The sequence below is a fragment of the Physella acuta genome, unplaced genomic scaffold (assembly GCF_028476545.2).
Source record: "Physella acuta isolate Inbredline_101_S28 unplaced genomic scaffold, ASM2847654v3 ptg000007l, whole genome shotgun sequence".
Classification (NCBI taxonomy): Eukaryota; Metazoa; Mollusca; class Gastropoda; family Physidae; genus Physella; species Physella acuta.
In genome coordinates this window covers 1,596,208-1,668,296 of record NW_026731527.1, presented here as the reverse complement: position 1 = coordinate 1,668,296, position 72,089 = coordinate 1,596,208, and the positions used below count along the sequence as shown (strand labels likewise).

General features: G+C 33.8%; 4 protein-coding genes and 1 long non-coding RNA gene across 5 annotated transcripts in view; all 5 read left to right on the top strand.

The window, feature by feature from the left end:
• Positions 1-13,059, top strand: part of LOC131943379 (fibulin-1-like) — a 15,212-nt gene extending 2,153 nt beyond the window's left edge. The window contains exons 2-10 of the mRNA XM_059303509.1: positions 1,602-1,697; positions 4,587-4,691; positions 5,311-5,436; positions 5,551-5,676; positions 6,201-6,259; positions 7,459-7,606; positions 11,748-11,806; positions 12,576-12,726; positions 12,932-13,059. Coding sequence (XP_059159492.1) covers positions 1,631-1,697; positions 4,587-4,691; positions 5,311-5,436; positions 5,551-5,676; positions 6,201-6,259; positions 7,459-7,606; positions 11,748-11,806; positions 12,576-12,726; positions 12,932-12,933 — 843 coding nt within the window. The 5' untranslated portion in view covers positions 1,602-1,630 and the 3' untranslated portion in view covers positions 12,934-13,059. The remainder of the gene's footprint in view (positions 1-1,601; positions 1,698-4,586; positions 4,692-5,310; positions 5,437-5,550; positions 5,677-6,200; positions 6,260-7,458; positions 7,607-11,747; positions 11,807-12,575; positions 12,727-12,931) is intronic.
• LOC131943452 (large ribosomal subunit protein uL24-like) lies at positions 2,789-3,279 on the top strand. The gene has a single exon (XM_059303635.1). It carries the CDS (start codon positions 2,801-2,803, stop codon positions 3,230-3,232), a length of 432 nt encoding a protein of 143 aa, XP_059159618.1. The 5' UTR covers positions 2,789-2,800; the 3' UTR covers positions 3,233-3,279.
• A 7,513-nt stretch (positions 13,060-20,572) lies between the features above and the next one.
• On the top strand, positions 20,573-25,906 carry LOC131946233 (fibulin-5-like). Its single transcript, XM_059306955.1, has 5 exons — positions 20,573-20,608; positions 22,500-22,595; positions 24,754-24,858; positions 25,700-25,825; positions 25,902-25,906. The coding sequence occupies exons 2-5, from the start codon at positions 22,535-22,537 to the stop codon at positions 25,904-25,906; spliced, it is 297 nt and encodes a 98-aa protein (XP_059162938.1). The 5' UTR covers positions 20,573-20,608; positions 22,500-22,534.
• A 5,562-nt stretch (positions 25,907-31,468) lies between these two features.
• LOC131943965 (uncharacterized) lies at positions 31,469-36,219 on the top strand. The gene is made up of 4 exons (XR_009386984.1): positions 31,469-31,609; positions 33,765-33,823; positions 35,811-35,958; positions 36,162-36,219. It is a non-coding gene; the product is annotated as an uncharacterized LOC131943965 (long non-coding RNA).
• A 33,116-nt stretch (positions 36,220-69,335) lies between these two features.
• Positions 69,336-72,089, top strand: part of LOC131946143 (neurogenic locus notch homolog protein 2-like) — a 5,145-nt gene continuing 2,391 nt past the window's right edge. Inside the window, exons 1-4 of the mRNA XM_059306830.1 lie at positions 69,336-69,411; positions 70,318-70,443; positions 71,025-71,083; positions 72,056-72,089. The exon at positions 72,056-72,089 is cut by the window's right edge and continues 114 nt beyond it. Coding sequence (XP_059162813.1) covers positions 69,336-69,411; positions 70,318-70,443; positions 71,025-71,083; positions 72,056-72,089 — 295 coding nt within the window. The remainder of the gene's footprint in view (positions 69,412-70,317; positions 70,444-71,024; positions 71,084-72,055) is intronic.

Below are 72,089 nucleotides of genomic sequence, written 5' to 3'. Positions count from 1 at the left end.
CTGCCCGAGGGTTCGAACTCTAGACTTTCGGTTTAGCAACCATAATTAAAGCGATAATTTAATTTTGCACGGGCAGTTCCCGGCAAGGTGCTATTTGGCGCCATGGTCTTTCACTTTAGCGATATAGCACCTACGTTCGTTTAAAACAGTTAGATAGACTATGGATAACATGGGGCGTTATAGTCATTCACTAAGTTGATTTAGGTGCTTTCGCCGCCTCCCAAGCAGGTAGCGACTTGGCACCCCGGGATATCCTTTACGCGATATGTCCGTTTTAAACATTGCAAAAGACTATGCATAAGATTGTGTTTTAGAGTCGTTCACTAAACATAATCAGGCGAGTCCACCATGGCTCCAGAAGGGTGCGATTTGGCGCCCCGGGCTCTTTTTTTGGGCTTTTTTGGGCGGTAGTGTAGGAACCCTGTGCCCCGATAAATATGATTCAAGCACAGGCATTGTTTAAATTTAAATAACTCAGTTTTAGAAAACAAGATCACCCGTCTAAAAATATAGGATTGGTAAAGAGATAATGAAACCCTCCCAATATAATTCATCAGATTTTATTTTTATCTTTTATGCATTGGTACACCTTTCCTCTTATCGCGATGAAACTTTGGAAAGTTATTGATTATACTCCCTTGGAAGTTTCTGCGAAAAAAATTCAATGACGCAAGATCGACGCCACGGCAGGGTGTGATTTGGCACCCCGGGATATCCGGTGAGGTCTACGGAACATACGTTTATTTTGAGACTATGAATAAGATGGAGCGTTTAGTCATTCACTAAATTTAATCAGGCGAGTTCGCCGGCGCCCGACAAGTTGCAATTTGGCGCCCAGGGCTATTCCGGTAGCGCTATGACGCATACGTTTGTTTTAAAGATTGTGCTATAATATGGATAAGAAGTAGGATCATAGTCGTTCACTGAACTGAATCAGGCGCGTCCGACCACGCCGCGGCTATCATGTGAATTTTTTTTAAACCAATCGGCAACTAGAGAGGACAGGCTCGTTAGTATGTACTAATAATGAAGTTTAAGGAAAAACCGTAAAGACAGCAGTTCTCGTTAAAACACTTATATGCTATCATATTGTTGGAATATCGATAAATGATCTAGAAAATACGAAACATTGACAGCTTTCGTCCTCCTCGGTTTTTTTTCTCATTATTAATAGTCGAAAACAATTAGTTAACAGTTATTTAAGCAATATAAACTGCAGAAAAGAAATTATATTAAAATATTAGTTTAACTACAGACTATTTTTCAAATTATCACGGATTCTACTTTGCCAAATAAAAAAAAAGAAAAAAGAAAACTAATCATATCAGAAACATTGTGTTAATTTTTGTTTACGCTCTTGAGCCTCTTTTGAATACTACTTTTTGAAAATACTTATCGAACTATGTGTCTAATAATTAAGTTTGATATAAGACTACGTTTTCTTGGTGTGCAACTAAGTACAGGGGATGGAAGAAGGCGTGCAACCAAAATCATTCAATAAGAGATTAGATTAGTTTTATTTTTTCTGCAAAATGTTTATTTAAAAAAAATAATATATTAATTAAATTTCGTTATTATTACTAATTTTGTTTCAATCACAGGTATATTTCTATATCACCTTATAAGTTGTATGAAGATGAAGTTTGCAAAAGTAAACATCGCAGCCATACTGCTCATCTGCATATCATACGCACAGGGTGAGTCTAGTAGGATAACACACGGTCGGAAAAAAATTGTTGAAATATAAAATTAAACTGAAACAAGCGTTATCTATTCAACGTTGTAACCTAGCGGTATTAACTTCTTCTCTGTATTGATTAAAAATCATCAAGAAAATCAATTCGATTGTGTCGTTGTATATGTATTTCTATGCTCGGTGATATTCAAACTTACTACCCGACTGTGATGTTAAGCTGTTGGACATTTGTAGTAGTTTCGATTTAGCTTTTCAATTATTGTTTTTTTTTTGTTGTTTTTTTTGTTAATCGATTAGTGGCGAAAATTATATTGAGGCAGATTTAGCTATGTTTCATCTCGCCGGTAGGCCTATATTCGTATTGCTATACCAACTTACAGTTCTAGATTGAGATTTTAGGCCTGTTTTTAAAGGTTTATAATACTTTGACTAAGAATCTGTCGCTCCACATATCTTGCAAATGTTAATTTAACGTTCTTCTCATTTTGAAATTGAAGTGAAATTTGGCGCAGTTGTAGAATTTGGATTACAATGCAAGAGCTTTTTATTTGAAATCTATTTAGATATCCCCTTAGTCTTAAAGTTTAATTTAAAACATTAGTAATGAAAGATGATAAAATAAAATAATAAAATAGAATTCTAGTGATCGCTTAATCAATGCGAAGTCTAGGGTAAACTGGTATCACGGCTGGCATATTTGGTGTCCTATCGTCGGCCACAAACTAAATAAGGGCCGATAACTCACGTTTAGAGATCCCAAGCTAACGGATAGTTTGTAACGCACATATATTTGTTCGTAGTTTACGTTGTGTCAACTTCATTTTCAAAAAAAAAAAACTAACACGCGGAAAATATTTCCCGCATATATTGTTTATTTTAAGGAATCATATTATTTTTAAATTACATTCACAAATCACAAAAAATAAATAAAGCGGGAGTGATCTCCCTTAAACTTTCTCGAATATTCTCATATAACACTACGGGGATGGCAACTCGGGATTTATATAATGATTTTTAATCAGTTTTTACAGACTTCGACTTTAAAGAGAAAATAGAATCTCGTAGAAGTAAAAAAAAAAGTAGAAGTCAAAATAAGGTCTGAGAATGAAGTTCAACAAAGCTGTGTCCGGTTCCAGAAGAAAAAACAGGGCTTGCCACTTCAATGCTCCTTCCCACATTAGAAGGAAAATCATGAGTGCCCCACTCTCTAAAGAGCTGCGTACTAAATATAATGTCAGAAGCATGCCAATTAGAAAAGGTGATGAAGTTCAGGTTGTACGTGGCCATTACATAGGGCAACAGTTGGGAAAAGTTGTTCAAGATTATAGAAAGAAGTTTGTTGTGTACATTGAGCGTTTTCAGATAGAAAAGGCTAATGGAGCCACTGTTCATGTTGGCATTCATCCATCCAAGACTGTTATTGTTAAGTTGAAGCTTGACAAAAACAGAAAGAAGATACTGGAAAGGAAAGCAATGAACAGAGCTAAGGCAATGGCAGAAAAGGGGAAATATACTGAAGAGACCATGGAGAGTTAGTTTAAGATAATAGATTCATTTCAAAACTTCTGTAAAAAAAAATAGAAGTCCTATGTCCTCGATGCTGCTTGCGCGGTTTCACCGCCTGGCAGGACTCGACTAAAAGTGGAAAAAAAATATCTCAACAAGTTAACGTCAAGCAATGTGTGTATAATAGCGCGGAAAACTAGTATTTTATAAATTCACGAGCCGACCCGCGCCGTATCATACGCCGCTATTTAGTTGTTTTATTTTCTACTTTTCAGTAATTCATAATTTGTGAATTCGACAGTACCAATGCTGCCACTGAAAATATTTGCTTTAAAACACTAACCCCCCACCCCCTTTCCCCTAACCCCGACCCTACACCCCCCCCCCCCCCGTGAAAGCAGCCTCCTCTTAGTTACCTCCTGTAAGTTTAACATCGTTTCAAACTAAATTATCTGCCCCTAATAGCCGTCACTAAACCCGCCTCTACGATTTGTAAACATTTAGCGTGACCACAACTCACCAGACCATGTGGGGGTGGGGTGGGGGTGGTAGTGATAGTGATAGAGAGGAAGAGATGGGACTGTTAGGAGGCGCTTGCAGCTTGTTTTCTAACGTCTCCCAGAAGAGAATTATATATATAGATGAGTTATTTTTTTGAGAAATCGGAAATAGCGTAAAGTACTACTTACGGTCAACGGAAATTAATCACATTTCGACAGAAGGCTGATAATTAAATATTTTACTTATGTGTGAAATTTCGATTATCTATGTGAATCAGTATTCAAGTTATAGTCTTTCGTTGCCGAAAATCGCTGAAAACTTAAAACAGAACTATAACTTTGATATAATAATTATATTTGAAATGTCATTAACCTAGCTGTAACGTTACTCAAGTTATCCTGTTCACAGATATCACACAAACACGCATACACACATACAAACACACACAGAAACACGGACGAAATTGCAAAACTATGTTTTCAAATCTTTCTGTATACTACTTATACGAGAAAGTATTTTTTTTAAATGCATAAAAAAGGGGAAAAAATTTAGCTCTTGTAATCTTGATAAAGCTATATGCTGGTACCATTAAACATCAATAGATTAGGACCTCACTTATGGATATATATTCCCTTTCTTGGGGAGTTAATGATAAGTTCAAGTTCCATTGCTTAATATAAAACCTGTGTTGTATTTGTTTTCCTTAACGGGATGCATTCGGAAAAAGAGGGGTGTTTTTAAAACAATTTAAATCAATTTTCCAAAAGTATCCACATTTTTATAAAAAAAATAATTTTAATCTAGGTTATTTAATTAGTAGTATAAACCCATTGTATCGAGACATATTATACAGACACTAACAACGAATGCTACTTTGTTTTAGCCAAGTGTCGCTGCCAGCAAATTACCACGGTGGTCAATGGACAAAATGTGTGTTCCTGCAACCCAGGCTATATCGTCAACCCAGCTAATCCTGCTAAATGTCTAGGTAAGAATGTCGATATTGTAAAATCGATAAATGAATCAATATGTTTAAAAAAATTAATAAATCCTATTTATGAACATCGTTATTTAAAAAAACAACTTTAAATTGAGCTATATAATAATCCTCAATAAAGCAATCAAACACTGCAATAAACGCTTAAAAATTATTTTCGTAATTTATAGTGGTTACAAAAACACACTACTAAATAAGTAATTAGATCAACCAATTGTAAATATCAGAATGAAAATAAGTATTAAAATTAAACATAATTCTTTATTGGATTGACAAAAAAAAACCGATCTCTTTAATGAATCTATGTCTCAAAAAGCTTTATATCAATCAGAATATGTCTAACAACTTTCTTCGATTTTACATACATACTTAAAATTTTAAAATGAAATATTTTTTATACGTATTTCGATGTTGTATGTAACTGAATAATCGCGATAGTTCTTGTGTAGCCTTACTAAAACTCAATATTTTATATGTTAAAAGCGTCTACTAGGTATACTATTCGAAAATTGTGATTGACCGGCTGATAGAATCAGGTACAGCATACATAAGTTTATAGCATTTACTATTTGATGTCTATTCTTGCTTTCTATTGTTCAAACTATTTCAGACATCGATGAATGCAATTCTCAGTCAAGTCCATGTGAACAAGTCTGTACCAACACCATTGGAAGCTACACCTGCTCATGTAATGCAGGATATGTCATAAGTAGCACAGACCACACACAGTGTGATGGTAAGTCTCAAAATTTAACACATTAATATTTCTTCATTAGAAAAAAAAAATCTTTTTGAAATGCGTAGTTAACTCAGCTCATTGATACATTTTGCTTGCAAACAAAACTTCTAGACATCGACGAATGCAGTGCTCAGCCAAGCCCATGTCAACAGAATTGCACCAACACAGACGGAAGCTTTACCTGTTCATGTAGACCTGGATTTGCCGTAAACAGCACGGACCCAACAAAGTGTTATTGTAGGTCATTAATAGAATGCTACACAACATTGCTTACTTTTAAATCTGGACAAAATGATAACATATATCGATCTCGGGTAAAGATGTAATAATTATAAAGTAAACAAAAACATTACTGCATTTGACGTAAGATTAGTATTTATCAGAGTTTTGAATTTCCTGATATCGTATAAATCGCTTCTAAGAGAAAATTATATTTTAATAGCAAATTGTACAGGCACCAAAATAAAGAATGCGGTATAAAAATCACATTTTAAAAATCAGCTCTAATTTCCACACCATCTGAATATGTATACACACACACAGCTACACATACACACACAAACACACACATACACACACATATATATTTATATATATATATATATATATATATATATATATATATATATATATATATATATATATATATATATATATACAGTTACATTAAATAAAACAAAATTTCGTATAAAAATAATATTTTCTATTAATACACGTCTTTAATAATTTGATAACACATTATCTTGTCAATTTTTTCAAAGCACTCTGTATTCCGTTATCAACTCCATTAACAGAAACCCGAAACGCTTCATCGCCCTTGGTAAATATATCTAAAACCTCATACATATATTTATACTACCGCACTTACTAACATCATAATTTTATTCATGAAACATATCCATTGGTATCTGAATTATTCCTGTAAATTATGCTAAACGATCTGGTTGTCCGTTCGGATATGGTCTGCCGACAGCACTGCACAACACAAACCAATATCCCATATTTCCGCCTAAGGATTTTTATTTTTCAACCCAAATTACATCTACATCTACATCTACATCTACATCTACATCTACATCTACATCTACATCTACATCTACATCTACATCTACATCTACATCTACATCTACATCTACATCTACATCTACATCTACATCTACATCTACATCTACATCTACATCTACATCTACATCTACATCTACATCTACATCTACATCTACATCTACATCTACATCTACATCTACATCTACATCTACATCTACATCTACATCTACATCTACATCTACATCTACATCTACATCTACATCTACATCTACATCTACATCTACATCTACATCTACATCTACATCTACATCTACATCTACATCTACATCTACATCTACATCTACATCTACATCTACATCTACATCTACATCTACATCTACATCTACATCTACATCTACATCTACATCTACATCTACATCTACATCTACATCTACATCTACATCTACATCTACATCTACATCTACATCTACATCTACATCTACATCTACATCTACATCTACATCTACATCTACATCTACATCTACATCTACATCTACATCTACATCTACATCTACATCTACATCTACATCTACATCTACATCTACATCTACATCTACATCTACATCTACATCTACATCTACATCTACATCTACATCTACATCTACATCTACATCTACATCTACATCTACATCTACATCTACATCTACATCTACATCTACATCTACATCTACATCTACATCTACATCTACATCTACATCTACATCTACATCTACATCTACATCTACATCTACATCTACATCTACATCTACATCTACATCTACATCTACATCTACATCTACATCTACATCTACATCTACATTTACATCTACATCTACATACTTAGCTGTAGCTGTAGCTGTAGCTGTAGCTGCGTCTTCGTCTGAGTCTTTGTATGATTGTGTCTATGTCTTTGTCCAAATAGAACATTTAATTCGAGTACAACGTTTTTTGCCACAGGAATGCTACTCAGCTTGTAGGGCAGAAATTTGCTACGGTTTCAAGTTTGCCGATGGCGTGTGTACCATCAAGCTCTTTGTTGGCGATGTTATAAATGTTACTCAAAATGTTATTGCAGGATCAGTTATCCTATGCTACAATGACAGCAGTAAGTGTTTCCTTGAGTAAATTGGTTTCGTTAAACGTAATGTTAAAACTTAAACTGGCCTGACCTAATCATACCCGACACGACACGACCTCACCTGATTCGGCTTGACCTGACCTGCCTGACTTTAGCGAACCTTACCTAGCATAATCGTACCCGTAACCACAACCTCTATGGGTCTACATTGTGAATATTTGAGGACAACATCGCAATGAACCTCACGGAGTCTTAGACTACACGAGCGAAATATTATCCCACCTACTCAACTGTTTATAATCAATGGGATTATTTCTGATCACTTTTTACTTTCTCGTATATACGAAGTATAGAGAAAGTATTGTAATCGTGCACAAAACTAACATGAAATTTTGACAGTTTTCACCGTTTTACTCCTCAGTCCTTCATCATATCCGGAGTATAGAGGACTTATATAAACATTTTTGCCACTTAAGCGTTATCGAGTCGTAAAAACTGGACTTTGCAATTCGGTCTGTTGTTTGTGTATGTGTGTGTGTCTGTGTGTAAACACCATAACTTAAGATCCGTTACAGCTAGATTGATGAAATTTCATATATACGTATTTTATCAAAATCGTAGATCCTGATCAACTTTTGATCGATTTACGTTAACCGGAAGTGGTACTTTTTCTACTTTGAATTTTTTAAAAGCCTATAACTTGAGCAGTAGCGTACGCAGGGGGGGAGCAGGGGGAGCGGCCGCTCCCCCTATGGCCATTTTCAGCAAAGTGGCGCCTTTTTGGAAACTTTTTAAACTCAAAGTTTTAAACAATGATATTTGTTAAAAACATATTTTTGGTCGGCACATCTATGTAAATCACAAGATTTCTTTTCATGCAGCAACTAAGCATTATTGCACTAGTCTAGTAGTGTCTACGTTTACAACACGTATTAACAGCTGCATCAGTTTGCCATTCTAAAAATAACCATTACGATGCATTGCAATGTTTAAAAAACCTCTACGGGTAGTACCACTTGGCAAGAGAGGTGTTAAGTTTAAGGCAACTGTATAATGTATTTGCTTACGAATAATTGAATTAGAAAATATGATACATAAAACTTCACACATAATTACTTTATATATACAGTTTGAATCGTGTGATTAATTTTAAAAAATTACCATACAGAAACAAATACAACAGATGTGGCACCTCTATTTAAATTTACTGATGAGCAAACTGCGTAGTGGTGGGAAAATTTTGACAAGGTCAACAACGTCATCATGATGAAGTAGTAGTATTCTTACAGTTTGGGCGATAGTGATTACGATTACAAATTATATGAAACAGTTACAACCCCCCTCCCCCATGGACCCCTCTGTAAAAAAATATTGTCATAATACCACTGCTACGTATTTAAATCTATTTCTGTAATATAAATTTGTGTAATATATATTTGTGTAATATATATGTATGTTTAGAACAGTCATCTAAAAACTGACTCTATGTTCACTCTCAGTTGGTTATTCTCCCCCCCCCCCCCACACACACACCTCACCACCACAATTGTGTAGAACGACATTAATGTCACACCTAGGTATACACTGGGTTGGATAATTGACCTAAAGTGACCGGAGAGCGGTGAATGAAGTTGAACCCCATCCCCCCCCCCCCAACCTACCCCGAACTGATCTGTTAAGTACATGTTGAAAAACGCGTAATGATGTACCAAAGTACCATGCCACCAAAAAAATTAGCTTTTTACACGTAAAACTCTGTGAATATTGTTTTTGCAATTACCAGTAAAAAGGTGTGTGATCAATACAGTGATCTAACCCATAGCTATCACTATGTTAAAAAATGATCTTTAAAGAACACAAAGAAGCAGTAGTTATTTAAAAATGTATGATCTGAACTAAAAAGACGGATATTTAGTTAAATGTAGGCTTTTATTCCGAATGTATTTTATTATATTAAAAAGCGTGGTTTTATACCAACTCTGATTTTAAAAACTTTCATTATGCTGTAATACTTTAGCATTCATGATGACGATATATTATATTCTGATTATAGACAAAAACATTTTGTAAACACAAATAGTGTTAAACAATTTGATTATATTCTAAAGTAATTATTTATTTGTTTTGACATTTATAATTAATTGTGTAGATAAATACATATTAATATTAAGAGCGTGATTATTTCCCCTATTTCACTTGTCTTAAAAAATTTCCCAGGAATTATTATGTAAGAAATTTGTTTACAAGAATTACAAAACAGATTGTGTTACGTTCATTGTTTTGGTTGTAGCGTGTGTAGATTTTTTTTGTTTAGATTGATACATTGTGTGTTTTTTCTTATTTCTTCAGTTTCTTCAGAGTGCTATTTTCAATTTATTTTACAACATAGCGAAGTAATGATATACAGCTAGTAATTATATATTATATATATATAGGCCTATATATATATATATATATATATATATATATATATATATATATATATATATATATATATATATATATATGTATATATATATATATACATATATATATATATACATATATATATATACACATATATATAAACATATATATATACATATATATATATATACATACATACATATATATATATATATATATATATATATATATATATATATATATATATATATATATATATATATATATATATATATATATATATATATATATATATATATATATATATATATATATATATATATATATATATATATATATATATATATATATATATATATATATATATATATATATATAATACACATATAATACACGTATATAGAACGCGTTAAATTTCGGCGCCTTTTTTTGCTCTTTTCGCTCCCCCTACAACGAAAACCTGGATACGCCTCTGAACTTGAGTACTATTTCAGGTAGATAAATGAAATTTTACAGGTAAGTAAAAGATCTAACTCTCTACCTTCTGTCCAATTTTGAAAAATTTCCGTTGATTAAATGTACTAATTTTCGCTATTTCCGATTTCTCAAAAACGAATATAAATTTATAAAGTACTAATAATAATCCGCACCATTATGCACGTTTTATTTGGCGTTTACATGTGTGCAATTATTTTTCTACGAGATTTTATTCTATTTTAAAAAGTTTAAGTATTTAAAACGGATTAAAATTCATGTCTATATCCCTAGTTCCCATCCGCTGGGTGTGTGTGTGTGTGTGTGCGTGCGTGTGTGCTTGTGTGCGTGTGTGCTTATGTGTGTGTGTGTATGTGCATGTGTGTGTGTGTGTGTGTGAACACGATAACTTGAGTACCGTTATAGCTAGGTTGCTGAAATTTCATATAATAAGCATTATTTTTTTGTTTCAACTTTTCAACGATTTCCGACAAACGAAAGTGGAACTCATTTTAGTTTTTAAAAGACTATAACCTGAGTACTGTTTCAGACAGAAAAATGGAATTACCCTTCTTTCAATTATTGAGTAATTTCCGTTGACCAGAAGTAGTAATTTTCGCTATTTCCGATTTCTCAAAAAAAAAAGGTTATGAATTTATAAAGTATTAATAATATTCCCCACTATTATACACATATTGTTTGCCGTTCACTTGGTGCGCAGTTCTTTTTTTCTACAAGATTTTATTCTATTTTAAAAAGATTAAGTAATTAAAAATGGATTAAAAATTATGTCTATTTCACGATTTGGCATCCTCCGTCGTGTTATATAAGAATATTCGAGAAAGTTTACGGGAAGATCTTTACCTGAATATTTTCTAAAGATTGTACATTTTTAAAACGTCTTGAATTTGTAAAAATCATCTTTATAACCATAAAATATTTGTATTTTAATGCGATTGGTACAATCATTTTTCTCCAAGATGATTGGATCAAATTTAAAATCAAGCTTAGTTTTAATAGCCCTGTATGTTCTTATTTTAGTATGCTTTCTCATATGCGTCAGAATTTGATCAAAAGTGGTTAAAAACAAAGTGCAAATAAGAGTACTCTGGCTGAATCGATTTTATTTAAAAACAATCTGAGGTTTTGTTTTTATGCATAGTAAATATTTAAAGAGATTATTGCATAAACTGCTATTTCATGTATCTGCTCTTTATCTTTTTGGTAATGTATCAAACTAAATTATTTTTGTATGCTTTTACAATAGTAAGTTTTTTTTTCTATGTAGCACAATGCACTTTAAGAAGCGGAGGAAATGACGTGCCAGTTACTTTAACGAATCACGAGGTAAACGTCATGTCTTTAGGACAGAAAGTTATTTAATTAAATGAATTAGAACAGAATACTGTATGTTGCATGAAACAACATAACCTAATCATTCATTTTTTTTAATTTTTAAATATTGGCACATGAGGTATATATATATATATATATATATATATATTTATATAGATATATATATATATATATATATATATATATATATATATATATATATATATATATTTATATAGATATATATGTACACCTACACCTACACCTACACCTACACCTACACCTACACCTACACCTACACCTACACCTACACCTACACCTACACCTACACCTACACCTACACCTACACATACACATACACCTACACCTACACCTACACCTACACCTACACCTACACCTACACCTACACCTACACCTACACCTACACCTACACCTACACCTACACCTACACCTACACCTACACCTACACCTACACCTACACCTACACCTACACCTACACCTACACCTACACCTACACCTACACCTACACCTACACCTACACCTACACCTACACCTACACCTACACCTACACCTACACCTACACCTACACCTACACCTACACCTACACCTAATATTGATACATGAAGTATATATATATATATATATATATATATATATATATATATATATATATATATATATATATATATATATATATATATATAGTTGGGAATGATAATCTTACATTTACGTTTGATTTAACCCTTCACCTGTTGATGATATTTTTTCTTTTCATTTACAGACTTGCTATACTAATTGCCGTGACGATCCCGAGTGTGTCGGTTATACTTATGTCCCCGGCTTAGTTTGTTTGCTATCTTATCCGTCTGGATCCATTGTTGACATAAACAATTTTCCGGTGGATTCATTTGTCTATCTTGATTGTGATAAATGTGAGTGTTATTGGCTCAAAAAGTATCAATCGAAATATTAGCTCACATTGCTTTTCATTTTTAAAAATGAACGCTTTTCCAACACTTTTGATTAAATGAAAATTATTATTTTAAATGAAACCCCTTTTAAAATTTTAAGTCTATGTTGTACAAGTTTCGAGAAATATGTACTATCTTAATATCTGAAAAATGTGTTTTACCGCAGAAAAAGACAAACAATGTGGGAAACAAGTCTACATTGAAGGCAACGAAGTACTGCGGACTGTCGAAATGTGTCAAACTAACTTCTCAGAAGACTTGTCTTCCTATGTAAAACAATTGAATAAATCCTAGCACCTTGAACGTAGTGTCATCTTTAATTTTTTGCTGGTTTTTAAGAAGTTTGGGAATATTTAGGCGTGTGTTCTTATAGATTAATGTTCAATGTTGAATGAAAAAAATTACATATAACAATATGTATATGTGTAGGTAGAATTATAGGCGTTAATTGTGGGTATATAACTGTTTGGGTACGTGTACTTTTGCATGTAAATTTTGGTCTACTCGTAAGGTGTAGGGGTAGTGGTTGGGGTAAGTGTAGGGGTTGGGGTAGGGGTAGGTATAAGCGTAGTTATGTAAAGGGGTAGATGCTTCCTTTCCACAATAATGAGTAGAGAAAATAACATGGATTCAATGCTATTAATTGACGTGTTTGTTTGCTGGGAAGTAAGCAGATTGCAGTAACGTGACTTGGGTACAAACCACACTCTGATGCTGATGTTTGTCGACACGACACGACACAGATGGTTTTTCTTCTTCTTCTCCGTTCTGAATTTAAAATATTGGAAGGGATTCATTACAAAGCGATTAAGTATTACTTGTTATGCACCAGAGAGGCGTAGCTAGAGGAGGGTGCATGGGGCGGCCGCTTCGGGTGCTTACCCTGAAATTAGGAGTGGTTGCCAAAGGAGGTAAAAAATAAAGAAAATTCTGAGCTAAAATAACTGTAATATACTCAGTCGAAGAAATTGGCTTTATGAGATTGAGATTATTTAACTGTTATCTTAGTTTAGTTTGACCCTATAATGGCTGGAAATAAATTGATCTAAGCGTTTTCAACACCTTCATAATAAACGGAAAGTTTTAAAATTATATGATATCGCGATATGATTAAATAATTCGAAATTACAAAAGCCAATGCCTCAGAGGTCTACGTGTAATACAATAGTTTTATTTGTTTTCCATTTTTACTTATCCCTTTATGAATCAGCATAGCGCAGACAAACCAACCGTTCAATCTATATATATATATATATATATATATATATATATATATATATATATATATATATATGTATATATATATATATATATATATATATATATATATATATATATATATATATATATATATATATATATATATATATATATATATATATATATAATTCTCGTCATGGAGACCATAGAAAACACCACGCAGCTTAGCTACCACCCTCATCCCTTTCTGTCAGGTGAGCTGTTGTTCACCCCGAATGTTTAATCGTAGAGCCGGGTTAGAGACGGCTATTAGGGGCAGAAAATTTAGTATTAAACGATTTTAAACGAAGGAGAGGTTACAATTTCTGATTGATCTTTTCTTCGTCTGTAAACGGCTTCTTTCACTGGGCGAGTGTTGAATTCACAAATTATGAATAGCTGATAAGCAGAAAATAAAACAACTAGATGGCGGCGTATACTAATACGTCGAAGGTCAGCTCGTACACATTAAAACGGCCATACAAACTAACGATTAGGATGTACAATCACGTAGGCTGAGCTTGAAGACGAAATCACACATATAAATATTGGTATACAATAAGGAGAGAGGTGGTGACCTGGGGTAAGTGTTCAACATTGACCCGGTCAAGGCTAAAACTAAAACACGACATACTATTTAAGTGTTGATGGTATCAATATTAAAGGGACGTAACCGAAAGAAAATCTATGATTGGTGATCAGGCTGGGTTACGGTCCCTAAGACCGTAATTAATATCTGAATATTTTTGAATATTTTTTTTTTATACGACAGGTTTTGTGTAAACAAGAACTAATTCAGGGTACCAGGATTGATGAGCAATGAAAACCACGCGGGTATTCAGTCAGCGAATAACATTTGGATTTTGGCGAGCAACATCCAGTAGGCCTATACCCTTATGAACTGTGTTTTTCTTCCACACTTTTTTCTCCGGGGGAAGAGGGACTTGATATTTTCGACATTTACCGGCAGGGGGTGGGGGTGGCGGCCAACATTTTCATGGGGGGGGGGGGGCGGGGTGGACTTTGATAAAAGTACATGTTATTTTATATACGGTAGACTTTCTTCGGAGATGCATGGAAGAAAGTCTGCTTATGAAAGATCATCCACTATGCACACTAAACCTCAGTGGGTAACAATTACCAGAATCTCCACTAATGAAGTATTACAAAAATACTACTTTACTACCTATTTAACAATATTATTTGAATAATATCGTTAAATTGTATTAAGAGATGTTAGATGCACATTGTAAATGCAGTGGTACCTCGACATACGAGTGCTCAGTCGACTGAGCTAAAATTTCCTTTGACGTACGAGCGAAATTTGATATAAGAGAGGCTGGATTAGCAGGTTTCAAGGAGAAAAAACATGGATAATTAAGATCATATCTAGAGAAACGGCTGCATTATACATATATTATCAATTCATTAAATTAATAGATGCTAGATGCTCGTTGTAAATACTTGAAACGCCTTCAAGCATAGTTTATTATTTCAAAACATGATAATCATTTCCAGTTAGTGCTCAAGGTAAATCGGTGTCAACGGGAAACTGTACCTGTGGCTTAAGGACTTCCTGGTCGAGAGAGAGATAAGGACCAGAGTCGGCGAGGACCGCTCTGGTGGTGCCAAGCTGCTCAGAGGTTTGCCGCATGGGTCAGCCCTGAGTTGTACACTCATCCTGGTCTTTATTAACGACCTTTCGACCTGGGTGCACTGCACCCGGACCGCCGCCCAGCAGAGAGCTAGTCTCCAGGGCAACCTGGATCGTATTGCAAGCTTCTGCGAGTGGAACTTGGAAAACAACACGGAGATGACAGTATATTCCCTTTTTACTACTGGTCGTGAAATCCTGAAGGAAGTAGGCTAAAATGGGACAAGAAACCAGTATACCTAGGCAAACAACTGGACCAGAAGTTGACCCTGACATTAAGAATCTATGTAATAAAAGATCCAGGAGGTTAAATATCTTAAAGAAATTGACCCAGACCAGCTGGGGGCAGATACGAGGCTCTTGAGACTAGCGCTCTACCGCTAGGCCACGCCGTGGTGTAACATTTTGTGGGTAGGCTACAAACATACTAGAATATATTAGCCCTCTCACATTTTTCTTCTTCGTTCTGTATTGTAATATTGTATGGTATTTCATCCAATCCAACACATTTAAGTATTAAGTGTCAACATGTCATGCGTCGTATGACCTGTTGACTCCATAGCCGTTTTCTACGCAAGAATAATTTACAAGAGCGCTGTTGTTGGATTTCTGCCCCGGTATCCGAACTCGGGACTTAAGATAGCTACCACTAGCTCTGACATCCGACCAGTCTGTCTCTACTGCTCGTTTAAAAGTACAGATGTTTTCAGCAAACCACATGACAAGTCGATAAATACACCTAAGTTATGACACAAATTCTCATTGATTTTGCTCGGTAAACCTTACAACTCAGACACAGCGGTTACACAGCTATGAGTGTTTGTAAGCGTGTTACGAAATAGAAAGGGAGTTGAGAAAAATGAGAATAAATGAATGCTGTCCCAACGCAGTTGGGTGATTGCAAGTAGCTCGAAGGGTTATTATCCACAGTTAGCTGTATAAAGGTTTCTGTTCCCAGCTAGTTTTGCTGTATTGCTTCTACATACCCATTATAAATTTTGAGTTCCTTGCTAGTTTGGCTGTCGTCCCCAGCTAGCTTATTGCTTCTACCTACCCATAATAAATGTTTAAGTTTCAAGCTAGTGTGGCTGTCGTCTCCAGCTAGCTGTATTGCTTCACCCTCCTACTCATTAAAGCTTTCAGTTCTCAACTAGTTCAGCTGTTGTCAGTAGCTAGTTGGATTTCTATACCTGTGAAAATGTAAATTCGTTTTTGTGGCATTCGGCGAAACGTCCATACATGCACAACCGCATTCCGGCAAATGTTCATCCGCGAATAGGCTCCCGATCAAATTTTATTTAGGGAACTATATTTCATTCAAAAGTCAGGCATTCCCTTAAGGAAAGCCTTATGTCTAGTTGCGGAGTAAATGGCGTAACAGTAAAAGTGCTAGTAAACAAGAATATAGGAACCGTAAATTTTTAACTTAATAACGATAATATGTGTAAAAGTCAGTAGAACAAATACTGCTTTTTGGGGAACGTCAATTAATGTTGTCACACAATCATTAAGACTGGATCCAGTACCATTGAAAAATTTCTCAGCTGGAGTCTCTAGTAACGACTGAAGGAAGCAGAACAACAAGAAATTCTAATTTTAAAAATATATCAAAGGCGGTCACAGCTGTTGTTTTTATTTGTTTACACAAGTTTCTGACGGTAATCAACGGATCTACTGCCTGTAAGTATGGCTCAATTCTTTGATCCTGTTTCCGTCAGGTTGTATTTTAAGCATTATTTGAGCCATTTCGCCTGTAAAAGATAGAGAGACGTGTATTATTATTACATAGTTGTTTTTTAGAATGTATATACACATACAACTAAAATGTATATTATCACTTTCGTGTATTTTAAAACGCAAGGGTACCTGTATATTATACAGGAACCTTCGAGTTTCTCAAGTATCCCGCACGTGTTCTGTGACCCACGCTATCGCCCACACGTCCTCAACATACACAACAACAACATCGTCTTTGACTTCTTTGACATCAATGGGATTATACGTTACGGTGTTTGACTTACAAATTTATTGCTACAACATTTTATTATTAAAATGCTGCTTACAAAGAGATTTTTATCGTCTAGTTAGCAATATAAAAGTTATTAAATTAAGATTATTGTTCAACATACGCCTACAGACTTCTGTTTTATCAAACGTAAATCATAGGATTCGATTTGTGTTCACGCTATCTTTGGGAAATCCTACACATGGATACAAATCGTAGGAGAGGGACAGTGGCGTTGCCACTAATTTCATCTCTTAATGTACGCTTCAAGTTTTGTATAGGTGTGTCAATCATACATTTAAGAAGCAAGAATAATTAGCAAAAATATATATGCTAACTAGGTAGGAGATTTGTCAAATTTGATCACAAACAAACTATCTCATCTCTATCAGAGATTAATATTTTTTATTCTTGCACGTTTCAAATTTAACAAACGGTGAAATAAAGAAACTTTACTCTGATAGATATAATCGTACATACATATATATATATGTGTATATATATATATATATATATATATATATATATATATATATATATATATATATATATGCGATATTTCGGGTGGGGGGCTGGGGCGGACAACACTTTCCTTTCCAGGGGGGTGGCAGACACAGGTATAAATATATGGTTTCTATATAAATTCAATTTAGTTCGTTGTGCCCCCCCCCCCCCCCGAAGAGATACATAGAAGAAACTCTGATTTGAACTTTATAAATTATCTAGCCGTTCCGGCCAGGCCCTGCACTTGCCTCTATGCAACCTATCTGAAAAGGACCATTACTTGGTGTATAGTAATTGCATATACCTGGCATTGCCCGGGCTAGGAGATATATATTTTTTCGAATTAACCCTAACCACAACCAACCAAAACGAAAACAAAGAAAATAATAAGGGAAGTAATTAGTGCTAATGGATTAAATGAAAATAATTTTCAGACAAAATTAGAATTTTTGTGATACATTTTCTTTAATTTTATTTAATGTACATGCCGTCAATTAACACTATAAGTTTTGAAAATACAATTTGTTTTTAAACACCTTCAATATTAGATTTTTAAATCGTTAATTTAAATAAAGAGCACTTTATATACATATATAAATAAATAAATAAATAAATAAATAAATAAATAAATAAATAAATAAATAAATAAATAAATATATATATATATATATATATATATATATATATATATATATATATATATATATATATATATATATATATATATATACATATATGCGGGTGTGTGTGGGCAGAAGTGTGAAACTCTTCATGGTGACGCCAATGTTCAATGTGTAGCTATTGAAAGAACATTAGCACTTTCAGTCTAGATGTGTAGACATGATTGAACCGGTCAATATCGACGTTTGATGACAAAAGTCACGCTAGAATAAGTAGAGTAAAGGGAGTGGCTTGCACTTGTTGTGTGCTGAATCTTTACTTTCTCACATGGGCGTGTATATTTTAACACATGATGGGATTCACGTAATTTATTCACTCTTGCATATTTATTTTTTATAACTATAAGCTTTTTACAAGCTTTTACTTCACAACGTCTGTTGCTTCTTGGGTTTGTGGCTAATCTTGTAACTTTATTTTGCAGCGATCTATTTCAAATTTTTCAGATACGTTCGCCCTTAAAGAAACACACAAAAAACATTTTCGTTATCTAATTGGACATCAGAATATTCATATAAAAATTAATATATTCAATAATAAAAGGGGAGATAACTAGTTTGACGCGAACGCCCTGTCAGTCGGCTGAGCTGTGGTTCACGTTGGTTGCCTGAGCGTCGTCCACTAACTAAGGGCAGCTGTCTTTTATAGCTATTGTTCGGGTTTTAGTTTTAACGCAAGAATTTTATAAGTAGCCTTTGACGAATAAAACAAATATTTAAAAAAAAAACTTTATAATAGCAAGCTTTTCAATGCACCTAAAATAAGAATAGGACAACTAACTTATAATACAGCGAAGGTATTCCAACTTTGCAACGGCAATGCAAGAAAATATATTTTAAAATCTAATTGATTTGGCTACTTTTTTTCAATAATAAAAGTGAAGCTAACACGAATAGATACTTGGTTAGCTACCATAGGTAAACTTTTTGGGTACGATTGGTTGCTTTTTTTCTGGTACAAAATACTAAAAATAACAGATACGTGTCTTTTACAGATCGCAAAATATTGATCTGATTTTAAAGGAAATATTTTTAGTCTTGTTCTCTGGGATGCATTAATTAGTAACGAATTATCAAAAAGAAGAGGTTTATTTTTTTAAAGTTGTAATAATAAGCTTTTAAGTGCACTGGAAATACAATAATTAATAGTTTATTTCTTTAATAAAAGCATGTGTCGCTTATCAGATCTCTTACAGAGCAATCGATTATGGAATCAAAGAAAGCAAATTTGCATTATTTTCTTCTTTTCGGTGTAGTTTTTTTTTTAAAAGTTCCCTTTTTTAACGTGACGGTCCATGGAGCAAGTGAAGTAGAGTTTACGTGTTTCCATGATCTCGTCATATGAAAAGATGGTGTGCTCAGCACTATCACTCTTCTTCTTTACCTAACTTGAGGTAGGTACCCAAGAAAGTAATATTCTACTTACTTGAAACCGGATTTGAACTCAAGACTGAATATTACTATAACGTTCTTCTTTTAATATTTGACCCCAAACTAGTAATGATTTTTTAAAAATAGAACTTGCTTGTGCAATTTTATTTTTCGAAACAGCAGACTAAATATCTTTTTCTCATTGAAAACAAATACATGATGGTCTCTCAATTGTTTCAGTATGAGGCTTCGCCTTTGGATTTTCATTACTAGCAATAATATTTCCAACACGTATTTTGATTGGCTAACTAGTCAATATATACTGTTTACATCAGTGAACATACACCACTTTTTGTTGTGACTGACAGTTTGAAACAAAAAGCTTCCACTCTGGTAAGTTTTAAGCGACGTCTTTCTAATGTTTATTTTTATAATGATAAAACTTTAGAATTATATTCTTAAATTTAAGGTTCTGATCATTTTTAAACATGATTGTAACTTTCCAAGAAATTGAATGATATAATCAAAGTTTAGAAAACTACCCTAGAGGTAGCAAACAAAAATAGAAATCTTAAAGATATTTATTAAAGAAACAAGTTATTTTGAGAATCATATTTTTTTTAAATCTTGAAGCGCCGTCATTAGTTGATGCTTTTTTTAAATTGTAAGTTTGGACGAATTAGAGTGATTATATTGCCGACATTAGATGTAATATTAATCGTTTCATTTACTTGTCTAGAGTGGCTTATGTTAATATATTAATAACAACTTTTATCAGACTTTTTACAATACTGCATCGGTTTAAAAATGTATTTTAAATTATGACAATCAGTCTTAATTTAAATATTAAGCAGATAAGTATTTGCAATGTTAACGACAATCAGTAAATGTATTTTATTTTATTTAATTGATACTTCGTTGTATAATGAGGTAGCTTTGAACAAAATAAAAATTAAATATCGTGGCAGACCAGTAGATATCTTACGAGTTATAGATTCTGACTGCGTCATTGGGAGATATTTCTTGTTTGAATAAAACTTTGGTTTTATATAATGTTTTCAGTCAAGATTCAAGCAAGTATTTACATCATTGAAACAAACTATACGTTAACAAAAAATAAAACTCGCTAAACATTTCATGAATGATTGATCGAAAGCTCAGCTAGTTTATATCGTTTTAGTCTATCGATTCAAACACAAACGTAGTACGCGGTTTATATCTTCAGTAAATTTTAAAGATGTAACTGCATCTTCATTATTTCATGATCACTGACAGACTATTTATGTGCATTACTTAATTTAAACAATTTGTAATAAGTATAAATCTTTTACCAGCAGGATAAAATACACATCCCTTCCATATTCAACCTCCGCGCCCCACACATCCTAAACACCCCTCGTATGCAATGACGTGACTTACGTTGGCTTAAAAATTTCGTTTCTCAAATTTTTTTTTGCAATCAGATTTTTAATTAATATTTAGTCGCTTGTAATTAATAACGCTTTTATTTAAATAATAGTAAAACTGCTGTTGAGATTCACTACGAGGAATCGAATAAGTTATTGTTGTGAATTTTTGATAAAGATTAATAAACGATTCTACGCATCAAAGGGTATTTAAATTCAAATCATTATAGCTTAATCAACCATAGTATTTTATGTTTAGACTAACGCTGCAGAAAAAAAATAATTAAATCAGCTTCTTACAAATGTGCGAATGTATTGTCAAAATATTTCTAAATAAGAGCAATTTACGTAATGATAATGAGGTTTATGGAAGAACTGTGAAGAGAAGTTCTGATTAAAACACTAATATGCTATTAAAATGTTGGAATATCGCTAAACGGTAGATCTATAGAAAATACAAAACATTAACAGCTTTCGTCCTCCTTGTTTTTTTTAAATTCTTAATAGTCGAAACAACTAGTTAAGAATTATTTAAGCAATATATACTGCAGAAATGAAATCACATTAACACATTAGTGTAACTACTGACGATTATATATATTATTATGGATTTTACTATTTGAAATGAAACGAAAAACAACTACTGATATTAGACACATTGTGTTAATTTTTATTTATATTGTTCGGCCTCTTTTGAACATTGGTAACATTTGATAATAGTTATTTAATAATTATGTTTGATATAACACTACCTATTCTTGGTGCGCAACCAAAATCATAAAATAAATGTTTATATTAGTTTTATTTGTTCCGTGATATATGTATTTAAAAATATGTAAATTATGTTTAATTGTTATTACTATTTTTTTCAATCACAGGTATATATCTATATCAATATATAAGCTGTATCAGGATGAAGATTGCAAAAGTAAACATTACAGCCATACTGCTTATGTGCATATCATACGCGCATGGTGAGTCAAGTACTGAGTTCTTTTCCAGGCATCTCCCGAACGAAATGAAATTGATATAGAAAATATATACTTAACAGTGTGCGCCCCCCCCCCACCCTGAAATGTTAGCCCGCCCCCCCCCCCCCCCCCACCCCCCGCCCCCGCTTCAAAAAAATTTCAAGTGCTCCCCCTCCCCTCCCCAGGAGAAAAAAGTCTGAAGAAACACGGGTCTAGTAAGATCCTACACGGTTTGAAAAAATAGTTGAAAATATTAAATAAAACTGAAACAAAAGTAACCAATTCAACGTTGTAGCCTCGCGGTATTAACGTCTTCTCTGTATTGATTAAAAACCATCAAGAAAGTCCATTCGATTGTCTCGTTTGCATTTGTATTTCTATACTCGTTAATATTCAAACTCACCACCCGCTGTTATGTTAAGCTGTTAGACATTTATTGTTGTTTCAGTTTAGCTTTTCAATTATTGACGCGAATAGACCGTATTGCTATACCAGCTTGCAGTTCTGGATTGGGATTGATTTTAGGCTTGTTATTAAAGGATTTTATTACGTTGAATAAAACTTTAACCTTTTTCTCATTTTCCGATTGAAGTGAAATTCTGCACAGTGGTAGAATTTGAATGACAATGTAAGATAGCACACTAGTCTTAAAGTTTAATTTAAAACATTACTACTGAAAGGTGAGATAATAAATAATTAAACAGAATTTTAGCGTCAGTAGATGGGTACCAACTCACGTTAGGAAAAGTAATGGCGGCTAGGCATAGTGATGACAACGCTATCTCTTCAAAGGCCGAGTTCACAGAAACAAATGAACTCTACTTCACTTGCCCTATAGACCGTCAGGTTTGAAAGGGAAATTTAATTTTACTTACTAACGATCGCTTGATCAATGCGAAATCTAGGGTAAACTGGTTTCACGACTGGCATGTTTGGTGCCATATCGTAGACCACAAACTAAAAGAGGGCTGATAACTCAAGTTTAGACATCCCAAACTTACGGATGGTTGGTAACGCACATATTTTTGGTCGTAGTTTATGTTGTGATAACTTAATTTAAAACGAATAACTAACACATGGAAAATAATTCCCACATACATTGTTTATTTTAAAAAAACATTTAAAAAAAATAATATTCATAATTCACAAGAAATAACTAAAGCGGGAGTGATCTCCCCTAAACTTTCTCGAATATTCTTATATAACACTAAGGAGATGTCAACTCGGGATATAGACATGATTTTAAATCAGTTATTACATACTTAAGCTTTTTGAAAATAGAATAGAATCTCATAGAAAAAAGAATTTAGCCCCAATTGAACGGCAAACAATATGTGTATAATAGTGCGGAATACTAGTACTTTATAAATTCAAATGCGTTTTTTTTTCAGAAATCGGAAACACCTAAATTACTACTTCCGTTTAACGAAAATTACACAAAATGTAACATAAGGCAGAAAATTAGATCTTTTACTTTCAGAGAGACATTTCATTTATCTATGTGAAACAGTACTCAAGTTATACGCCTTTGAAAAACCAAAAGTAGAATAAGTTCCACTTTCGGTTACCGAAAATTGCTGAAAATTTGACACAGAACTACAAATGTGTTATAATACTTCAATATGAAATTTCTTCATCCTATCTGTAACGGTACTCAAGTTAGCGTGTTGACAGACATCAAACAAACACAAATATACATACATACATACACACACAAACATAAGGAAAAAATTGCAAAACTGTTTTCAACACTTTCTCGATACTTCGTATACAAAAAAAAGTAAACATTATTTTTTTTAAATGCATTAAAAAGGGAAAACAAATTAGGCTTTTGTAACCTTACTGAAGCTATATGATGGTATGATTAAAATTCAATAGCTTAGGGCCTCACTTATAGATAAAATATTCCTTTTCTTAGGGAGTTTATTCATAAGTTTAAGCTCCATAGCTTAATATAAAACCTGGATTCGCTTTTTTTCCCTCTCGGCATGCATTCAAAAAAAGAGAGGTGTTGTTGAAACATTTTAAGCGGTTGTCCAAAAGCAGCGACATATTAAAAAAAAAACAACAGCTTGAAACTAGATTATTTTAATAGCAAAATAAACCCATAGTATCGAGACATTATACAGACATTATCAACGTTTTTGCTACTTTGTTTTAGCCAAGTGTCGCTGCCAGCAAATTACAACGGTGGTCAATGGACAAATTGTGTGTTCGTGCAACCCAGGCTATAAAGTCAACCCAGCTAATACTGCTAAATGTCTAGGTAAGAGTGTCGATAATGTAAAATCGATAAATTAATCAACATGATTGTAAACAAAAATAATTTGGTCCCTATTTATAAGAAAATGACCTGCTTTTTAATGATGTTTAGCTGAAATTCACGCAAAAAGATGTTAATATAATAAAAAACATAAATGACAACTAAAATGTATTGTTAATTAATTCATGAGTCGTATTATGCATGGTATTAATTGATTTAAAATGTCGCTTACTTATATAGATATATGAACACTTTTTTAAAAAACTCAAATATTTTTTCCTTCCTTATGGTTATAAACTTCGTGATTTTAATAACAAACAAAAAACTTTTTCAAATTTAAAGCGTTTATTTTCGTGTGTTCGTTGCTTTGTTTAGGATTATTTTTGAAACATATAGTGGTGACAACAATCCAAAACTAAATAAGTAAGTAGATCAACCAATTCCACACATCATAATACAAATAAGTATTAAAATAAAACATAATTATTTATTGGTTTGGAAAAAAATGTATATCTTTAATGAATCAATGTCTCAAATAGCTTTATATAAAACTTAATATCTCTAACATCGTTCTTCAGTTTCACAATACATACTTAAAATGTTACAATGAAATATCTTTTAAACGTATTTCACTAAAGTGTGTTACTGAATAATCGCGATAGTTCTTTTTGTAGCTTTACTAAAACTCAATATTTTAGATGTTAAAGGCGTGTTCATTTTCTGCGTGTTGTACTAGTTAAAAATTGTGATTAACCGGCTGATAGAATAAAGTATAACATATACAAGTGTAGAGTATTTATTATTTGATGTAAATTTACGCTTTCTCTTGTTCCAACCATTTCAGACATCGATGAATGCAATGCACAGCCAAGTCCATGTCAACAAGTTTGTACCAACACTATTGGAAGCTACACCTGCTCATGTAATGATGGATACGTCATAAATAGCACAGACCCTACACAGTGTGATGGTAAGTCTCAGAATTTAACACATTTATATTTCCTCATTAGAAAAATTATACTTTTTGAAATGCATATTTAACTCAGATTAATGATACATTTTGCTTACAAACATAACTTCTAGACATCGATGAATGCAGTGCTCAGCCAAGTCCATGTCAACAGAATTGCACCAACACAGACGGAAGCTTCACTTGTTCATGTAGACCTGGATTTGCCGTAAATAGCACAGACCCAACAAAGTGTGATGGTAGGTCATTTAATATACGCAAATCAACATTTCTTGTTTTTAAATTCGGCCAATATAATTATATAATAAGTATCAATCTCGTGTAAAATGAAAAACAAAATGATAATGATAAAAGAAACAGTTTACTGCGTTTCACGTAAGATTAGTATTAATGGGTGTTTATTTTTTTACTGATATCGTATACGTCGTTTTATAAGACAAAATTGTATTTTGATAGCACATAAAGCAGGCACCAAAAAAAGGATTGATGATTGAAAAGCACTTTTTAAAATCAGCTTCTATACAATCCAAAAATGTATACACATCTACACATTCATATACACAAAAAAACACACTCAAACACACACACACACGCATATATATATATATATATATATATATATATATATATATATATATATATATATACATATATATATACATATATATATATATATATATATATATATATATTTCTAATTATCTCAGAATAAAATATTTATCATAGACAAATAACATACGACAAAATATCCCACGGCAAAATATTTAAATATATAGAGACTTATTTTAAAAACGAAAGATACGTTTGTTATATTAAATTATATATTATTGTAATTTGCAAAATTATACATGAAGGTTTAAACACAATTTTGATGCTTGCCAAACATGAGACAATCATTAGGTGGTCAACACTAGATTTTTTTTGTAATTGAAGGGCAACGAAAACACACATTAGAAAAAAGGTAGCTCCGCTATTTGGTGGTTAAGATTGGTTATAATGGAGAACTAATTCTATCTTTGTGAGCTAGACAACTGTTATTAAAAGTTTATGTTGTGTTATGTTTGTGGTGATAATGCAATAAAATATAATTTAACGTTACGAAACTGATGACCATCTAAATGATACAAAATTTTATTTCATGTATTTTGAACTATAATGCTTTATCGTTAAATTAGATCATTTTATTTAATTTATACATTTTCTATGTAAAATATGTTTTGTTTTTTACTTTGTATATTAAAATTCTTTTAAAAATATTTTTAATTTAATTGGTAGTTGTATTGGAAATGGACATACGCTGTTCCCTTGTCATATATATTTATAGTTACATTAAATTAAACTAAATTTCGTATAAAAATATATTTCCTTATGATACACGTCTTAAATAACTTGATAACAAAATATCTTGTATTTTTTTTTTATAGCACTCTGCGTTCCGTTATCAACTCCATTAATAGAAACCCGAAACGCTTCATCACCCTTGGTAAATATATTTAGATTGTATACTGTCGTACTTACTAAGATCAATATTTTCTTCATCAAACATATTCATAGGTATCTGAATGCATTTCAGTATATTATGCTAGACGACCTAGTTTACATTTCGGAAATGGTCTGTCAACAGCACTGTACAACACAAACCAATATCCCATATGCTCGCCCAAGAATTTATAGTTTTTTTTAACCAAAATTACATCTACATCTACATCTACATCTACATCTACATCTACATCTACATCTACATCTACATCTACATCTACATCTACATCTACATCTACATCTACATCTACATCTACATCTACATCTACATCTACATCTACATCTACATCTACATCTACATCTACATCTACATCTACATCTACATCTACATCTACATCTACATCTACATCTACATCCACATCTACATCCACATCCACATCCACATCCACATCCACATCCACATCCACATCTACATCTACATCTACATCTACATCTACATCTACATCTACATCTACATCTACATCTACATCTACATCTACATCTACATCTACATCTACATCTACATCTACATCTACATCTACATCTACATCTACATCTACATCTACATCTACATCTACATCTACATCTACATCTACATCTACATCTACATCTACATCTACATCTACATCTACATCTACATCTACATCTACATCTACATCTACATCTACATCTACATCTACATCTACATCTACATCTACATCTACATCTACATCTACATCTACATCTACATCTACATCTACATCTACATCTACATCTACATCTACATCTACATCTACATCTACATCTACATCTACATCTACATCTACATCTACATCTACATCTACATCTACATCTACATCTACATCTACATCTACATCTACATCTACATCTACATCTACATCTACATCTACATCTACATCTACATCTACATCTACATCTACATCTACATCTACATCTACATCTACATCTACATCTACATCTACATCTACATCTACATCTACATCTACATCTACATCTACATCTACATCTACATCTACATCTACATCTACATCTACATCTACATCTACATCTACATCTACATCTACATCTACATCTACATCTACATCTACATCTACATCTACATCTACATCTACATCTACATCTACATCTACATCTACATCTACATCTACATCTACATCTACATCTACATCTACATCTACATCTACATCTACATCTACATCTACATCTACATCTACATCTACATCTACATCTACATCTACATCTACATCTACATCTACATCTACATCTACATCTACATCTACATCTACATTAACATCTACATCTACATCTACATCTACATCTACATCTACATCTACATCTACATCTACATCTACATCTACATCTACATCTACATCTACATCTACATCTACATCTACATCTACATCTACATCTACATCTACATCTACATCTACATCTACATCTACATCTACATCTACATCTACATCTACATCTACATCTACATCTACATCTACATCTACATCTACATCTACATCTACATCTACATCTACATCTACATCTACATCTACATCTACATCTACATCTACATCTACATCTACATCTACATCTACATCTACATCTACATCTACATCTACATCTACATCTACATCTACATCTACATCTACATCTACATCTACATCTACATCTACATCTACATCTACATCTACATCTACATCTACATCTACATCTACATCTACATCTACATCTACATCTACATCTACATCTACATCTACATCTACATCTACATCTACATCTACATCTACATCTACATCTACATCTACATCTACATCTACATCTACATCTACATCTACATCTACATCTACATCTACATCTACATCTACATCTACATCTACATCTACATCTACATCTACATCTACATCTACATCTACATCTACATCTACATCTACATCTACATCTACATCTACATCTACATCTACATCTACATCTACATCTACATCTACATCTACATCTACATCTACATCTACATCTACATCTACATCTACATCTACATCTACATCTACATCTACATCTACATCTACATCTACATCTACATCTACATCTACATCTACATCTACATCTACATCTACATCTACATCTACATCTACATCTACATCTACATCTACATCTACATCTACATCTACATCTACATCTACATCTACATCTACATCTACATCTACATCTACATCTACATCTACATCTACATCTACATCTACATCTACATCTACATCTACATCTACATCTACATCTACATCTACATCTACATCTACATCTACATCTACATCTACATCTACATCTACATCTACATCTACATCTACATCTACATCTACATCTACATCTACATCTACATCTACATCTACATCTACATCTACATCTACATCTACATCTACATCTACATCTACATCTACATCTACATCTACATCTACATCTACATCTACATCTACATCTACATCTACATCTACATCTACATCTACATCTACATCTACATCTACATCTACATCTACATCTACATCTACATCTACATCTACATCTACATCTACATCTACATCTACATCTACATCTACATCTACATCTACATCTACATCTACATCTACATCTACATCTACATCTACATCTACATCTACATCTACATCTACATCTACATCTACATCTACATCTACATCTACATCTACATCTACATCTACATCTACATCTACATCTACATCTACATCTACATCTACATCTACATCTACATCTACATCTACATCTACATCTACATCTACATCTACATCTACATCTACATCTACATCTACATCTACATCTACATCTACATCTACATCTACATCTACATCTACATCTACATCTACATCTACATCTACATCTACATCTACATCTACATCTACATCTACATCTACATCTACATCTACATCTACATCTACATCTACATCTACATCTACATCTACATCTACATCTACATCTACATCTACATCTACATCTACATCTACATCTACATCTACATCTACATCTACATCTACATCTACATCTACATCTACATCTACATCTACATCTACATCTACATCTACATCTACATCTACATCTACATCTACATCTACATCTACATCTACATCTACATCTACATCTACATCTACATCTACATCTACATCTACATCTACATCTACATCTACATCTACATCTACATCTACATCTACATCTACATCTACATCTACATCTACATCTACATCTACATCTACATCTACATCTACATCTACATCTACATCTACATCTACATCTACATCTACATCTACATCTACATCTACATCTACATCTACATCTACATCTACATCTACATCTACATCTACATCTACATCTACATCTACATCTACATCTACATCTACATCTACATCTACATCTACATCTACATCTACATCTACATCTACATCTACATCTACATCTACATCTACATCTACATCTACATCTACATCTACATCTACATCTACATCTACATCTACATCTACATCTACATCTACATCTACATCTACATCTACATCTACATCTACATCTACATCTACATCTACATCTACATCTACATCTACATCTACATCTACATCTACATCTACATCTACATCTACATCTACATCTACATCTACATCTACATCTACATCTACATCTACATCTACATCTACATCTACATCTACATCTACATCTACATCTACATCTACATCTACATCTACATCTACATCTACATCTACATCTACATCTACATCTACATCTACATCTACATCTACATCTACATCTACATCTACATCTACATCTACATCTACATCTACATCTACATCTACATCTACATCTACATCTACATCTACATCTACATCTACATCTACATCTACATCTACATCTACATCTACATCTACATCTACATCTACATCTACATCTACATCTACATCTACATCTACATCTACATCTACATCTACATCTACATCTACATCTACATCTACATCTACATCTTCATCTACATCTACATCTACATCTACATCTACGTCTACGTCTGCGTCTGCATCTGCATCTGCATCTGCGTCTGTATCTGTGTCTACATAAAACATGTTTTTCGTACAAATGTGTTGCTACATGAATGCTACTCAGCTTGTAGGGCAGAACATTGCTTCGCTTTCCAGTTTGGAGATGGTGTGTGTACAACGAAGCTCTATGTTGGCGATGTTGTAAATGTCAGTCAAAATGTACTTGGATATTCCGTTTTCTCATGCTACAATGATAGTAGTAAGTTTTTCCTTGTGTATATTGGTTTAGCTAAGCGTAATGTAAAAACCGAAACTGGCATGACCTAACTATACCTAACCCGAGCCAACCTGACATGACCTGACGAACCTAACTTAACGTAATCTTACAAGTACCCGTAGCAACCATCTCTTAAATGAGTATAAATTGTCAATCTTGGTGTACAATGCAAGGCCTCGTGGAGTCTTAGACTAAGCAAAGTGTTCTGGTGCTCGATCTGGCACTTCCCGGAGCCACAGGTGCTACAAATTTGGCGGGCCCCTGCTTTTAGCCGACAGAACACGGAGGCCGGTGCCGGTCAGCCGCCGGTCAGCCGCAATGTCCACGATGAGGGGATCAAAACTTACCTCATCTGACCGGAGTCTTATATGAGCTATACATCGAAAAGAAATTACCACGCAGGAAACTCTTTATAACTCCTGAGGTCGTAGACCAACTATCGAAGGGTAGCAAAAAAAAAATATGATAAATTCTGTAGATCTCCGGAACGGCTTTAGAAGTTACCTGTCCAAATTCCTTATATAAACATTATTAATTTGGTGAAAAACTATGACTATTTCTAAAACAATGTTTAGTATCTTTGGCTCTGTACATCTGGCTATTTTAAAAAAAAAAACTGGATAAATGAATCGGCTTTAAGGATAAATTATCGATCAGCCTCTGTTCGCACGGCGAGGGATATCAAGTGACCACTAGTGAAATTCTCCTTTTATTGGCTATATCGAAAAAAATAATTGCCGAACGACCCCCCCCCCCCCCCGCCTTGATATTTACTGAGGTTGTAGAAAAACTCCAGGAGATGTTAGAAAAGACTCGCCATACCTGGGAAATAGCTGTAAATTGAGCAAAACTGACAAGTAGTATTTCCCAATATAATCATTGTAATTTTTATGAAAAACAGTGCAATTTTAACAGAGTTTTTAGGTCACTTAACCTCTGTACATATGGCTATATTCTTGCGTGTACTTCGGCAGATAGCTAGGCCGTATGGAACAAGGGTCGAGTGAAATTATCCGTATATGAGTTATATATAAATTAAATAATTGCCGAACGACCTCCTCACCCACCCCCCCCCCCTGATGTTTTGCGAGGTTGTAGATCAATCTTAGAGGGTAAAAAAAACAATCTTTATGCCCATTGAAAAAATCCGTTAGGGCCGTTAATTTGTCCAGACGCCGAGTTTTCTTATATATGCATACCTATGTTTTTTTAAAAAAAAAGTAAACAAAGATTACGTCAATGGAGGTAACATTCTAATGTAATTCTTTTTCAGAACATTTTATACCATTTAAAAATAAACAGGAAATGACGTAGTATATCATTCGTTCTAGTAAAAAAATTAATTAAGCTGTAAATTAAATTATGTATCGTAACTAAATGTAGAAATTGATACTAAAAGTCAATGTCATATAAATTGTGAGTTATACTATTAAAGGACCCTCTGTAGTTCTAATTACCTTTTAAGTAATAAATTGCGAAAATTATATCAATTTCCCTAAAATTAGCATGATGGTTTAAACTTAAGCACTCCACATACCTGCCAATCATTAATTAATTAATTAACCATTCATATTCTCAAATGTTTTTTTTTAAAAAAGAGGGCTTGAACTCGAGACTTTTTTTTCGAATTTATCAACCATGAGCTTTTGCCGACTCGACCACGCCTCCATCACAATTAAGGATACGTTTCAACTGGTATTGAGGCCATTGACTCCGATTACAGCCTGCTTTTCTTTTTGGATTTGCTTCCATAGCCTTTGTCCAACCAAGAACAAGCTACAAGGCAGCAGTTGTTTGATTTTGGAGTTGTCTCTCCTAGAGTGGCTGTCCCGAACTAACGAGCCTCATCTGCCCGAGGGTTCGAACTCGAGACATTTTGGATTAGCAACCATGAGCTTTACCGACTCGACCACGCAGACCCAGAGTTTAATCAAAAGTGATTAAAAGCAAAGTGCAAATAAGAGTACTCGACTCTGGCTGCGTTAATTTAAAGCCTATTGGTGTGTTACTAGAATACATAGTAAATATTTACATGGCCTATTATATAAGATACCATTTCTTCGCTTGATCTTTTACATAATGAATCAAATAAAATCATTGTGTGTGCATTTAAAATGTAATTTATTTCTCAATGTAGCACAATGCACTTTGAAAATCCCTGACGTTAATTATATGGTCAATGCGCCGGATCACGAGGTAAAAGAAGAATCTTTTTGATATTCATGTAAATCATATTTTCATATAAAATTTGATATTTAAAAACTTTATTTTAAATGGTAATAGCAGAACACTGTATAGAGAAATGAAAGAATATAATATCTAATCAATCAATGTCAGTTAATTATTTTGAATACCAAAATAAATGATTTTTTTAAAGAATATTTTGAGGTTTTATGTTTAACTTATTTTCCAATTGATTACCAATTATACTTGTACAATTTTCCGTTGCTTGCCTTTTGTTTGTTATTTTTTTTGTAGATTGTGTTTAGTCCAGCACAACTATTTATTTCTTATTTCACTCCGATCCTGACCTCTGGAAGCTCGTTGACAATGGTTGACATAACGGAGCCGCAAAACAAGCTGAAACCAATACTTAATTGTGATCGAGGGAATCTCTTCCAACATTAAAAATTAAGAACGAAAAAGAAAAAAACACCTGATGCCGTTCCCTTTTCCTATTCGTTTTTAATTGTATTTTGGACGGGATTTCCTCCAACATAACTACGTTTTGACTCGGACTTCAACCTACTTTTTGTTTGATTTTGTAGTTTATATTATATATTATATTATATTATATATATATATATATATATATATATATATATATATATATATATATATATATATATATATATATATATATATATATATATATATATAAGTCCCTTTTTGTGTTAAACTATTTTGGTTTGGCTTTAACATCAAGTGACTTCACTAAGCCGGTGACATATTTTAGTTTTCTTTGAAAATGAAGTCCTCTGTTTTTACTTTTATAATTAAAGATTTGTTTTACGACAGAATATATAAATAGATTAATTCAAGTTTTTAAAAGAAATTTGTGTTTAACAGTTTCGGAAAAAAGAAAATTATTCTCTACATAAGTACGTATATTACAGCTCTACACATAGTGCAGATGCTCACATGTAACTGAACAGACTATACCAATACAAACTTGTAGACAAATGTGACTTTAGAAATATATATATATATATATATATATATATATATATATATATATATATATATATATAAATATATATATATATATATATATATATATATATATATATATATATATATATATATATATATATATATATATATATATATATATATATATATATATATATATATATATTTATATATATATATACCATGTACGTGTAGTCTTGAGTTATCTTACCTTCAGTTGAAAATGTTAATCTTAGCTTCACAATGTATGCGAACGAGTTGACGAGAATCCTTCCATCATATTGTTGACATGGATTAAAAACGTGCTTTTTTAGATTTTGCAATCAAATCGACCGGAAAAAATAATGAAAAATAAATACTTTAGCCTCAAAATAAATAAGATATTTAATATTTTTAGAATCAATGTTATAAAACTTGTAAATCCAGAGAAATGGAAAATAATTTGTTGAGTTTAAGGCTACATTTCTATTTATTTTTATCAAGCATAAGTTATAACCCGACGTTCACTTTCGTAAGACAAACATTGATTGGCTGTACAGGAATTCCGCGATCTTTATTTATTTGTTTACAAAAGTTTGCAGATAAAGTTTTTTAATTAACAATGCAAAAGTTTTTAAATAACAATGTAAATTTAAACCATATTTCTTAGTTTTCCCTTTTTTTTCGCTTACAATGTGTACAATAAAATGTCTGCTAGCCTATCGAATAGCAGGATGTCATTGTGTATGTCGCCATTACACTTAAAAACCAAACTTTTTACCTTTTTTTTTTAAAAAAAATTAGTTACCGAAAAAAATTAAAAACATCAAATACATCCAATCTGTAGTAAAGTCTGAAAAAAAACCAAACAGACAGGATTTTATATTCATATTAATTTTAACTACGCCGTGTATGATTTTTTAAATATTTAATGGGCCTCTCGAATACCTTTCGGCCTCCATTAATTGAACACTTAATCGATTGTAGATACGATTTTGCTCTTTTTCTGCAGACTTGCTTTACCACTTGCTTTAACGATCCCGAGTGTATCGGCTATCTTTATATGCCCGGCATGTGTATGCTCACTGCTCCAGGTGGAACCACAGTTGACATAAACAACTTTCCGGTTAATACATTTGTCACTCTGGATTGTGATAAATGTGAGTGTTATTTGCGCAAATAGTATCTATCATAATATTAACAAAAGTTGTTTTTAGTTTTAAAACATGAACGCATTACGAACTGTTTTGATTAAATGAAAAATATTATTTCGAATGTAACCCCTTTAAAAATTTTAAGCGTATGTTTTAAAGGTTTCGAGAATTATGTACTGATCTTAAATGAAAATTGTGTTTTACCACAGAAAAAGCAGTTGGAGAAAAGTCTACACCAAAAGCAACAAAGTACTGCGGACTGACGGAATGTGTAAAAATAACTTAGTTGACTTGTCTTCCTATTCAAAACAATTGAATAAACCCCAACATTCTAAACGTAGTGTCCTATTTATTGTCTGTAAGTCAGTAAGACTCTTGATAATATAAATTCGTATAAGTCATATGACGGCGTGTGTTCTGAAAGAATAATATATAATGTTAAATGCACAAATTATATAGTACAAAATGTAAGTAGTATATTAGGTCCCTTTTGGACCGCAGGCGCCGCAGGTACAACGAGATATAGTAAAATACTCTAGGCGCAGGAGCAGACCGAAGGTACAATGACATAGTAAAATACTCCGGAGGGGGATAGGGATGGGGATGGGGAGGAGGCGCAGGCGCAGGGGGATGGGGATGGGGATGGGGATGGGGTGGAGGCGCAGGCGCAGGCGCAGGGGGATGGGGATGGGGAGTAGGTCAGTAGGTCAGTGGGTCAGGTGAGGGGTTGACCTTGTCACGTAATCACCATCGGTGACCTAGTTACGTAATTTTATTATTTGTTTTTATTAATTTGTTTGTTGTTTTTAATTAGTTTGTTTTTAATTATTTTTATTTAGTTTAATTTTTAATTAGTTTGCATTCAAGTTTTTATTCAACTAGTTACGTAATTTGATTATTTGCTTGTTTTTAATTATTTTTTAATTATTTGTTACCAAAATTTAAAAAAGGCTAATTTCTAAACCTATTGCTATGATAATTAGCATATTATAGTAATGACTAAAAGAGTTAAGTCTAAAGATTAAAAAAAATGGCTGAAAATTTCCCGCAGTTGCTATACATACATACGGACAAAATTGTAAAACTATGGTTTTCCAACTCAGAAAGGTGTAATACGACGAGATTTGTGAAAGTATCGATTTCGATTTTTTTTTGCACGATCACAATACTTCCTCTATATTTCGTATGCCAGAAAGTAAAAATAAGGTACATCACCACAGATTACAGCGATAATCCCAGCGTGGACTGCCACTACACTGGCTTGATGCGAAGCTAGGTAGCTTGCACTATGAAGAATGTGAGAGATACTTCGTGTAATGTCGATATCAAGGATAGTTTTATGTTTATGTATATGAGAATAGTAGTTGAATAAATATTGAACAAGAAAATAATAGGCATTGTGTGATGGGAATGCACGTGGTAGTTGTATGCTTTCAATGGTAGTAGATCACGTGATTAAACACGACACTCTCACAGTCATGTATAAATTTGTCATGAAGTCCATATAGGTCTTTGTGCTAAATTTCTCTTTTGCACATTTTTCGTTGTGTTTTTTCTGTTTGCGCTTTTTTCCGTTTGCGCTTTTTTGTGTGCGCTTTTTTCTGTTTGCACTTTTTTCCGTTTGCGCTTTTTTCTGTTTGCGCTTTTTTCCGTTTGCGCTTTTTTCTGTTTGCGGATGAAACAGGGAAACTGAAAACTATTTAATTTTTAAAAAGATAAGTAAACTGAAAATGATAAAGATGGCAGAGAACACAAGGTTGTCAGTTAAAGGGTGTGACAGGGGGTGAGGGTGGGTTTAAATATGGGTACGTCTCAATTATAAAATACTACCGGATGCACATCTGGCAGGAAAGCGGGGGCTTGACTCACAATTGTTGACACAAAACTTAGTGTTTGTAGATATAAAAACTGCGTAGGTGGTTAAATATAGATGTAGAGCCAGAAACCTATAGTAGTCATTTTAGATAGTCAGAAAAGAAAGACCAATAATTATTTATTTTCTTATTCGCATGGTCGTGTTTTAATGTGTATCTTTTTGCTACTTCAAGCAAGGAAATTAAAAACTACTTTATTAACTGATTTCTTTACAAAGAAAAGTAAAACTGAAAATGATAAAAATAAAGATGGTACTATTGCTTCTCAAACTACATTACATCAAGAAATTTCCATAAATTCAGCACCTTTGACTGTTTCTTATGCAAATCATATCGGCAATTTTATCAAATGAGTTATAACAGACGATACACGGTTGTATTTATTAGAAAACATCTGGCGTCCTGATGAACTTTTTAAATTTCCAGCAAGCGGACAAAGAAATGTAAAGTCAATATTCGTGGTTACTTAGGTGGAACTGGTTGACTTATTCCAAATTACTTGATGGCGCATTTTGCAAATATTGTGTTTTGTTTAGTTTGAATTATGGTGGTGTAGGTAGTCAGCCTTTAGGTAAGTTATCAAAAATTCAATTTTCGAACTGGACAAAGGCAACTGACAAGTTTAATGAGCACCAGCATAAAAGAGCAATTTTACTTTCCCAAAATCGTAAATCGGTTATGGAGAAATAAATAGAAACTACAAACATTGCCTTGAACTCATCATTAAGTCAACAAATTCTAGTAAATCGTTTAAGGTTAGCGCCCATAATAGAAACTATATTTTTTGCGTCCGACAAGGTCTTAGGGGGGCAAGGGATTTCTTAAATTTTCAGTTGGAGGATCCTGATAAAAATGATGGAAATTTGTGAGCTCTTTTTAGATACAAAGCCATGGGTGAAGACAAAACACTTAAACATCATCTAGAAAATTCTTCAAAACATGCAAGATACTTAAGTCCCACCATTCAAAATGAAGTGATAAATGTGTGCAATAAATTAATTGTTCAAAAGATTGTTGCGTAAATTACTTCTGTCAAATTGTTTTCTGTCTTAGCCGATGAAACTAGTGATATAGCTGGTATGGAGCAATTTTCGTTATGTGTTCGCTACTATGATAACGACATAAAGAAAATAAGGGAGGATGTTCTACAGTTTCTAGGTGTAACTGATCTAACAGGCAAAGGACTTTCAAATGTTTTAATGGACACTCTAGCAAATTTAAACATAGACGGTAATTTTATGATTGGTCAAGGATATGATGGAGCCGCTGCAATGCGTGGTCGACTGCATGGGGCGCAGCAATATGTTTGCTGAGAAATTTGCTTTACTTGCATTGCGCATATCACAGCCTAAATCTAGCACTTTCTGATGCCTACGAACTACCAGCTGTGAGAAACTGTATGGGAATCCTTAATAGCATATACAACTTTTTTAACACACCAAAACGACAATCTGTGCTTGCAAATTTAATAGAGAAATTAACACCTAAAGCATCACCATCTCGACATAAACGATTGTGCGCAAGCAGATGGATTGAACGTCATGAGTCTGTCAACGTTTTTATACAGCATCAAAAAGCAACTGTTGATGCACTGGAAATTATGTCATCCTGGCACGATACAACAACTTCTTCAACAGCGGTTCAACTTTTAGAAGCAATTAGGAGTCTTGAGTTTCAAGTTTCTCTTAGAGTTATCTCAAAAATCTTTGCAATAACACTTCCTGTCAGCAGAATACTCCAAACAGAAAACTTCGATCTATCTGCGGCTCTAAAATTTACAGAAGATTCAAGTAGCCTACTAGTGAATATGCGGAAGGATGCTGAATCAGAATTTACTACCGTATTTAATGAAGTCAAAGACATTTGTGAGGACTTCGGCATAGATATACTTATTCCACGTCGAGCTGGAAAACAAATTCAAAGCTGCAATGTGATGGCAAATACGCCTGAAGAGTATTACAGAATAGCTGTATTTATTCCTTTCCTTGATTCGGTTATATGTCAAATAGGAGACAGATTGCTAAAACATAAATCTGTTGTGGGAGGTTTTATGTGTCTTTTGCCCAATGACTCGGGTTTTACCAAAGTACAGGAAAAGAATGCCATAACACTTATGCAAAAATATGAACGTTTGTTAACAGCAGTGTCATCGATGAAAGCATTGGAGAACTGAAACTGTGGTGGCGCCACATTATTACAAGTGGAAATGTACCGCAAAATGTTCATCAAGCTTTTTTAAGTGCGACTTAAAATGAGACGATCCTGGCTACGCCACTGGTTCTGCTGTGAACTATACGCAGGATATTGATAAGGGTCTTAGGTGCTTTGACCACAGGTGCTTTGACCATAGGGGGTTTGACCGTATGGTGTTTGACCACAGCGGAGCTTTGACCATGGGGGGTTTGACCATAGGGGGTTTATTCACAGCGGGGATTTGACCACAGATGGGTCAAAGGTCCGCGCACCTTGATAAGATCATGAGACACGCATACTCAATACATCAATGGGAAAGTCTTGAGCGGAAGACAGCTGTGTTGTTGAAGTGTTTGTCAAGGAAGTATTCAAGGATGAATAAAAACATATTGTTGTATTCATGATACCTTGTGATACTTTTGTTGGTGTCTTTGTTATTGGGATAGAATCTTAAAATTAACAAATCAGACGTAGTAAAAAGCTTTTTTGTAATTGTCGCCATACATGAAGTATAAAGGAAATGTTGTGCTTTCGAGATTTAAATCGAGATTTTCACAAATCTACACGTTTTAAACATCACTGATTCGGAAAAAAAAAAACATAATTTTGCAATTTTGTCCATAAGTATGTGTGTTTGTAAACACGATAACTTGAGTACCGTTTCAGTTATGGTGACGAAATTCCATATATATGTACTATCTTACATCTGTAGTTCTCTATATTTCATATATAAGTACAATATATCATTCTCTGGGTTCTGTCAAATAGTTACAAGCAAAATATTGAACACTTTTACCGAACCGGCACATTTCAAAATTTTACGACTCGAAAACAAATTAGACGTAAAATGTTAATTAATTATATGATTTAAAAACATTAATCAATGCTTTCTCCATAAAGTATGCCTACCTTTTAAGCTCAATATTGAACACACATTTTTTTACTGTTCATTTGGTTCGCAGTTGGTTTTCCTACTTGATAAATCCCGACCTAGCGATGTGAATGTTCAATCAATAGATATTGTAATGACATGCGCACTTGAGCTTCAGAAGCCACGGTGTGTAGACATGAATGAGACGGTGAATTGTGGTGATTGATCTCATAAGTCATGTTGTGATAAGTCATTGAAAGGGTTAGGCGTACACCTGGTGTGTGTAGTATCATTATTAGCTCACATAGGCGTGTATGTTGTAAACGGACCATGATCATCAACCTGATTTATGTAGAACACGTGTAGACTATAGGGACGCAACCACGCCTCTGCATCGTACTCGGTTATGTGCGATTCTTCAAATTAGGGCCCACGGGTGCTTCTGCCCGACCATTTCAATGTTTATTTTGGCCTTCCAATCTCCTCTTTCTTTGGGGATTCCAACCTAGTGTCTGTCTAGTAATGTGGCTGCTTGGTTTACGCATGGTATGTCCAATCCATCCATATTTGCCCTTTACCCCATTTGTACTTTTGTATTTAATCACCTCAAAAGAATACACGTTATTTAATGCAAGCTATGTTTTTTTTTTCTAAACGGAGTCGTTTTAAAACGAAAGTTTTTTTTTTCCACTACAGCACATATAATGAATATAATAATTCACTATATAAGTAAAATATTTAATTTTCTGCTTTCGGTCAAATTTTAAATAATTTCTGTTGACTGGAAGTAGTAATTTGCGCTATTTCCGATTTCTAAAAAAACGCTGATGAATGTATAAAGTACTAATAATATTCCACACTATTATGTACATATTGTTTGACGTTCAATTTGACGTTCAATTCATTTTTTTACGAGATTCTATTCTATTTAAAATGTTTAAGTAATTAATAAGAGATTTAAAATCATGTCTTTATCACAAGTTGCTATCCCTGTAGTGTTATTTAAGAATATTCGAGAAAGATAAGGGGAGATCACTCCCGGTTTATTTTTAAAAGTAGGCTAAAGAAATGCGCGCTGCTCTTTTTATTAAAAAAAAAAAAAACTATTTTGGTAAGTGGCGTCAACCCTGGAATTTTATTGAAAACAAATTTAAATCAAGTGATTTGATTGGCTGAGGAATCTATGTATACTTCATACATCAGCAAAGATGCGTCACTTTTACAGTTGCCTGGCTGTTTGTAACAACTCTGTTGATTTTCTGTGGTGAGTTCATTTCGCTTTAGACTTCGATGTTCAATGATGCTATGTTATTATACGTTTAAAATATAATTTCTATATCGTTCAAACTATTTATTTGAATAAAAACCTTAAAAATATTTATTGAAAAAGAATACTGTAACAATTAAAACATGTAGTTGTTTTTTTTTCATTAGATTTTTGTAAGTATTTTAAAAATATAGGAAAATTAGAATACCCTTCTTAAAAATGACCTACAGTAATTCAAGTGCACTTCTAACCTACAGCGTTTTAAATGATGATTATGAGGGTTTGAAGGAAAACTGTATTAGTAATAATTCTTATTAAAATATTGCCAAAGAAATTTAGCTGTCGAAAATGTTTGACAACTACTGAAATGACTCGAAAACACGAAACAATAGCAATCTTCGTCCACAGTTCCTTTAAAGCACTGCCCCTCCTCCATTTAGTGGCGTCGCTAGGTCGGGTGTCACCCGGTGCGGTAACTCATGGTTCATGGTGTAACATCCCCCCATACCAAAGGAACAAAGCATATGATATATATATATATATATATTTAAAAAGTTCACAGTTAATAGTAAATAGATGTTTATCTATAGTCGATGATTAATATAGCTGGATGTAGCACTATTTTCTCTCTAGTTAGTTGGTTTATATTAGGGTGTCACCCCCCACACCCCCCCCCCCTCCACCCCCACCCAACCTTTTTCGGGATAGGCAATTTGTATCAAAAATACTTTTTAACTCTAATTAATAATTCATTGAACGGACAAAAAGCATATTTGTACTATATATTTTGCAATTCTTTTTGTATTGGTGTCACCCCCTATCTGTAACTATAATAGATATATTATTATAAAAACATATTCAACCATGTCCTTCTCCCCTCCGGCTTAGTAAATCCGCAATAAAACCCCCTCCTTTGAAATTTCAATTTTTTTTGTGTGAAAGAAATACTGTCTGCATCTTCCTTATTTACAAGCTTTTTTAAAAACTTGTTTTTCTTTCTTTTTATCGGTCATTTTTTTAAGACTCTTTTTGAAAATTCCATTAAAACGTTTTATTATCGAGTGTATTAATGCACTAAAAAGAAGAAAATAAATGATTTTCTATACATATATAATAATGAACTACTGCTAAAAAAATAACTAAAATGAAAAACGTGGGTCGCTTCTTCAATTACAGGAAAATATTTTAAACAGTTCATATTGTTAATATTATTTCACATTCACTGTACTTATTACAATTATTGTTATTTCATTCTCAGATATATTTATATCACATTATACGTTGTAACAAGATGAAGGTTGCTATTACAAAAATAAACCTTGCTGTTGCACTGCTCTTCTGCATTTCATACGCACACGGTGAGTAAATAACATCCACTTACGTGTGTTGAAGAAAATAGCAGAAATTATAAATAAAAATGAAATAAGGCTTCTAATTTTACGTTATTTCCTCGCGGTTTTAAACCAATTGCGGTTTTGCCTAGAAAATCACTGAGAAAGGTAATTAAATTATTTCGTCTTCATGTCTCCTACATAACTCAGCAATATTTGTACACATTTCTCTTTCCTGAGGCTTCACTGCTAGACATTTGTAATACTTTCTTATACGCAAAAGCGAGTGTTTTTTGCTCAGTTTACTGTTGAAGATCTCAGTAGGGTTGTTGCGACAGGTTTAGCTTTTGTTACATCAGGTACATATGTCCGTGTTTCCATGACATCTAATGAATCTAGATTTTAGGCAGGTTACTATTCTAGTTGGCTTGCATTGGCAAAATATTGGCAATTTTTGAAAATAATGATTTTCCCCAAAAGCAGCCATGTTTTTTTAAAAAAAAATTATGATGTGGTTTCCGCTAAAAATTCAAAACTTGAATACTTCTAAACTTAGAGCGATTTCTAATAAGAAAAGTTCCCTTCCAAAATTGACGGTCTAATACTATATTTCATCTGCTTCTGTGACCTCGGCATATGAAGGGATAATGTGGTCAGCAGTATGTTCAGTCGCCTTTACTTTCCCTTATGCGAGTTAGGTACCTATCAGAGTTGGATGGACTCAGTGATGGTCTACTGATTTGAACCCGGATTCGAGCTCGAGACTCAAGGGTTAGCAATCTAGCTCTCTACCTCTACGCAACTCTGTCCCTTCTATGCTTTATCATGTTCGTAACATTAAAATTTAGGTGGGGTATTTTTAGCGTGATTTATATATAGCTGAATGATTTTTATTTTTATTTTGGAAAAAAATGATTTGTAGACGGTTCTTTTGTCTAAGCGGCTATAAAACGTTTAATAATTGTTATTTCATAACCCAATAATTATTGCAACAAGTCATTTGAACAAACTGCCTTTAGAGAAGGTACTTCTATGATTAGTCTAAATCCACAGTACCTACACATATACATTTACACATAATTCTACTTCAGCCAAGTGTCCTTGCCAACAAATTACGAGGATGGTGAGAGGACGCAATGTGTGCTCATGCAGGCCAGGGTATGTCGTCAGCCCCACAAATCCTGCTCAATGTCTAGGTAAGAATGTAGGTACATTTTAATTGGTTAGTTAATCGATTGGGCGCGACTTTATACGATGTTACTGAGTCCACCCAACTCTGCTGGGAACCTGACTCGCATTAGGCAAAGTAAAGGCTGCAGGGAGTAATGCTGTCCAAAATATCCCTTCATATGCCGAGGTCACGAAAACTGTTCACAGAAAGATGTAAAGCGGAAAAATGAGCAACGAAAAAATGCGCAAAGAAACAAATGCGCAACCAGAAAAATGCGCAAAGAGAAAACAACTGCTGCCTCTTAGTTATTTTTTTTTTGGACAAAGCCAATGGCAGTAAATCCAAAAATAAACAGGATGTAATCGGATCCAAATGTCCATACGGTACATAGCAACAAGTTCACACATACAACTTAATTGTGTTGGAGGTAATCACTACCAATACTAGATTGAAGACGAAGATGAAAATAACGATGTATGCTATTGTTTGATGCTGAACCGTCGCAATAGTTTTTATTACAGTCATCCCAAACTCAAGGTTTTAAAATTTGTGTATGGCACTAGACTAAAATCGTGATTGGTCAGCTCAGACTATAAAGTACGACATTTATCATTTGATGAACAACATTGTTTTCTACGGCAAAAAAACACAAATTTCAGACTTTAATGAATGCAATGGTCAGCCAAGTCCATGTGAACAGGTTTGTACCAACACTATTGGAAGCTACACCTGCTCATGTAATGATGGATATGTCATAAATAGCACAGACGCTACACAGTGTGATGGCAAGTCTCAGAATTTAACACAATAGATATGAAAAGTCTATGTAATAACACTAATTATTTTTAAAAAATCTTTTTAAAAATATGGCAATCGATAAAATTATAGTTGCATATTTAAAAAAAGCGAAAACTCTTTTTGCGAACCAGCGATTACACTCCTGTACAAATTTTGTATTGACTATAAGCCGATGAGTCGTGTAGAATATTTTATAAACTCATACATTTAAAAAAAACTGCCCTCTCACTCTCCTTGACATCATCAGGAATAAAAAACAATGAAAGCCAAAACAATTGTTTTCCATGATAAAATACACAATAGTGGTCAACGGTGTAAAGCTTAGTATTGTATTTATATTAAATAATATAACATCCCATATCACCACAACACCCTGACACTGTTAATCCCAATTAAAAATAAAAGTATTTGCCAAATTACTATTATATTACTAGTAATTATTTGTATGAAATTTTTCAAGCCTAAATAAAACCCAAAGTTATTTTGTAGTTATTTCTCAAATGCTATAAAATATTCACTGTTGGCTGAAAAATATGCTTTCTGACAACCATTATTTGGAACCATTTGGAACCAGCTTCTCAAGCCTATTCTATTTCCTTAGAAACATTGTTTTAACGTTAGAAATATTATTCCATTAGAAATGAATAAATCAGTTTCCTAAATGTTGCGTTTTTCTCCAAACATAACTTCTAGACATCGATGAATGCAATGCTCAGCCAAGCCCATGTCAACAGAATTGCACCAACACTGACGGAAGCTTCACTTGTTCATGTAAACCTGGATTCGCCGTAAATAGCACAGACCCAACAAAGTGTGATGGTAGGTCATTCATAGAACGCAACACAACATTTCTTGCTTTTAAAGTTGACAACGTTTATAAATAATATCGATCTGGTATAAATTATTTAATTTTGAACACAAATGTTTGTTTTTTTTCAAATCAAATCTTCTTCGTTCTTCATTGTATGTTGGAAGGTTTTAACTCCAATCAATTAAGTATTACGCGCCTTATAGGCCTGATTTACATTCTGGATTAGCTTTCAATGAAGAAAAAATACAAGCCGCAGTTGATTGAGTTTGGAGTTTTCTCTCCACGATATGTTGTTGTTTCCAGCTATCTAGCATTATGTGCCTGGGGGTTGGAACTCGGGACCTATGGTTAGTGACCACGAACTTTACACGATTCGACCATGTTGATCATTGATAGCAAATAAAATTCAAGTAGGCTATGGGACACCGAAATGTATTATGTCGAAAATGCTCAGCTTTTTTAAATCTGATCAAACATTACCCAAATGTTGTATCAAGCTGATGAAAATGGCTGTTCCTTCTAACACCTGTATGTAACTAGCTGCATGTAACATGTATATATATATATACACATATATATGTATGTGTATATATACGTATGTATATATGTATATATATATATATATATATATATATATATATATATATATATATATATATATATATATATATATATATATATATATATATATATATATATTTCATCTACAACTAATTTTAATTTATTTTTAGCACTATGTGTTCCGTTTTCGAACGGAATAACGGAAACTCGACCGTCTACATCTGCCCAGGTAATATAAATACATATTTATATCCGTACTACATTACTGGATAGCATCCACATTTGCATCTTGATCTACATTCGTACCAATCCGAATACATATCTTTACTTTACATAAATTCAAAATGTCAAGCACTGCCTCAGATACTTGGTCAGATGTGATATCTTCGAGAACAGTTAATTATACTATATTAGCCTATCGCCCTTCTTTGGACAAGAGCTTTTCACTCATCTCTTTTCTTGGGTAGTCTCTCCAAATGTTCATAGCAGTATCCAATCGTATTTATATTTTTTTCCAGTTCCCCATTTCTACCTTTATAGGTCTCCTTTTGTATTTGCCCAGTGAATTTACTAGTGGTTAAACATCTCTTTTTTTGACGTTGCCAAAGCTCGAAGCCTAATCTAAAATCCCGTACATCAAATAACAATGTCTTTTTAAATTCAAAATTTGACCGTAGTATTCTCAATAAGCGAGGCTGAGAAACAGTGAACGAAGGACTTATATTTCAATGGACCCGAGCGAGAAAAGGCTCAAAGGTCTTCGAGAAACCCATTAAAAATATTTTTAAAATCATGCACGGCGTAGTTAAAATTAATATTGTTAGAAAATCTTGTCTGTTCGGTTTTTGTTCAGACGTTACACAAATTGGATGTATTTTCTCTCGTTAGCCTTCTATTACACTACCGCAGGTGCGCCGCGTAGGGCCTCTGGTTTAGTTTAATCATCGAGTGTCGTGTGACGCCTTGTCAATATTGTAGGGGGCTCGTAAAAACTAACGTTGGCGCCGTAGTGCTCACAATAAACCGCAGGGCGCCGAATATAACCCTTCAGGTGTGCCGGCGCTGAGAATGTTTATGTTTATTTCTTGTCTCTATATTCCCATTTAATGCATAGTCTACTGCACTGTTTAAAAAGAAAGTAGGCGCCATTGCGCTCACGGGAAAGCCCAGGGAGCTAAATCACACCATGTATCTTTAAAAGCAATAGCCCCGGGCGCTTCGGTTTACGCAATAGCCTGCACGCCAGAAGCTGCAATTGTTGAAGTTTTAACGTTGAATATAGTGGAACCCTTTACCCGCGATGGAGGACACCATATTAACGGATACCAAGTCTTAAGATAGCATCTCTGGAACTCTGGGCGCCAAACCGTGAATTGACAGAAATCGCACAACCACAAGCGCCGCCCATCGCAGAAACCTTCTCTGGAGTATTCAATAAACTCCTAAAGTTTCATGGCAATCGGATGAAAGGCATCGAACCGCATCGAACGTTTATATATTATATACCGTATATAGAGAAAAATCAAATCGCGCACTGCGAATCTGACTTTTTTTCGCAGAAATCTCTCCAGGTATACACTCAACAACTTCGCAGTTTCATAAGGTGTAGTAATGCATAAAAGACAGACAGACAGATAGACACACACATACATTGGTTTATATATAGACACATATATATGTATGTATGTATGTATGTGTGTAAAATGTTGTTTATGTTTGTATCTAGTATTATAGTGCAATGTATATTGCCACAGGAATGCTACGCAACTTGCAGGGCAGAACGTTGCTTTACGTTCAAGTTTTACAATGGAGTGTGTACAACCAAGCTGTATGTTGGTGATGTTTTAAACGTTAGTCTTAGTGTAACATCAGCATCCGCTTTATCATGCTACAATGAAACTTGTAAGTTTTTCAGCTTGTATTTGCAATTGTTTTCTTTTTTTTTTTTTAAAGCTGTGTAATGAGACGAACGTAATGTGGGGTAATGTGACGTTACCTGACCTCACGCGGTCTGACGGTACTGTTCATAGAGTTCCGTAACCGTACACATATCTTTGTAGTGACGTGACACGATAAATCCATGATTTTGCGTTACCCTAAATTTCGTAAGAACAAAAACATAATAGAAAACTACCGGAAAAAAAAGTTGTTTTAACGAATGTTGACGTTACTTCTAAGTTCTTCAGTGTCATTTTGGTTAAACCTTAATTTCAATTTCAAAATAAATCTACGTGTTGTTGCCTAAGACTTGCTGGGGTTTGTACACTAACCTCTAATACCCACTACTTCTTATATAAGTATACATTGTGAATCTTTGTGGACGACATCGAAAGGGACCGCGTGAAGTCTCCAAATTTTATCCCACTTTTTAAATACTGTCTGAATTTTTTTAACGTGTTGCTAAATCATCAGTAATTTTTACTATACAATACTTGTATTTCATTGCGATTGTTATAATCGAAATTTCTACATGGGCAATAAACTTTAATTTTTAATCAGACTTTATATGTTGTTGTAGCTTTCAAGTTGTTATATGTGGGTTTTTTAATTTGTAATTTCTCGAATACGAAGTATAGATGAAGTATTATAATTGTGCAAAAAATCGAAATCGAGATTTTTACAAATCTAGACGTTTTAAACCTCCGTGAGTCGGAACTATTTTGTCCGTATGTCTGTATGTGTATTTGTGATTGTATATGATCACGATTACTTGATTACCGTTAAAACTATATTGATGAAATTTCATTTATATGTATATTATTAAATTTTTAGTTATGTAACAGCTTTTCAGTCATTTCCGATAACCGGAAGTGGAACATAATCTACTTTTGGTTTTTCAAAAGCATACAACCTGAGTACTGTTTCAGATAGATAAACAAAATTTAACATCTAAGTATAAGATTTAATTCTCTGCCTTCTTTCACATTTTGAGTAATTTCCGTTGAGCGGAAGTGGTAATTTACGCTATTTCCGTTTTCTCAAAAAACGCTTATGAATTTATAAAGTATTAATATTCCGCACTATTGTACACATATTATTTGCCGTTCATTTGGAGCGCAATTCTTTTGTCTACGAGAATCTATTTTATTTAAAAAAGCTAAAGTAATTAAAATTGATTAAAAATCATGTCTATATCCCGAGTCGCCATCCCCGTAGTATTAAATAAGAATATTCGTGAAAGTTTAGGTGAGATTACTCCCGCTATATTTCTACAACCGCATTAAGAATGCTTTAAGTTTAGATAGAAAATAGTTCAAAAATGCAATGCACAATTAAGTAGGCCAATACGTGACAGCTGCTTATGCGCCTTTGAGGCCATAGAGACAATGCAGATATGAATACTCAGACTTTATTGAAAGTCAATAGCGGGTTTTGTGGAATGCTTAGTAAATATTTAATGCGATCATAAAATATACTGCTATTTCTTGTGTCTGATTTGTTTAATATATCAAATAAAATCGTGTTGCCGTGTGTGTTTTGGAAAATTTAAAAATAGTTTTTGTTTCTATTTAGCACAATGTAATATATACAACAGTGCCAGTTATGTTGTAGCCGCCGCAGCAGATCTGAAGGTAATATTAATGTTTTCGAGGAATTCAAATTTTCATATAAATCTTAATGCTAATATATCTCACTTAATAGGACAATAGCAGAAAACGGCGCAAGGAGAAGAAAAATATAAAATCTGATCATTCAATGTCAAAATTGTTTTTAGAATAATTGATTTTAAATATATTTTGAGACTTCATGCATTAATTTTACTTATCTAAAATCAATCACCAATTATATTCGAACAAATAATTTCTTCGCTTGCTCTATTGGTTTCAGTTCAAAACATTTTTGTTTAATAAAGAGTGCCCAATCCAGCTCCGCCTTTTTCTTTCTCAATGGACTTGGGAAGTCATTTTTAACAACGTTTAGTATAACTCAAGTTGTCTTTTCGTTCGTAGACATATTTTTGCTATTCTCTTTCAGACGTGTTTTACCACTTGTCGTGACGATGCTCACTGTATTGGCTATACTTACATCGCAGGTGTCACCTGTATACTCACCTTCCCTGTTGGAACTATAGTCGACCTAAATGTACCGCTTAATCAGTATCTCTATCTTGACTGTGCAAAATGTAAGTGTTATTGCCTGAAATGTTATATTACTACAAACTGTGTTTGAATTTTTAAAATGCTTTACCAACATGATTGATTACATGAAATAACTTTTAACGAGATTGTAATCCAATGTTTTGTAGGTATTATTTTGTTTTTATTATGTCGTGATTTTAAATGAAAATTGTGTTTTACCACAGAAATAAAAGCAGCTGGCTAAAGTAACTATGCACTGATTGCAACAAAGATCTGCGGACTCCGGAAATTTTTCAAACAATCTTCTCAGAAGACTTACTTCTTTAAAAAATTGTATAAAGTACAGCTTCTCATTTCTGTGTTCCCATGAGTTCTTTCTTTACCAGAAACACATGTGAGAATGTAGATTCGTGTAGGAAGTATTCAGGTGTGAGTTTCGAAAGAATGATGTGCATTGTTAAATGCACTAAGAGCAAAATACAATATTTTTTTTCTGTAAGTAGGCGCCCGTGCGTTATTGTCGGTATGTGTGTGTGTGTGTGTGTGTGCGTGCGTAAGTTTGTTCTTCTCAATGTAGGTGTCGGTGTCGGTTTCGGTGTAGGCGTAGGTGTAGGTGTAGGTGTAGGTGTAGGTGTAGGTGTAGGTGTAGGTGTAGGTGTAGGTGTAGGTGTAGGTGTAGGTGTAGGTGAAGGTGTAGGTGTAGGTGTAGGTGTAGGTGTAGGTGTAGGTGTAGGTGTAGGTGTAGGTGTAGGTGTAGGTGTAGGTGTAGGTGTAGGTGTAGGTGTAGGTGCAGGTGTAGGTGTAGTCTTACTCTTAGTTTTAGTCTCAGTCTCAGACTCGGTCTCGGTCTCAGTCTCAATCTGTCTCAGTCTCAGTCGTAAACGTAGTCGTATTCGTAGCCGTTGCCGTAGTTGTAGTTGTAGATACCGCCTTTCTACATTTCAATTTAGCTATTGTAAAGATTATATCAATTCAATGGATTTCAATATTACTGATGGACTTTAAGTGGGGACTAAGCTAACTACATTACAATGATATTTATTTGTGCTATGGTGCATACGTTCGTTTTAAACAGTGCGATATACTATGGATAAGAATGCAAACTAAAGTTTTTTCTTTTATTTCGTGCTTGGCTTTGGGTTTGTGTTTGTGTTTGGGTTTTTTGTTCGTGTGTTTGTGTTTGCGTTTGCGTTTGTGTTTGTCATTGCTTTTGAATTTTTTTTAGTTTACGTTTGTGTTTGAGTTTGTGTTTGTGTTTACGTTTGTGTTTGGTTTGCGTTTGTGTTTGCGTTATGCTCGCGTTTTTTTGGTGTGTTTTGGTTAGTTATGGTTGGGTTAATTCGAAAAGTAATTCCTGGTATATGCTGCTTAACAAACACACAAGCCATGGCCCTATACAGATAGGTATATATATATATATATATATATATATATATATATATATATATATATATATATATATATATATATATATATATATATATATATATATATATATAATATGTTTACATTAATTATTATTTATCCTGGGTGTTTATGCCGACATTTGTATTTTAAATGATGGAGAATAATAAGCTTTCTCTTAAATATTCCCAAAAAATTCGGAGAGTGGTTTTTTAACTATCAGCTAAACTTAGTGGTAAGTACATTCGCTTCCCCCCACCTCCTCTTGCCTTCCCCCTCCCAAATTTACCTAATCCACTGCATTAGACATACCATCTTACATAATGTATAACAATACTTAATATACAAAAGTTCATTTTAAATAAATACAGGTCTTCGGCACATCGTATTATTCACTTTATCAAACTATGTGTATGTCGATTGAGCGTTACTAAAGACGATTGAGTTGTGACGTTCATAATGACATTTAATTGTCTACACTTTCAAACATCAAGCGATGAGTTACACGTCTAATCGAAAAGCCACTATGTCTGGACATTTATATGGAAAAAAACGATTAATTCACAATCATAAAAAAATAAACCAGAGATCAACCTACATTTTTGCACTTATAAGTACTGCAAGTGCACTGGGTATACAATTTTTCATTATGTCTCAAATAGTATTTGCTTAACCTCGCAAAAGAAAATAGAATTAGTTGATATTGTCACTTAGGCGCATATAGTAAACAATGTTTAAAATTTGTATTTCAGTGACAAAATAATAGTTTAGCATTAACGGTATATTTAAAATTATTGTAAGTTTCTCTAATACTTATTTTTGGTTTAAACTCTAGGCCTATATATTTTATATAATTCTCTTCTGGGAGACGCTAGAAAACAAGCTGTAAGCGCGCTCCCTACCACCCCCACCCCTACATGGTCTGGTGAGCTGTGGTTCACGCTAAATGTTTACAAGCAGAGCCGGGTTTAGTGACGACTATTAGGGGCAGATATATTAGTTTGAAACGATTTTAAACGTAGGGGGGAGGGGGGGGGGAATTAAGTGGAGTTTACTTTAACGGAGGTGGGGGGGGAGGGGGAGGGGGGGGGGGGGTTATCGTCCTTAACGAGCTACTTATAGTGGTTTAAAGAAATATTTTCAGTGGCAGCTTTGGTACTGTCGAATTCACAAATTATGAATTACTAAAAAGTAGAAAAACAACAACTAAATAGCGGCGTATGATATGCCGCGGGTCGGCTCGTATATATATAAACCATAAAATCTACATCAAGCTGTCTTGTTAAACCTTGCACTGATTGTAAGAAGATCCAAATCGTGGAATAAACACCAACCGTGTTGGCAATTTATATATATATATATATATATATATATATATATATATATATATATATATATATATATATATATATATATATATATATATATGTGTGTGTGTGTGTGTGTGTGTGTGTGTGTGTCTCCTTCAACTGCAGGGGCACTAGATGAGTTCTTGTAAATGTTAAGCTTGGTTTAATACAGGTGACTGTAGAGTTGTAAAAATATGCATGAGATGTTGTGTTAATGAAGTCACTTCTGCTGACCCACTACCCATAGTAAGCGTCGCGGAAAATGCTTGTAATGATGAAATCTTATTCTAGTTTCATTGTTTGAACCGTTTGATATATGTCTTGCTTAGATCTAATAGTATCATATCGCGGATGAGGGGAGGGGGGTATGATCCGCAAGGTGTGACACCAATTCGAATAATCGTAACATTTATTTTCAACGCTAAGTTTCGTATGTTAAAATTATAAAACAAAGGTGCAGGGTTTGTCACTAAATTGAAAATGCTAATGTTTTGGAAGGAGTGGGGTGAGATGACATACTTTACTACCCCACCGGGTTACACTCTTCTTATGAAGCCACTGCGTAGATGTATCACTAATCTGGCTGGATTTGACATTTAAAAGTTCGCAGTTTCATGTGAACCTCTGTCCGCGACTGATGCCCAACTCTTTTGCATATCGCACTTAAATAACTTTTAAAAAATAATTTGAAAAATGTTATGAGCTATTGTATTTTTCTCTTATTGTGCTGCTTGGGTATTGTTGTAGATCGTAAATTTAGTCAGATGCTGGGCATTAAGTCAAGGAAACAACAGGTCCTATAGTAACCTCATCAAATTGATTTCGTTTTTATAATACATTGTATAAATTGTATTACCCACATTATGAATAATACAATTGAAGGCAATACAATTATAACTGACATCTTTTTCTTCTTTACTGCCAACAAAACTCAAATTGATACTAAAAAATAATGGGATGTTCAACGTTTTGGAAATTTGACCCTAGATAGATTATGGTTAATGGACGATGCGATCGGATGGTAGATCGTTCGACTGCTAATTCGAAAGTTTCGACTTCCGATCACGTGCATGCATCCGTAAAACGTTCTAAGGTTCACCCAGCTCTGATGGGTACCTGACTCACGTTAGGGAGCGTACAGGCGGCTGAGCATAGTGCTGACCACACTATCATGCATATTATACCAAAACTCTCAAATTGTGTAATAAATAAACGCCTTTCTACTGTCTCCTACCATCTTATAATATATAAGGTATTCAGAGTCGCTTAACTGTATATGCAGATAAAAGGCATTATAAATGTGCACTTATAAAGAGTATTTATTTTTCTTCACCTAACTGCTTTTAATTTTTAAAAATATTAGGACTTTTTTTGTTCATTTCGTAATTTGTGTTGCTTTTTAAATATAAGTTATACATTTTGAAAACATAGTTAAAGAAAATGTATTTTTAATAAGTGCATAAGACCAACATGTTGCCACTTGTAAAAAGTAGGTTATGTTGTCAAGACTCAAACCATTAAAGAGGCTATAAAAAGTCAAATCCAGCGCATTAACTAGAGGGAGTGGTGGACATGTGTCAATCATAACATAGTAAATTTGAATTGAAGCGTCTTTTCAATCAATACATCAATAAATTGGCAAAAACAATGTTAAACTGGTGTAAGTAGTACATAAAAAATATATTACCCCTGCTCTACATACAGATGGTGATGGTCTGGTTGCTTGCCAAACCCAAGTTTGAAATTCGTGACATTATTCCCCCCTCCCCCTCTACAGACGAGCTACACTTCATTCGTGCATGCACCTGGGTATGGATCATAAGTAACATGTCAAATATTTAACCTTACTAAGGCCTGTTTGGCTAATTAGCTAGAGCAGGTAGTGGTCGTATGAGAGAGAGAGAGAGAGAGAGAGAGATACATAGAGAGAGACAGAGAGACGGAGAGAGACAGACAGAGAGTGGGGGACAGACAGAGAGAGATAGGAAAGAGAGAGTTATGGTATTAAAATGTATCTTTGCCGTTTCAATATAGGTCACAGAGGTGACTGAACAAATGATTTCAAAACAATCACGCAGTTCATTAAACTTGAATTGTGTAAAAACTGTTAACTCACGATTTCTTGAAAGATTCGACAGAATAAATTTCTAGAAGTTTAGCTTCTGCCATAAAGTAAGATTTTTGTATTTCATTGTGTGCCCGCCGCCAACCCTGAGTACCCTCTTCTCTTACAATTCACTTTTTAAAAAAAGCACTTTTCTTGTACATTATTTCTTCTATACATTAAGCTGCTTCCGTGCAATACTATCAGACCAAAAATTGCTATAAACACAATAACACTCGCACAGTACGCTAAACTCCAAAGGGGCGTATAGCATATAAGTGTTATAGCTGGGGACTATATATCCAGCGTTTGTGCAGTGAGAGGGTGTATACTACCATCATGTTCCTCTCAAATCATTCAGTAATTCATCATAGAGTTTCGACTTAAAGCACGACGACATCAACGCATAACAATAATTCAACAGGGTATTATTTAACGTCACTATTAATTGCACTATATAACTACATAAGACGACTTGAACGAACGATACTAAGACTTGATTACATTCACGACCTCACCCTAACACAACACGACACAAGACTCCCTAAACTTCTTTCCGGCAACAACGAACCTACACTGAAATTTCAAATTCTTGCGTACCGCGTCTATAATCCATGCGTTTATTATATTTTTCGCATCAATATTCGTTGGCACCAACATGGCTGATCAAACAAATATCATAACAATAAGGGGCCTATAATTGTTCTTTGTTTTAAGTTTTGAGCTGTACTGTATTTTACTCATTAGTTTCTGGAACCAAACTTTCTTGAACAAGTTTGTCGTAACTCTCTTTTTTTTAAATTCTGTAACCCTCTTTTTCAAAGAACATGGTGCTAGGGTAATTTTGACAATGGGTCCATTGTAGGAGTCGTTTTGTCATGGTCTGTTTTGACGGAGCACCTTTTCTCGTTACAAGTCGTATTAACACTACAAAATGTATAATAATGTATGATTTTGGAATGTAATAACATATTCTAAATTAGATCGGGAAACTCCAGGCGTTTTTGACGTCAATATGAAGCTAGAGGAAAGATTTTACTCTTAAACCATCAGATAAGAGTTCAAAACAGCTTAAAATATTAAAACTCATGTAAACATTATAAAAATCTGACCACGACTAACCGCTAATAAAATATACAGTTTTTAAACTGCATGAATTAAATGGATAAACTAAAACGTGACAAAAACTAAGGGACACGCACACACCTAGCAAGTTAGCTGATTAACTATTTTGTTATATTAAGGGGTTTAAAATCGACCCGCTCGATCGCTATTACTATTTGTATCCTGCTCTACAGTTCAGCTTTATAAAGGGATGTAACTGTATCAAAAATGTAAACACCCTTCTCCCCATTATTCACTTAAATAGAAACGAAAATTATGAAACAAACTTTTTAATAAACAAAACATTCTGTATATTAAAAACTATTTCGATCAAATAAATATTCCTATATAACTAAAAGTAAACTATTTTTTATAAAGGTGTAAGTAAAAAAAAATAACTGCTGTAAAATTTGCCTTTGTGCCCTGACTGACAAGGTGACAAAGTGCGACATTTTAGAGACATTTATTGTTTATTTTTAATAGTTCAAAAAAAAAAATTGTTTTTCGACGGCTATTAAATAACTCGAGATAGAAACCAATTAATACCACTTAGAAGAAAAGTGTAAGTGTGTTTAGGTTGAGAGTGTGAGTGTGTATGTGTGTGTGACAGTGTGAATGTGAGTATGAGTATCATTTTAAGTGTGTGTGTAAGTGTGAGTGTGAGTATGAATGTGATTGTGAATGTAAATGTGATTGCGATTGCGATTTTGATTGTGAGTGTGAGTGTAAGCAATAGCATAAAAATGGGTGTGAGTGTGAGTGTGTGAAAGTGAATCTATGTGTGAGTATGAGTGTTAGTGTGTGTGTGTGTGAATGTGAATGTGAGTGTAAGTTTAAGATTAAGGGCATGTGCATGTACATATTCATGTTCGTATGCATGTGCATGTTCATGTGTATGTGCATGTGTGTGTGCAGGTACATATAGATGTGCATGTACATGGATATATGCATGTGCATGTGCATGTGAATACGTATGTGCATGTGTACGTGTACGTGTAAGTGCGTGTGCGTGTGCAGGTGCAGATGCAGATGGATGTGGATGTGTATGTGTATGTGTATGTGTATGTGTATTTGCTGTGCATGTGCATTTGTATGGGCATGTGCTTGTATAAGTGCATGTGCATGTCCATGGGCAGATACAGATGTTACTATTTCTCCGCCTCTTCATACTTTTCTTTAGTTATTGTAGCAAAACTTTTTTCTATAACATTATTGGGTGTGCCAGTTGTCTGATCAGAAAGGTGATTACCTTACATTAGTATGTTTAATCCTCCAACACCTGATGCAGGTGATATTATTATTATGTTATAGCTACTATTTGGGGAGTCAAACATTAGTGCTGGATAAAAAAAAAATATACTTCAATACCATAATATCTTGGTGTATTTAACTTTGAATTGGTGACATTTGATCACCATATTGTTTTCCTAAATGAGACATTACGTCACAGAGTATGTTAAATTAATTTGTTTGAATAAATTATTTAACAGCAGAATACGTAATTGTAATGTTATCTGAATGTTTGGCCAATACTCATACATTTTTTTTTTTTTGTCATATTGAGTGATTTAATTTTGTTAGTTATAATACATTTTAGTTTCAGCTGGTTTGCGACTTCAACTGGGTTAATGGTGAAATGTAAGTACTGATTTATTTTAATACATCAGTAAAGCTTTCAAAGCTAAATATGTGCACAGCACATTTGCTTGCTTAGATGTTCGCTTTGTTTTATTAGAGAGTATTTACCAGCGCTAACATTGCCTTTTTATTCTGTTATGAAGAACTTGATTGCGCTTAGCTTACTTCCGTTGTCTTCAGACAATGTTCGGCTTTTTGTCGACTCGACCAAGCCTCCATCACAATTAAGGATATGTGTGAACTGGTTATGCGCCAATTAGGCCATTGACACCGATTTCAGCCTGCTTTTCCTTTTGGATTTGTTTCCATAGCCTTTATCCAACCAAGAACAAACTACAAGGCAGCAGTTGTTTGATTTTGGAGTTTTCTCTCCTAAAAGAGTGGCTGTCCCCAGCTAACGAGTCTCATCAGCCCGAGGGTTCGACCTCTAGACTTTTCGGTTTAGCAACAATGAGCTTTACCGACTCGAACACGCCAACCCCCCTGCACTTTATCAATACACGCTGATTGTATAACTATTTTTTTCCAACCACAAAACAATCTAAAAAAATTTTTTTTACCCGATCTAAGGTTTCTATTTAAAGGCAAGTAAAACATTTTGTTCTGATTTATCAAGGGAAATAATAGGCAATAAATGAAACAAAAGTTAAGTAATTTGTACACTTTTAAAATGTTTGTGAAAGATGATACATTTTCTTTGAATTTGTTTATTCCACGTTATTTAAAAGTTATTTAAAATCCGACTTAGACAAAAATAAAGTAATTAGCTACAGACCCATCTCTCTCTTATTAAACTACTGACAAAAACATTAGTGAAGAAGATTGAGCCTGTTATAAAAAAAGTAATAGACCAAGACCAACAATTCAGCCTGAAAGGTAGGTACATACAAAAGTATAAAAGTAAGTGTGTGACACACATATGGGAAACAAAGGTGGCTGGGGATAGTTCTGACCACTGAACATTTTAGTGTGAATTGCACTAACCTACACGCCTGTTCGGAGTACCAATCGTATGAATAAGTTAAACATCTCTCGATAAGACACTTTGTAGATTTCAAATTATAAAATACATTCTAAAAATCCCACTAAAATTAAAAAATTCACAAATAAAAAAAAAAAAAAAAAAAAAAAAAACGGGAAAAATTACGCACAAACTAAACAATTATAAAAATTACAACACTACGATTTTCTCTTGAGCAGCCTTAGTTCATACGTGCATCATTACCCCAGATCATTTTTTAGCCACAAAAACACAATAGGCTACCTGCTAAGTTCAAGAGAAAAAAACTAACAAAAATATTAAGGAGTTCATTTTCAAAAACACAATCAGGATTATTGGCAACCAAATCATGATACAGAATAAACAAATCGGGGTGATAGTTTTACACGATATTAACACGAAAACAACGCCTTCAGACTAAAAGATTTGGAGTTATAATAGAACCGCACTACCGCCCACTAGCACAGTACTATATAGGCCAGGGGTCTCCAAACTTTTCAGCCCAAGGGCCGCATTAACTATCAAATATCAGTTCGGGGGCCAGAGCTTCTAACAGACATGTCTTTGAGGTGGTTGAGCCCCCCCCCCCCTTCCCCCGAAGAGCGTCTACCCCCCACCCCCCGACGAAATATAATTATGTAGAATATATACGAATTTCAAGTGTCCCTCCCCGGAGAAAAACAAATCTGAAAGAAACATTGTCGGGGGCTGACAACACACTCGAGGTCCAAATTTGTTCTCAAATTGTTCTTCACGTATTTCAATCTTAAAAATGTTTGTTCACACAGGGATGTTGTTCCGAAATTTGAATGGTACTTTGATGCAAAAGTTTTAATATTAGGAAAATCTTTTGGGCAAAAACTTTTAAAGACCCACCGACGTTCTTTGAATGTGTCTCTAAGTAGGTAATTTGCTTGCAATTCAACGACCTCCAGCTGCAGTTCATTTGCTTCAAATGAGTTTCGAAAGAATCTCACTACTGAAACCTTGTTTGTATCTTTGAACATGTCTCTGAGCCCATGTGACCTTATTAAATTCACCATCTTCACAAATGTCTGCGACACAGCGGGCAAAGGTATTTGAAACAAAGCAACATTTTCAAATTGTTTAGAATTTTATGGGCAAAGTTCCTCAGCTACCTCAAACAAACATTGATTCTTTCGTGGACATACAGAGCTCCGTGGGCCGCATATGAGGACCGTAGTTTGGGGACCCCTGATATAGGCCATAGCATAAACACCATTCTAAAGACAAACAATATGACACAACATTACTGATGGACAGATATAGGTAGCTTCTAGCGAGACGTTTTAAAACAGACAGAAACATTACAGGGTAAAACACAAACAAAATAATACCTTTACATAGCAGGATAAAATGGACCAGAGATTTCAACACTATAGACATTAGCGATACAATTAGAAACCTTCACAATAAAAAGATCACAAAAAAGTAAGAGAAATAGGATACAGACTAATTAACAACACGACACCTATCACTAGGAACAACATAACAAACACACACTTCAATACAACATGTCAAGTATGTAAGCAGTAGGCCTACATACACGAAACAGAAAGACATATAGGCCTATATCTGGATGGCACAACGCTAAAAAAAAGGTAGGCAAACTCTATGGGCAATACTGAAAACAACAAAAGCGCTTAATATAGCCACTACGCTTAATAACAGAATAAAAATTACGGCCATAATTTAAAATACAATTATATAACCACCCAGCTAAATTCATGGACACACTTAATGCCACTTTCAAATGTAGGGAAAAAATAATACAAACATATAAACAAATACAAAGAATAGAAAAGCGGGGTGGGGGGGGGGGGAATAATAATAATATTTATTTTAAAAAAGGAAAAAAATCGGTGATCATTTTAGCGAGACGGGTGATCTATTTCCCCATTGATCTACAGGTAAAGTAGAAATCAACTTTCGTATATATTTTGGGTTGTAACCCCCTTCACAAAGACATTTTAGGGAATGCCGACCAAATTAACTCTAAATCTAGTAATGTAGAAACAAAGTGCAAGGGAGACAACCAGTTAAATCTCTTCTTTACCAATTTTTTCACTCTCTTCAATTGTAAACGACAACCAGGCTCAAATCGTCTCTTAACTCCAAGACGGCGATTTACAGCTTGACGGCCAGGATAGAGTAGATAATCCTACCCCACACACCCACCAACACCCTTGCTCTGCTCTAGGAGGATTAACAAACATTGACAACTACTTTCGCGAGATCGCCCTTCCTCTCCCCACACATATCTCGACCAAAAATAAAGAAAGAAAAAAACAGAACACGACAATGAAACGTAACTAACATAAAGCACATCCGGTTAGGAGACGACGAAGACGATACTGTAGCGAATGGTAAATGAAGTGCATCAGAGCATAGGACGTGACAAACTTAACTGATAGCTCAGATAAACTCGTGGAATGTCTGAGCTACGGTGACCGAACTACACTAATACGGACAGATTACACTACCTTAGGGACCACGAGGAGATAGCTACAAGACAGTTTAAAAATGAAAACATGTTTGAACACACTAAGACAACAAACGACGAATCGCTCGCTGACTCATGACAGTAAGGCGACTGGTAAAAGACGAGACCACACAATCATTCCACTAATGCAGTACGTATAGGAAAACTAAAAGCGCAAATTTGGCAGCCTACCGCCAAGAAATATTCCCCCCTCCACTGTAGACAACAAGGCAGGGAACAAGCACACAACACACTAAGGACTTGACGAGTACAAGACTTAAAGGGGAAGAATAAAGAGATCGACACACTGTACACTGGTTCAAGTAACACCCCTTGTTGTGCCTGCAATTACAAAGCAATAGACTGAACACCACAAGCATTACAAAAGTATACATCTCAGAGCCATATCAAGCCGTCATGCAACCGCAAGTACTCCCCCTTCTTTAAAAAATGTTATTTTATTTTATTTTGTTGATGCATTAAGATCTTAAGAACTAATCATATGAAATCTACTCTGTCTTTACTCTAGCTGCTCTTGCTCCCGAAAGGGAAGCCATCAAGTAATTGCGGAGTCAGACAGAAATCCAGGACTGTCTCCCTTTATATATGCACTTTTTTCAAAATTAATACAAAAGTTTAAAAGGAGGACTGTGGCAGGTAGTAGGTGTAACTGAATAGGATGAATGATACTTCTGCTTTTTAACATAATAAAAATGTACATTATAATTATTATCCCGCCGTTATAAAATACATGCTCTAATTCAGAAAAATCCCAACACCTACCTGAACCCGACCAGCATTTTACACAGACATCCTTTTTGTGTATTCCCTCCTCCTTACCGCCCCACACTCACCAATCTAAACCCGATTTCACTGTGTTTTCGTTTTCTTTCAGGAAGAATAGTTCAGTAAACATAATAAAAAACTCCATAACACTATGTATTTATATGTATTTTTATGTACGAAAGACAACAGGATAGTTGTAAATTATAAATCTATCTACACCAGTCCTCATTATGTCGAATGATGAGTAAAGTAATGTACTAGCGGACGCCTCTGGGATAACGTCAAGTCTGCTGATGAAGATTAAAAGTCTTAGACATTAAAAAAAGAGACACAGAGACCATTTGAGCTTTATATATCAGATTAGTCAACACAACACCATATTAAATGCACACACTGATTACGAGACTAATACCATTAAAATCCCAGTTGTTCAATAGTACTTTTGTTGTTTTTTAAAGTAATTTGTATTATTATTGTTCGAGAAAAGTGTATACCTGCCATAGCGTACGTCTAGATAAGTAGATCTATATATCTAAAAACATTTGAACGAAATAGTTCATTTGTTCATATTCTAAAATTGAAAGATGACGACATTAGTTTTGTTTACTTTTCGGAGTTTAAACAATTGACATGAAACGACATTGCTTTTTTTGTTCTTGTTAAACAATAAACACTTTTCCAGTTGCATAATTAAAGTTGTATTTCTACTTTCGATCATGCCATTATTTTTATTTACCTTCTTTAAATAAAATTAAGTTTATACATTTAAAACATCCACATGTTATTTTAAAAAAAAAAGTACTTATCTTTGAGCTCTCCATATATCGTGAACATACTGATCACATAGCCTCAAGAGAGAGAGAAGTGCGCACATGGGCTTTTATATATTAGGATATTTTAATGTGAAACGCACACATTTTATAATACAGAATGTGAATATGTAGGAAGACTTCTCGGTGTTAGTTTCCGGGTTGTATGTGCGTGAATAGGTGCGTGTACGTGTACGAGTGAGTGTGTATGTGAATGTAGGTGTAGGGATAATAGGTAGAGGTTGGGTTAAGTGTAGGTTTGAGTGTAGGTATGTAAATGGGTAGATGCCTCCTGATCACATTTTAATTTTGCAAATAAATGATGATAAAATGAAATGGGTTTAATGATAATGGACGGGTTCGTTTGCTGGACAGTAAGCTGATTGCAGTATCTTTACTTCGGTACAAACTACACTATGATGCTGATGTCTGTTGACACGACTCGACGCGGGTGGTTTTTCTTCTTCTTCTGCGTGCTAAATTTAAAAAATGAAAGGAATTCATTACAACAGAATTAAGTATTACATATCAACTTGTTATGCGCCACAGAGGCGTAGCTAGGGCACCGATCCTAGAGATCAAGAATACAGCTTATTCTGAATTAAAATAGCTGAAATGTACTCATTTGAAGAAAACAAATGTACAAGCTTATTTAACTGTTTTCTGTAACAATTGTGTAACACAAAGCAAAGTGACTGGTAAAAAGCGTTTTCGCTGTTTTAATAACTATATATAAATGGGGAAGGCGCGGTGTCGCAGAATCGATAGTTCGCCACGGGCGCTGGAATGTGGTGCTACGCTTCTGAGGCACTTTTAAGCCGTTGACTCCGATTTCAGCCTGCTTTTCCTCCAGTCTTTATCCAACCAAGCACAAACTATTAAACAGCAGGTTTTTGATTTGGAGTCTACTTGAAGAAGAGTTCATCTGTATCTTAAAACAAGACAAGCAAATTACTTAAATTATGTGGCAATGTAGTGTCATGTACAGTGTTTTATAGACATACATACATTTTGTTACTACTAATTTTCTTTTTCATACAGCAGTAGGTAACTATGACAATACAGACACACGTAAAGAGAGATAATCCAATTGAATGTCCCAGAGTTAACTGTTGGCCATCTGTGGAAATTAAGTAGTATACAATTAATGTACAAAACTTTTAAAAATATTAAATATGATAACATTGCATAAATGCAACATACCTGTAGGATCTGTGTTAAAACTAAAAAGATTACAAATGATGTGTATCTCTTTTTATGATACCTACTAAACCTAAATTTAAGGTAAAGGTTGTTTTTGAGAATTCAGAAATAGCGTAAATTACTACTTCCAGTGAACGGAAAATACTCAAAATTTGACATTCGGCAGAAAACTATATATTTTATTTATACATGAAATATCTATCTGAAACAGTACTCAATGTATAGGCTTTTGAAAAACCAAAAGTAGAATCAGTTACACTACCGTTTACCGAAAATTCGCTGAAAATTTGACACAGAACCACAAATGAGATTTCATCAACCTAACTGTAACGGTGTTATCAGACACACACAGACACACATACACACATACAGACATACGAACAGAATTGCAAAGCCCAGTTTTTCCGACTCGATTACGCATAGAACGCTGAAATGTTGATAAATCTGCATTTATTATTTTTGAACGATTAAAATAAGTCCCCTATACTCCGTATATAATGGCGTACTGAGGTGTAAAACAATGAAAACGCAAAATGTCATGTGATTTTTGTGCAAAATTACAATACTTCCCTTATACTCTGTATATGAGAAAGTAAAAATAACGTAAATCACCACATACTGCAGTGATAATCACAGCCCGGACTGACCACTACACCGGCTTGAAGCAAATTTTAAATGTCCTCAGTTGTCAAAAGAAGTTGATCCGCGACAGTCACGGAATTTTTTATCCCCGCAGCGCATTCAATTATATGTTGTGAGTAAACTGAAACGCCGTTAAGGGAAATCAAGTGTATCTCACAACACATAAAACAAACAACCACAGAATGGTTACAAAACAAGTACAATATCTCATTCTCTGTGTTCTGTCAAATTGTTCCAAGCAAATTATTGAACACTTTTACTGGAACGATTAATTTCAAAACATCACGTAGGTCAAGACTCGAAGACAAATTATGGTGACAAAATATTAATTAATTATATGATTAGTTAATTTAAAAAAAAATCAAAATATATGCCTACCAGTTTTCGCACTATTATACACACACATTTGTTGATTGTCATTTTGTGCGCAATTATTTCTTCTACGGGATCAAACACGACATAAAATATATAAATATTGTAAGGATATGCGCACTTGGGGCTTCAGCAGCCTAGGTGTGTAGACACGAACGAAATTGTCGATTGCGCGATTCATCACAAACGTCGTAATATGATACGTTGATTGAAGGGCGATGCGTTCACCTGGTGTGTGCTGTATCATTACTTGCTCACATAGGCGTTTATACTTTGTACTATGTAAAGGGATCATCATCATCACCGACACTCATGGGGACCACTTGTAGACATTAGGGACACAACAACACCTCTCCATTGTGCTGGGTTCTGGGCGATTTCTCGAAGTTGGGCCCACGAGTGCTTCGGCTTCACTGACAGATGATCTTTATGTTTTTTTGCTACCTATTTTCCTCTATATTTGGGGACTCGAGGCTAGTGATTGTATGATGATGCTGCTTGTTAGTGTACGCAGGTGTGCCCAAATCATCCCCATGCTAGCTTTTGTATTACTTTGACAATAGGTGTTTGCTCAGTTTTTCTCAACAGTCCGTAAAGGGGTGCACATTATGTAATGACGCATTACATTGTTTTTACTTTCTCGTATATAAAGTATAAAGAGAGTATTGTAATCGTGCAAAAAAAATAAAAATCGAGATTTTTGCAAATCACGACGTTTTACACCTCCCTGAGTCGGAAAAACATAGTTTTGCAATCTTGTCCGTATGTCTCTGTGTGTGTATGTGTGTGTGTGTGTGTGTGTGTGTGGCTGTTTACAGACCGTTACAGTTAGGTTGATGAAATTTCATATTTAAGTATTATATCAATTTTGAAGATCCCTATCAACTTTTGATAACCGATACTTTTTCTACTTTCCGTTTTTTCAAAAGCGTATAAATTGAGTACTTTTTCAGATAGAAAAAATAAAATTTCACATATAAGTTAAAGATCTAATTCTCTGCCTTCTCTCAAATTTTGAGTAACTTCCTTTGACTGGAAGTAGTAGTTTTCGCTATTTCTGATTTCTTAAAAAACGCATGTGAATTTATAAAGTACTAATAATATTCCGCACTATTATACACATATTATTTGACGTTGACTTTGTATGCAATTCTTTTTTGTACGAGATTCTATGCTATTTTAAAAAGTTTAATTAATAAAAATGGATTTAAAATATTGTCTATGTCCCGAGTTGCCATCCCCCGTAGTGTTATATTAGAATATTCAGGAAAGCTTAGGGAAGATCACTCCCTGTTTTTTTTTAAAGTTGTGCAATATAAATGCGCAATGCTCTTTTTATTTAAAAATATATTTTAACAAGTGGCGTCACCTATGTAAGTTTATTGCCAGCTAATTTGTTTTCATCAAGTGATTGGATTGGATAAGGAGTCAATATATATTGTATACATCAGCAAAGATGCTTCACTTTTGGATGAACCTTGCTGTTTGTAACTAGTCTGCTGATTGGCTGTGGTGAGTTTATTTCCCTTTAGACTTTTGCTCGTTGATTGACTCTTATTATAAAATACGAGCCGGCCCGCGGCATAACATACGCCGCTATTTAGTTGTTTCTAATTTTCAATAATTCATAATTTGTGAATTCGACAGTACCAACGCTGACACTGAAAATATTTCTTTAAAACACTATAAGTAGCTCGTTAAGGACCATAACCCCCCCCCCCTTCCTTCCCCCCCACCCTCCCCCCCCCCTACGTTTAAAATCGTTGGCTCTGCTTGTAAACATTTAGAGTGAACACAGCTCACTAAAACCATGTAGGGGTGGGGAGGTAGGGAGAGCGTTTGCAGCTTGTTTTCTAACGGCTCGAAGAAGAGAATTATATATATAGATAAATATAATTTTTATAAAATTCATATTTTATGTTCAAAGAAGTGAATGAGATAATGAAAATTAAATAATGAGCTAGCATTAAAACTACTTATTCGAATTTTAAAAATATTGAAGAATCGAATGTAATAATTTGAAAGTTTATTTTTTTTTAAATTTAATCAAGATTGGTTTAAGTTAACTGATAGGCTGTGAATTAAGTCGAATTGGAGCGGTACTATTGCCGACATTTCAAAAGGTTTGTGTCGTTTATTTCCTAATGTAGTGTCTTATGTTACCATTTTAAACACATTTTACTTTCATATTTTGAACTTACAAAAGTATTGGAAAATTAATACGAACGTCATTCAATCGTCCTATAGTTATTAAAATGCACTTAAAAAGTGCAGCGGTTTACATCATCATTATGAGGGTTTAAAGGAAAACGGTAATAGCAATAGTTCTAATTAAAATACTGTTATGTTACTGAAGAATTTTTAACTGTTGAAAAAGTTTGGATACTACTCATTTGACTTGAAAACAGGAAACAATAACACCATTCGGCCACTTATTCTTTAAAGCACATCCGCTCCTCCATTCCTCCCATCAATGCGCCCTCGAACGAATTTAGAAAAATATAATTATAATTGATATTAAAAAATATACTGAACCATGTCATTTCTCCTCCAGCTATATAAATTCGCAACAAAACACACTAAATTTCACCTTTAAAAAAAATAAACACTGTCTGCGTCCTCTTTATTTACAAGTTGTTTTTTTTAACTTGCTTCTTCGTTCTTTTGTCTGTCTGTCTATTTGCCATTTGTTTTTTAAATTTATTTAATTATTTTTAAAATCCATATTAATGCTTTTGTGAATTAAATATACTATGAAGGAGAAAATAAATGATTTTCTTTTGATATATAATAATAAATTAGTAAAAACTAAAAAGAAAAACGTGGCTTACTTCTTAAATTCTAGTAAAAGTATTTAATACATTTGTCAATATTATTTCACCTGCACTATGTTTATTACGTTTATTATCACTTATTATTCATTCATTCTCAGATATATTTATATCACATTATTCATTGTAACAAGATGAAGGTTGCTAATACAAAAATAAACCTCGCTGTTGCACTGCTCTTCTGTGTTGCATACGTACACGGTGAGTACATTATATTCATTAACTCACGGAGAAAAACAAATCTGAAATTATAAATAAAGCTGAAAAAATATTACTAATTTAACGTTATTTACTAGCGGTATTAAAAATGTCTGCTGACTCGAACGCGGATTTAGTAGAATAGCTCGCTACTTCTAGGCCACTCTCTTCCTTCCTAACTTTATGATATTCGTAATATTCCAATTTAGGTTGAAAATGGTTAGCGTGGTTTTACTGTAGCTAAATGATTTTTTTTTATTTTGGAAAAAAAAATATTTCTGGACGGTTTTTTTTCAGCTACTGGGCTATAAAACGTTATATAATTGGTATTCCAGACTTACAACAATTTTGGCAAGAAGTCATTTGAACACACTTTCTTCAGAGAAGGTGCTTTTATGAATTAGTCTAAAGCTACAGTACCTACAAATATACATTTAGACATAATTCTACTTCAGCCAAGTGTCCCTGCCAACAGATTACAAGGATGGTGAGAGGACGCAATGTGTGCTCATGCAGGCCAGGGTATGTCGTCAACCCCACAAACCCTGCTCAATGTCTAGGTAAGAATGTAGGTGCATTTTAATTGGTTAGTTAATCAATCGGGGGCAAGTTTATACGATGTTACTTAGTCATTCAACTCTGATGGGATACCGACTCACGTTAGGGAAAGTAAAGGCTGCAGGGAGTCATGCGGACCAAATTATAATTTCATACGCCTAGGTCACTAAACGATTCCCAGAAAGATCCGCAACGGAAAAATGCGAAAAACAGACATTTTGCAAAGATAAAACAGCTGCAGCCTACTAGCTATTTTTTGGTTGAACAAAGCTAATTGTAGTGAATCCGAAAAAAGTTTGTAATGGGAGTCAACGGCGGCCAATTCGGCTAGTAGCAAGTTGACACGTCATACTGGATTGTGTTGGAGGGAAACACTACCAACACCAGATTGAAGAAGAAGAAATTAATGTATGATATTGTGTGACACTGAATCGTGGAGATAGTTTTTAAGGCAGTCATACCAAACTTAAGGTTTTGCTAGATTGAGCGATAGAACACAGCACATCATTGTTTGTCTTTTAACTTTACTAACATTTATAATTAGTATCGAACTCGTATTAAACGAATTTGTAAATCACACAATATCTAAAATGTGAAATGTTACACCAATTGTGTTGGATTAGTTTTGGTTCCCATTGTATAGTATATTGCCCGATTTCGTGATTAAATGATTTCTTGTGAACAAAATAAAATCACACAAATACGTCTTAGTTCAAAAACAAAAACAGTATGTGTTAGGTAATGTTTTTTTTTTTAAAAAAAGCACACATACTGTTTTTGTTTTTGAACTAAGACGTATTTGTGTGATTTTATTTTAAAATTTAAAAAAAATATATTGTTTACTTGATCCGAAACACATGGTTACGTTTTCTGAATGATGTATTTTAGTTTGCAAACCTAACTTCTAGATATCAATGAATGCAACGCTGAGCCAAGCCCATGTCAACAGATTTGCATCAACACAGACGGAAGCTTCACTTGTTCATGTAAACCTGGATTTGCCGTAAACAGCACGGACCCAACAATGTGTGATGGTAGGTCATTATTAGAAAACAATACAGCGTTTATTGCCTTTAAAGTTGACCGTCATTTATATATATATAGTATCATTCTCGCATACATCTTTACATCTTTGAAACAAAAAAAAGTATATTTATAACAAGTCTATTTCTTCGTTCTTTATTTTTATGTTAGAAGGTATTTTCTCAAAAAACGATTAAAGATTTCTGATCAACTTTTTAAGCGCTGTATAGGCAGTTGACTCCGAAGTTTTCTATACACAATGGGTTGCTGTCCCAGCTATATGCCAACGGTTGTAACTTGGGAGTCTTCGGTTCAGCAACCATGAACTTTACAAAAAATATTTAAGTACAGAACACCTAAAGGCGTTATGTCGAAAATGCGCAACTTTGTCCAATCCTTCGATCAAACAATACCAAAACGTTTTATCAAGAAACTTTGAATGGCTTTTCCTTCTATCGCCTCTTTGTAACTACCTGGATGTCACATGTATTTATAGTTACATTACATAAACAAAATGTCTTGCAACAAAAAAAAAATGTTTCCTGCTATTACTATTATAATTTAACTAAAACTAGTGTTAATTTATTTTTAGCACTGTGTGTTCCTTTAGCAAGTGCAATAACGGAAACGCGACCGTCTACATCAGCCCAGGTAATATAAATACATACTTACATCCACACTTCAATATTTGTCAAAATCCAAATTTACATTATAATCAATATCTTTACTTATCCGAATACATTTGAAAGTTTACATAGATTCCAAAAATCTAGCACTGTCTGAGATAAGTGTTTTGTTCCAGACTGTTTTCTTCCGGTATGGGAGGGGGGGGGGGCAATTAAAATTTTTGGGGGGTGGGGGGAGGGTAAGGCGGACAAAGTTAAAAGTGGTGGGGGGTGGTAGACTTTTTTTGGGGTAAGGGGAGAACAGATGCCTGAAAGAATCGCTGAGATACGTAATCAAATGTGTTATCATCGAGACCAGTTGGTTAAGCTAGATTCGCTTATCAACTCTACTGGGTAAAAGACCGTGGACAAGAGCTTTTCCGACCCATATTTTCTGGGCCAGTTTTTCCAACCGTCGCCAATGAATTCCGCATGTCTGTCAATCCAACTGTCATCAGGTGTATTCAATCTTCTTGCTTTCTCTTCGAGTACCGCAAATTTTTATTAGGTCTATTTTTCTCTTTGTCCAATGGATTGAGCAAAGGGCCTTGCAATGTGTTAAACTTATTTAATTGTTCATTGACGTTGTTGAAGCTCCCATACAAGCACACTTCTTATCTAAAATCCTGTAAAATAATTACGATTTTTTAAAAAAATGTACAAATAGACGAGAGTATATCCTATAAGCGAGTTTATCAGTAGAGTGGATAATTATTTAAAAATTATACAGCGCTTGCTTTCTCTAAATTTTCTGTTGCTATAAAAATAACATTTACGATACCCATTTTACGTAAATGCTAGCTTACTTTAAATATCTAAATATTAATACACACATACTTTATCTTCAAATAGGTATGGTGATTTAATATTATACATGTTTAGGTATAAATAAATAAATGTGTGTGTCTGGAAAAAAATATTAACTCAATTAATGTTAGTTCGCTTTATATTGCCACAGGAATGCTACGCAACTTGTAGGGCTGAACGATGCT

Excerpts from the sequence above, each read along its gene's own strand:
- LOC131943452 (XM_059303635.1), top strand. The coding sequence starts at position 2,801 with ATGAAGTTCAACAAAGCTGTGTCCGGTTCCAGAAGAAAAAACAGGGCT.
- LOC131946233 (XM_059306955.1), top strand. The coding sequence starts at position 22,535 with ATGAAGATTGCAAAAGTAAACATTACAGCCATACTGCTTATGTGCATA. Across the intron at positions 22,596-24,753 it reads GTGCATATCATACGCGCATG|CCAAGTGTCGCTGCCAGCAA; the intron begins GTGAGTCAAGTA and ends ACTTTGTTTTAG. Across the intron at positions 24,859-25,699 it reads TAATACTGCTAAATGTCTAG|ACATCGATGAATGCAATGCA; the intron begins GTAAGAGTGTCG and ends CAACCATTTCAG.